The sequence below is a fragment of the Pituophis catenifer genome, unplaced genomic scaffold (assembly GCF_029215685.1).
Source record: "Pituophis catenifer annectens isolate HBS135680 unplaced genomic scaffold, rPitCat1.0.hap2 SCAF_2, whole genome shotgun sequence".
Lineage (NCBI taxonomy): Eukaryota > Metazoa > Chordata > Lepidosauria > Squamata > Colubridae > Pituophis > Pituophis catenifer.
The window spans coordinates 18,923,379-18,995,467 of NW_027256882.1; the positions used below are offsets into that span (position 1 = coordinate 18,923,379).

General features: G+C 39.3%; 2 protein-coding genes across 2 annotated transcripts; one reads left to right on the forward strand and one right to left on the reverse strand.

Moving 5' to 3' along the window:
• Nucleotides 1-8,065: 8,065 nt before the first annotated feature.
• On the reverse strand, nucleotides 8,066-16,802 carry LOC139309296 (vomeronasal type-2 receptor 26-like). Its single transcript, XM_070933350.1, has 5 exons — nucleotides 16,641-16,802; nucleotides 15,685-16,497; nucleotides 13,252-13,461; nucleotides 11,833-11,959; nucleotides 8,066-8,961 (listed from the first exon to the last, which is right to left on the reverse strand). The coding sequence occupies exons 1-5, from the start codon at nucleotides 16,800-16,802 to the stop codon at nucleotides 8,066-8,068; spliced, it is 2,208 nt and encodes a 735-aa protein (XP_070789451.1).
• Nucleotides 16,803-22,120: 5,318 nt separating this feature from the next.
• Nucleotides 22,121-52,229, forward strand: LOC139309950 (vomeronasal type-2 receptor 26-like). Its single transcript, XM_070934131.1, has 6 exons — nucleotides 22,121-22,347; nucleotides 23,654-23,945; nucleotides 32,840-33,634; nucleotides 37,581-37,793; nucleotides 49,648-49,774; nucleotides 51,319-52,229. Exons 1-6 carry the CDS (start codon nucleotides 22,121-22,123, stop codon nucleotides 52,227-52,229), a joined length of 2,565 nt encoding a protein of 854 aa, XP_070790232.1.
• The last annotated feature ends 19,860 nt before the right edge of the window (nucleotides 52,230-72,089 follow it).

Genomic DNA, 72,089 nt, shown 5'->3' on the forward strand with positions numbered 1-72,089 from the left:
AAGGGACAGTCCAATGGAAAAAGAGGAATCAAGTTTTACCACTTAGCACATGCAAAGCAAAAGTAAAACTGATCTGAAAAGGAAAGAGAGAGATTAAGTTTTCCTATTTGGTCAGATTAGGGCCAAAACATTAACTGAGTGTGAAAATGTTTTTCTTCTTGGGAAAAGGAAGCCCAATTTTTGAAAAAAAAGAAAGTTTTATATGGAAGCTGTTTCCCTTGTCAATTCATAAGCTCTAAAGCAGGAATCTCACTTTCAGAGGTCATTTCTCCACTAATGTTTGAGACTTCTGGAATCATCCGACAGGCACTGTGCCCAAGGTGGACTGGGCTTTTACCACCTTGACAATGGCCAGTTGAGGCTTTGAAGATGCTTTCATTAAGGGGGAAATGACCACAAGTAATTGTCATGGGTCACCAATCAGCATTGAAAAGTTAGACTGTTGACTTTTAACTCATCTATCTCAAATTTAGAATGCACACAAGCACCTGAGGGAGTTTGTAGGTAGCCAACATAATTGAAATCTGGATGGAGATGTCCGTGACAGCCCCTTCAAGAAGAGCCAGGACGCTTCTCTGCCTTCTACAGTGGTAGTTGGGAATGTTGGCCTCTCCAGTTGAAAGCAGGTCCAGCAGAGCATCCGAAGTCATTTTCACATCAAAATAGCTATCCTGGACTTCCGGTTTGCTGCTTGTCCCCGCTGGACGCTCCTTCGGGATCGTCGAACCCACTGCCTGTAAGAGCCGCCTTTTTCAGCGGAATGGCGGCTCGAAAAAAACTCCGTTTCCATTAGGAAACGGAGATAGAGCCGGCTGGGGTGGGTAGAGTCCTCTGCCTAATCCCAAAAGTTTTTTATTTACTTTTGGGAGGGAGCGGAAGAGACTCCCCGTATCCCCAGCCGATGCTCCGGGCTCTGGGAAATCTCTGCTACACGCAGAGCTAGGGGGCAAAAGCAAGCCTGTAAATCTGTCAAATAAATTAATTAAAGAAGATATGAGTTGGACCTCTGATCCTGAAGCGCAAGTATTCTTTTTATTCTATTTTGCCTAAGAAGTGAAGTGAAGGGAAAAAAAAAAGTTTTTTTTTTAAAATGGCGATTGCTGCTGCGGCTTGAAGAGAGGCTGAAAGGGAAACTCCCTCCATTTTCAATTACAAAGTAGCGGAATGAATACTTTTGGCTGTAACTGAGGCAAAATCTCACTCTCACTTCTGTTTTTTTTTTTTCTTTTTTTTCTTCTCTTTGAGGATCTGATATTGATCTTGGTTGGGAAAAAGTTTTTTTTTCTCTCTTTTCCAGTAAATTTTGTCTGCGTGGAAAAATGGCACTGAGACTTATAAAACTAGACAAACAGGCAGTGGGGGGGGATTCCCCCATTAATAAATTACATCAACAAGTTTTAACTCTCCAGTCTCAGAAACCTGACTTTAATATAATAGAATTTCTTCTTGAGGAGATTGTAAGAAGGGATGAGATTGTGAATCAGCAACTTGAAAAATTTAAGTTGGAAATCAAAGAAATTGGTGAATTGGTGAAATCTAAGTTTGGCTTTTTGGATCGAAAGATTTTAAAAGTAGCTAAAGGCTTAGCAGACTTTATGACTCAGTTGGAAGCAAATACTAACTCTAAAATGAAAGAAACTGAGGAGAATTTGGATGACAAGATCCAAAAAATTAAAAAGGATTTGGCAAACATTCAGGATAATAGTTCAGAAGACAAACTTAAAATGGAGGCTGATCAAAAGTCTGTTAATGAAGAAAATGTACAATGTACAAATGTACAACAGAGGATTGAAAGAGAAGTTTTAATGATCCAATACAATTTTACAGAATATGCAATTAGACTGAGAGGTTTGCAGGAAGATGACAGAGATGATTTAAGGAAGATATCTTCTGAAATTCTGGCTGGGATTTTAAAGGTTCAACCTGATGAAGTGTTTTGCAGGATTGACAGAATTTATAGAATAAACTCCTGGTTGGCAAAACAAAGGCAATTGCCTAGAGATGTGGTGATTTATTTTACAGACAAAGAAATTAGAAATAATATTGTCCAGAATTCTTATGATTCTGCTTTGCAATTTCGTGGAAGAAAGATTCGGATTTTTAAGGAACTCCCGCCCAAGATGTTAATGGAGAGGAAGAAATTTGGTTTTCTAGTGAATGAGTTAAAAAAAAGGAATATTCTATTTAGGTGGGACGTCCCAGTTGGTTTAATATTGAGATACCAAGGAGTAAGATACCAACTGAATACTGTCGAAAAAGCGGAAGAATTTTATCAAAAAATTTTAAAAATAAACTTAACATCTTTAGGCATAACACAGGACAAGCAAAAGGAGTTGGAAATAAAGGGAAAACATCAAATTACAGAGGCTGTGGTAGATAAACTGTCTTTGGACTCTTTGGATACCCCAGCTGGACTGTCTATAAATTTGAGAGCAGTGTCATCTGATTCTAATGTGATGAACTATCAACCTACAGACAAGTGCGCAAATCAATTAGTTGATATACAAGTGATGGATAAGACATATGAGATAATAAAACAAAACCAACAAGATCAATCTACAAAGCAGAATGACAACCGAACAGCTGATATACAACTTGTAGGAAGGAAATCTGGATGGAAATGCAACCCGCAAAAGAAAAAGAAAAGAAACAGATCTCGTAGAAATAGTAGTTTCTAAACCAAGCAACAGTGAAGCCAGGGATTTAAAAAAAAAAAATAAATGAATATGTGAAAAGATATTGGAGGCGAATTATTGTTTAATACTATCTTGAGGAAAGTGGCAGATCTCTGCAATGCCGTGATTTTGGGATGTGGAAAGAGCCTTACACTGTTGGATTTGAACTATCTATTTTGGATTTCTTTTACCGATAAATATATTATATCTATTTTGAGTTACAAGGCAAGAGAGTCATGCTGGGGCATGCAGAAGATCTGGCTGTTACCCACTAAGATGATGGGGATTTATAATCCTGATGAAAACCACAATTACAACTATATGGAATATAATTATAATGTCACTCGGGTGGTTGTTTTTACTTTTATATATACATGAGGATATTCATTATTGATGGGGGCAGAAGATGACTGAAGATTTTGAATAAACTGTTGCACCAGGATGCTATGTTACCCTATTATGGATGACGGATTTAACAATCTAGTGGAAAGACATCAAAGAAGATACTAAATGAATTATAAATTTAAAGTTTTGTCTTTTCTTTTTTTTATAAAATGGAATGTATATATAGACATATGTATATTTTAGCAGAGTGGGCAGTGGATTATATTTAGAATTGTAGTGCATGGTAATCTTGCAGGAAACTGGGTTGAAATAGGCTAGTTTAGTGATTGATTAGTTTAAGAAAAAGGATTTTTAAGTCATATATTTTGGGGAGTGGAAGAATCGGATAGAACTGAACAAATGTTAAATTTGGAGAAGGCTGCTTTGAAATGTTAAATTAATATATATAAAAGTAAAGGTTATGTTGTTGTAATAATAATAATATTTTATAAGTTTGGGGGAGGAGAAAAAGGGTAGATTGTGAAAAGCGGAGAAAAGCGGAGTTATAAGAATACTATGCTAAGGGTCAGTATTTTGAGGAGTGAGTAAGGGCATGGTAAAATATTATGTAATTAATTATGAATTAGTTTATTGTTGTGAAGAAGAAGTCACAGGGGGGGATGGGTGGTGAGGGGGGGTTAGGGAAGAAGGGAGGAAAAGGGGGAAAAACTTGTATTCGAAAAACTTTTTCAATAAAAATAGCTATCCTGGCTTGTGTAACCCAAAGTCATGTTGGGTAAGATCCTGGTTGATCTCTTGGACAGCCAATAGGAAGGACAGGAGTTTCCACTAAGTTGGAGAGCTTTTCCTATCAATATGTGTGCAACCCATGAACATCAATCACAGCAAATGTCATTGTTCTTTTCTTTAACACTATAAAACACTACCAAAAAAAAAAACACCTTTTTTGTCTCTCAATAACTACTAATTGAGCATCAATATCCAAACACCAATATCCAATATCCAAATTCCCAGCTAAATGGGAATCTGTCAACTGTCATTGAGAGGTGGGAGATTGATCATATTTTAGGGTGAGGATTTATTTTGAAACTGATTCTTATTTCTAAACTGCCAATTTTTGGGTTCTTTGTGTAAATTACAAAGCTGCTTAAGACTTTAAAACAGAATCACCACGAATAATGTGGGTAACATACCTTGACCAGCACAGGAAGTCTGATAATACAATTTGACCGGGATGGTATAATGTCTTCTGCCTTGAGCAGAGGGTTGGACTAGAAGACCTCTGAGGTCACTTCCAGCCCTATGATTCTATATTGTATTATTTAAAATACTTTTTCCAAGATTGCAAAAATGGAAGTCTATGTGAATGTATGAACTAGAGATGAGCATTGTCTGAAATCCAGCCTCCTTATTATTACTGATTTCTCAATTTTATCGATTTCCCCCCAAACAATGTGACCATCTACTTATTATTTTAAGAAACACAAGATAGGGTTTCCTGCTTAAGCAGAGAGTTTGATTAAAAGACCTCCCTTCCAGCTCTATTCTGATTGATTGATTGATTGATTGATTGATTGATTGAATAAGTAAAATTGTCATTGTAGGAGAATAGTAAGGAGAATTTGGGGCAAAGTTGCCACAAATGGTGCAAGTCCAATCCCTCTTGAATTCACCCTTATCTGGTACCAATTTAGTATTGAACTTTAGATGACTAGATTAATGTCAATCACAAAGGATCAGGACCATATATGAAGTTGCAATTCAGAAGGTTTATCGCTGAAACCTATACGCCTTATGAACTATAAAAAGACAAAGATTCCCCTTGCACATATGTGCTAGTTTTTTATTTTTTTTTATTTATTTTAATTTTATTTCTATACCGCCCTTCTCCCGAAGGACTCAGGGCGGTGTACAGCCTATTTAAAAACACAGACAAAACAACAATATAAAATTTAAAATAATTAAATAAAGTGGCTCAAATTCCTGACTCTAGGGGGCAGTGTTCATCTCTGTTTCAAAGCCGAAATGTCAGTGCTATCCGAAGACATCTCTGTGGTCATGTGGCCGGCATGACTAAACACCAAAGGCGCATGGAACGCTGTTACCTTCCCACCAAAGGCGATCTCTATTTTTCTACTTGCATTTTTTACGTGCTTTCGAACTGCTAGGTTGGCAGAAGCTGGGACAAGTAACGGGACTAGACACTGTTACAGGCACTAGGGATTAGAACTGCTGAACTGCCGACCTTTTGATCGACAAGCTCAGCGTCTTAGCCACTGAGCCACCACGTCCCTGAACTGTAACTGAACTGTAACTTACCGTTATTACGTAAAATCCCTATTAACTGAACTGATCAAAATTGGGAATTTCAGCAGTGATCCATTCAGATTGAGGAAGTTACTTTGTCAACCAGGCCATCCAATTAATAGATATTGTCCTGAGCATAGGACTAAAATATTTAATGTAAAGAATATTCTAAATGTTTTAGAATATTTAGAACAGCATAATGAAAAACAAGCTGCACTAATATTTCTTGATGTGAAGGTAGCATTCAATACTATTTATTGGTTTTTGGTTTTCTGTTTTGGTTGAAAATTTGGAAAATGTGGGTTTGGGAAATAATTCTATCAAATGCATAAAATCGAAATACAAGTCAAAAACAACATTAGGTATCATTAAAGGAGACTTGGCTAAAACATTTGAAATTCAGAAAGGGACAAGACAAGATTGCCCACTTCTGTTACTTATCATTCCAGCTTTAAAGAGTCTTAATAAAGATATAAGAGATATAAAATCAGATGAGAGAATAACTTTTTTGTTGAAGGAAGGAAGAATGAAATGAAGATTTATGGATGTGATGTTTGAAAAAAGTGTGGACTGAATAAGGGGTTGAAGGGATTTATATGACATCTAAGAGAGAAGAAGGGTAACATGCTTGAAAATATCTACTGCAAGAAAGGTTGGAAGTTATTTATTTCTTGACTTAAGTTTTTCTTTCTATCTTTTTACTGTAGAAAGTTAGCACCCACCCATCTCCTAGAAAAATGAAATATTCTAGGAAATATTAAAAAGGCAGAATATTACATTTCCCTGGATAAGAAAAGGAGAAACATGTTTTTAAAGAAAAGCAGCTCCCTGCAGGTCCCTGCCCCCCACTTCAGCTCTAGGATGATGGGATTAAGACCTTCACCCTCAGGACATGATAGAATTAACTTCATTACCTCATCACCCAGCAAGATTCAACCAAGCCTGGGACTCAAGACAACCTACAAAGTTACCCCTGAATGGCCCCATGGGAGTCTGACAACCAATCCGGATACCTGCCATTACACAGGAACAGGAAGTTCCAAGGCAGAGCCCAAGAGAGGATATAAATCAATCTCTCTCTCTCTCTCTCTCTCTCTCTCTCTCTCTCTCTCTCTCTCTCTCTCTCTCTCTCTCTCTCTCCTCCCTCCCTCCCTCCCTCCCTCACCCATGTACTCAATTGCCCTGGACCTCAAACCATGTGGTCCTGTCCACGATTAAACCATCTTTCCAAACAGCTTCCATGCTTCCAGTGTCTTTCTCCCCACTTGGAACTGAACCTAGATGAACATTTCTTCCAACATTACTTTGGTTTTTTGCAATTTTTTCTTTCTTTTTCTTTAGATTTAACCTTTACTTTGCAAAATATTTTTATTAAAATTTATAAATAAACAGCAGAGTATAGCACTTGGAAAAAGGAGTTTAATTGCAAGAAAACTGGTTCTGGCCAAATAATAGGAAAAACAGATCAGAAAGAAGAGCAGATTCATGATGAAAATCTTTTCCGGGAAAACAAAACTCTAGCTCAGTTATATGGTGGTAAATTAGGGAACTGCCATCTTACCAACTGCATTGTCCTGAGGAGACATCCAAAATCATCCAGAACATTATGATATTCATGAAATACTGAATCTCTCCCCCCCTCTCTCATCTCTCTTATATTTCTCCTAGGAAAATGCCCCCTCCCCAATGAATTGGCAGATAGGATTTGGGGGATGGAGGGGATCATTTATGAACTAATTGCTTCACAATCCTCATTAGAACTTAATGTCCTTTACCTAATTACACACTGTTTTTTTGTCCAGACCCAATCATCTCACTTCTGTTCTCAATCTTGTATGCAAAAATTTATATAAAATCAAAAGAAGGGAATCCTCCCTTCTTTAGGCCCGTCCTTTTCCCTGGTACTACCAATAATAATAATAATAAAAAAAAATAGCCTCCCACACTCAACCATAGCATCCACAAACACTCACGCACAGGAGTAGGATTGAAAAAATTTAGCAACTGATTATCTGCCTGGTTGCTGGGTGCGTGTGGCCATGGGGGCATGGCCTACTTGGCCTCATGCACCATGGTGTGTGGGGGGGGCATTTTTGCCCTCCCCAGGCTCCGGAGGCTTTCCTTGAGCTGCTTTTTTGAGGGCGAAAATGGCTCCGAAGGCCAGAAACAGGTCCATTTTTGGATTTCTGATACTTTCTGTAGGCCCATTTTTCACCTTCCCTAGGCTCTGGAGGCTTTTATCGAGCCTCCGGGATGGTGAAAACAGCTTCCCTTGGGCTCAAGAGGCCCTCCAGAGGCCAAAAACTGGCTTGTTTCTGGACTTCCAGAACTTCTGGGAGGCCTGTTTTTTGCCCTCCCAGAGTCTCTGTGTGGGCCCTGCACTTACCTCACATCCAAAATGGGCCGCGTGAAGACTCCTGAGAGGGGCGGGGCAGGCTGGGCGTGGCCAGCCAGTCCTTGCAACTAGTGGTTCGGTGAACCAGATGTAAAATTAGCATCTGGTTCACCAGAACTGGTCCAAACCAGCTGAATACCACTCCTGCTTACACACTCAACCTCAAAGAGAAAGGGGGGAGGGAACACTTTTATTATAAACTGGGGATCTATGTCCATTACTTAAAGAAATTATTTATTTTTAAAAATTTGATTTTTTAAAAAATTAAACTATCTAACTCCATTTGTTACAAGTTTTAATTGACATTTCTGGGAATCCCATACAGAAAACTCAATGTACTATTTTATTTTGACATCAAGTGTTCTTTTGTATTCAGGTCTGGTCTTAGGAAAATAATGTAACATTTGGGGAGAAAAATTAATAGCAACAGGCTAGCACTGGAAGCCAACATGGAGAAGATTTGCACGGCAACCATATACTTCCCCTTGGTGCTCAGGTAGGTGGGTACAAACGATATCCAGATGTTACAGAAGACCATCATGCTGAAGGTGATCAGCTTAGCTTCATTGAAGCCTCCGGGTAGATTTCTGGACAGAAAAGCCACTGTGAAGCAGATGACAGCTAGGAAGCCCATGTAGCCAAGAGCAAGGTAGAACATGGCAACAGAGCCTTCATTACATTGCAGGATGACCTCAGTGGATTCTGAGTACATGTCCGACTCAGGGAATGGAGAAAAGATGCCCAACCAGATGCTGCAGAGGACAACTTGGACACCAGAGCAAGAAAGGATGATAGAATTGGCCAAGCTCTTCCCCAGCCACCTCTGCACTTTATTCCCTGGTTTTGTGGCCAAGAAGGCTAACACAACCATGACAGTTTTGGCCAAGACAGTAGAAATGGCTACTGTGAAGATGTTGCTGAATGCTGTTTGTTGGACAAGGCAAGTGGTTCTCCTTGGCTGGCCAATGAATAGGAAGGAGGTCAAGAAGGAAAGCAGGAGGGAGATGAGGAGGATGTAGGAGAGATGCCGATTGTTGGCTTTGACTATGGGGGTTTCCTGGAATTTAATGAATATTCCGAAGACAAAAACTATTATTAAAGTCAGGAACAAGGCAAGGGAAACTAGGATGATCCCCAAATTTTCCTGATAGGATAGGAAAGTTTCAATCTTGGGTATACAGTCATGTCGGTTGATATTTGGATGCTGATCTGCTGCACATTTTGTGCATTTTTCGGCATCTGAAAAAGAGCAAGATTAGTATCTATCAAAAAGCATATTCTTTCATCAGCTGCATCATTGGAGAGAAACCGGTGATGGTGTGGATGAATGTGTATGGAGAAAGAAAGTATGCAGACTGGTTAGTAAATGTCATTAGTATAAACAGAAGGATGAGTGATACCTTTTGAAGGTGAAACCCAAAGCAATCCACAGCCCTACCAGCAATGATCCATGGAGGGGTGCCCATTGCACTTCCTGCATTGGACTAGTTCAAGCACAGGAAGGAGTAAATGATTGGACACAAGTGGCACTTTTAAGCTCTGAATCTTTGAAGAAGGAAGATATTTCACAATAGATTCAGCAGCTGGTCTGCATGTGTAAATTGGCTATTAAGAAAGCTGATTTATTAAAATCTCCTTTGCAAATATTAATTCCCCATTCCATTTTGATCATAGAGAGGGTCAGGTCTTCTCTTTGTGGGAAGCACCCCCTCCCTCAGAAGAATGAAATGTTTTGGAAAATATCAGGGGTGCTATTCAGCAAGTTCTGACAGGTTCTGGAGAACCGGTAGCAGAAATTTCGAGCAGTTCAGAGAACCGGTAGCGGAAAATTTAAGTAGCTCAGAGAACCAGCAATTACCACTTCTGGCTGGCCCCAGGGTGGGGTGGGAATGGAGATTTTGCAATATCCTTCCCCTGGAGTGGAGTGGGAATGGAGATTTTGCAGTATCCTTCACCTCCCATGCCCACCAAGCCATGCCAACAGAACCGATAGTAAAAAAAAAATTAATTCCACCACTGGAAAATATACTGCTCAAAAAAATAAAGAGAACACAAGCAGAAGACATCCAAGATCTGAATGAATGAAATAGTCTTATTAAATACTTTGTTCTTTACGTATAGTAGTTTATACACTGCTCAAACAACTAAAGGGAACACAAAACTACTGTATGTAACGAACAAAGTATTTAATAAGGCTATTTCATTCATTCAGATCTCGGATGTCTTCTGCTTGTGTTCCCTTTATTTTTTTGAGCAGTGTATTAAAAAGGCAGAATATTATATTTCCCTAAAGGAGAAATGGAGAAAGAAGCTCTTCAAGACAGAAAGCAACACCCACCTTTTCTTAATAGCCCACAGCAGTTGCCAGCACTTAAGAGATAAAAAGCTTATTGAAAGAAGAAGCCAACCCATTCAAGACAGGATATTTTGAAACTGCTTGTAGCAAAGTTTGACAGCTAGGAAAGGCAGAGTGATAGGATTAGAAGCAGCCCCTCACTCAAGATCCAAAATAGGACGAAATACACATTAGCCACAATAGGAATTGCCCAACACCCTTTCAGAACTCAAGCCCCTTAATTGCATGACCCCAGAGCAGTTCCAAATTCAGAGTCATAGGAACCTGGGAGCTCAGATAAACAATAATCCAGCGGTTTATCAGATTAGCTCAGACAAGCACTGGATTTGCATTACCCCTTTTGCCTATAGAGCCAGCTATGACCCCTGCATAACCCCTACATAACCCCCCCCAATAGGAATCTGACAACAGCCAATAGAATATTAAAGGACATGTCCTTGCACATGAACAGGAAGCTCAAATACAAAGCCCAAAGAAGGTATAAAAACCCACCCACTCTCAACTCCATTTTGTCAGCTGTCCAGAATCACATGTGGTTCTGCTTCAACAATAAACTTCTCTTTCCAATCAGCCTCCATGTTTCCAGTGTCTTTCTCCCAGCTTGGAACTGAACCAGATGGATTTTCCTTACAACATCTTCCTCTGACTGATGGATTCCCATCCCTTATCTCCTACCCATTCCCAGAAACCAAGCACCAGTGGTTTCGGTATCCTTGGCATCTCCATTGAAAATTGATGGAAAAAAATACTACTCAATGGGTACAGTTCTTTCTGTTTTGCCAGCTAAGAGGATAAATTTGTCCATTTCACCCACCTTAAAACAATATGAAGTTCAAATCAAGAAGATAGGAAGGAAGGAAGGAAGGAAGGAAGGAAGGAAGGAAGGAAGGAAGGAAGGAAGGAAGGAAGGAAGGAAGCCTTGGTGGAGCCTTGGTAGTACAGTGGTCTAAAGCACCCTGTTATTAAGACCAGCTGCCTGCAATTACTGCAGGTTCGAATCTCGCCAGGCTCAAGGTTGACTCAGCCTTCCATCCTTTCTAAGGTAGGTAAATTGAGGACCCAGTTGTGGAGGCAATAAGCTGACTTTGTATAAATATACAAAAAGGATGAAGGCTATTGCTTAGCACATTGTAAGTCACCCTGAGTCTCCAGAGAAGGGCGGCATATAAATCAAATTTTTTAAAAAAAAAAAAGAAGGAAGGAAGGAAGAGCTAACTGTTGGAATTGTTCCTAAACCTGTTAAAAAAAGAAGATCAGTATTTTATTCATGCATTAGTACAGGGGTGTCAAACTCGCAGCCCACAGGCCAGATGCATCACACGCTGGCCACGCCCACCCATTTTAGTGAAGTGGAAAAAGTCATGATATGTCACATGACGACAACATGATGATGCGAGTTTGACACCCTGCATTAGTCGGAGAGGAGAGGAAAACAGTGTCAGAAGTTATCCATTTCTCCAGAGACACCAAGAGAAAAATGCCAGCAGTTCATCAGTAAGGAAGTTGAAAAAAAAAAAAAAAAAGGAATGCTATTTCCCTTCCAATTCCAGGCCTTCGCTGATCTTCTTTTTTAAATATCCTGCTCCTGATTTATAATAACAGATTATTTCTCATGACACCCTATGGATTATTTGTATTAAAAGAAATTATTTTGAATGCCAAGTTTAAAAATGCCTTTCAAAACATACTTTCATGAGCAATGTCTGAGACAATGGTCTTCCCCAAAATCTTCCCCTTTTCTCTGTATCATTCACCTTCCATGGTCGAGATAGTTCCTTCTGGACAAGGAAGACACTTGTAGCAGCAGATGGGTTTTCCTTCCAGAACCACCTTCATGAATCCAGGATGACAGCTTTCCACACACCTGGAAGTTGGGAGGGACTGAGGAGCAAAAAGAAATACCATACTTTTCAGAGTATAAAACGCATTTCCCCCCCCCCAAAAAAAAGAGGGTGGAAATGTTGGTGCGTCTTATACACCAAATACAGCCATTTTTGGCCTCCCAAAACCCCACCCCATGTGTCTCGTTTTTGCCAAAAACAGGCCAGTTTTTCACAAAAACTGGGCTCACAGGGGGTTTGGGAGTCCTGTAGAGTGCTCCTGGGAGCTGGAGAGGGCAAAAACTTTTTTTTCTTGTTTACCTCTTTGAAATCTTGGTGCATCTTATACTCCAGCGTGTCTTATAGTCCAAAAAATACAGTGCATACAGACAAATAAATGTATTTTCAGAAAAAAATATAAAAATTAAAGACTTTATTATTCATGGCCAGCTCAATATCTCATAAAGGTGAAATTTGCACACTTGAGAACCTGATCAGCTGACACGAAAACTCAAATGCATTGAAAGAAAACACCCTCTCACTTCAAAGTACAATCCTGTTTTTACCACCTTCAGTGGAATAAAAGCCATATTACATGTAGACTAGACTAGACTAGATTAGACTAGACTAGAATAGAATAGAATAACAGAATTGGAAGGGACCTTGGCGGTCTTCTAGTCCAACCCCCTGCCCAGGCAGGAAACCCTACACCACTTCAGACAAATGATTATCCAACATCTTCTTAAGAATTTCCAGTGTTGGGGCATTCACAACTTCTGCAGGCAAGTTGTTCCACTTATTAATTGTTCTAAGTATCAGGAAACTTCTCCTTAGTTCTAAATTGCTTCTCTCCTTGTTTAGTTTCCACCTATTACTTCTTGTTCTACCCCCAGGTGCCCTGAAGAATAGTTTGACTCCCTTTTCTTTGTGGCAATCCCTGAGATATTGGAAACTGCTATCATGTCTCCCCTAGTCCTTCTCTTCATTAAACTAGACATACCCAGTTCCTGCAACCGTTCTTCATATGTTTTATCCCCCAGTCCCCTAATCATCTTTGTTGCTCTTCACGTTTTCTGAATAGTTTTTATCCCAGAGCTATAATTGCACTCAACAATGAACTAAAGGGCCACCATCAGTGACAGCATTACTCGGTCTGTTGTGTGGATGTTTGGGTGGTTCAGGGACAGGGAATTTGTGGTGGTGGTGGTGGGGTGTTTGGGGATTATTATGTGTGGTGGGCCTGGTCTTTGGGTGTTAAATGAACTTTGTTGTATGGGTATACTGTGTATATATGTACAATGACAATAAACTTAAACTTAAACATATTAGCCTCAGAGTGTTCAGCATTTCTACCTGCATAGTACTCTTCTGGTCAATGGTAATGTTAAAATTCTGAGATGTCCTTTTTTCTAGACTCCCAGATTTCACTCTCTTGACAGAATTGTTTGGAAAAACACTCCAATTCACAATGTCCAAGTCAGCTGTCAGATCTCCTGTCTTATCCACGTATACTCCCTCTATGGAATTATTATGAAACTGAGAGCTTTGAAGGAAGGGATGAAGCTGGAAAGGAAAATAAGAGTTTAGAAGGAACATCAGATTTTTTTTTTTTTTTTAAAACCCATTTCTTGATCTTCATTGAGAGGGATCTCAACATTTCTCTCTCTCTTTCCAAAAACAGATTCTGTTTTCAGTTTCAAATTTGGTTAGGAGAGTGTCAATAAAAGGTAAAGGTAAAGGTTCCCCTCGCACATATGTGCTGGTCATTCCCGACTCTAGGGGGCAGTGCTCATCTCCGTTTCAAAGCCAAAGAGCCAGCGCTGTCTGAAGACGTCTCCGTGGTCATGTGGCCGGCATGACTAAACACCAAAGGCACACGGAACGCTGTTACCTTCCCACCAAAGGTGGTTCCTATTTTTCTACTTGCATTTTTTATGTGCTTTCAAACTGCTAGGTTGGCAGAAGCTGGGACAAGTAACAGGAGCTCATCCCGTTACGCGGCACTAGGGATTCAAACCACTGAACTGCCACCTTTTCAATCGACAAGCTCAGTGTCTTAGCCACTGAGCCACCGTGTCCCTTAGAGTGTCGATAAACACCAATAAACATAAATAACAATTGAATAGACAGAACACCATAAAGCATCTCACTTAGGATCCAGAGGTTTATGCTTTAAATTCTAATAAACCTCTGGATCCTAAGGGAGATGCTTTATGATGTGCTGTCTGTTCAATAAACACCAATAAACATAGGAATAATAACAGCTGCTGATGTAATGTTTGAAGATCTAGACCAGTCATTGTTCTGGTCTAGATGATCAGGGGGAAAAAACTAATTATTGAGCATAGCTGCACTTAATAACAATCGAACAGACAGCACACCATAAAGCATCTCACTTAGGATCCAGAGGTTTATTAGAATTTAAAGCATAGCAAACAAAGCCTTTCCTGTAGGCACTTACATCACATTGCAATGAGGGTCAATCGGACATTTCATTATATACCTTAAAACCACAAAATCACATGACTTTCAGGATTCTGCCATTGAGCGTAACAAGAGGGCCTGTTGTCCATTCCTCCAACCTAAATGTTACAACACAGTTATTTTTCACATGTACTTTAAGTACACACTTCCTATTTGTCTACAGCATTTTGTACCACAAAATGTACCACAACATTAATCAACCCAAAGGAAAAATGGATGGAAAAACTGATGGAGTTTGCAGAGATAGACCAAATTAATTGCTATATACCCCAACAATGCTGGGATAGACCAGGTGTCTCGATAGAAAAACACTTAATCTTTCCCCTGGCTCAAGCTGATGAAGGGAGGAGAACTTGTGGCTCAGAGGTTAATTCAACTGCCTAACATGCAGGAAGCCCAACTTTGAATCCGAGTAAGGGTATGGCTAGCTGATGAGAGCTAAATAGCTTGAAATAGATCTATACTAGTCTCTATTTCTTTATCAGCAAAATATAAATTTGATATTTATATATATATATATATATATATATATATATATATATATATATATATATATATATATATATATATATATAATGTTTTTTCTGTTGAAGCACCTAGTCTACCCCAATATGGGAGGGAGCATACTGCTTCCCTTTCGCCTTTCAGCTCCAATCCAGGAGCCCTCAAGCAATCGCATTCACGACAAACCATTTAATACCAAATTTATATTTGCTGATAAAGAAACTATATATATATAGTTTTGTTTCTGCTTGGAAACCACCTCTAGATATTGTGGTCAAAAGAGAAAAAAAAGGGAAGTTTTACTTTATTTACTGATTAAAAAAAAGATTTACTGATTAAATAAGTCAGTTGTTATAGGAATTGCTAGTATATTAGTACGTAAATAGTAATAGTAAATAGTAATTAGTAAATAGTTGAGGCTCTAACTTACCCTTTTTATTCTACTGGATGGAAAAAAGTTGGAAGTTAATGCATTTCCCACCCCCCAAACCAACAATTCCATTCCCCATTTCTCTACTATTCTTATTTTCATTTGTATTTTATGTTATGAAATTAAAAAAAAGAAATAAAAATTGTCTTTGAAAAAATAAAAAAGAGGAAAGTGTTGTAAAAATAAGGATTGGGGGAATGGGAAGAAAAAAGAAGAGAGAAATATATTGCAATTAGGTTGGATCTGAATTTATTTAATTAAATTGAATATAAAATTTAATTTAATTTTTCTAAGTAAGTAACCTCGGCATCCGCTTACAAAACTGATTCCCATTTGTAGGTGTTACATGTGTCATGGAAAAGAGATACCTGCCAAGCCTTCAGGCTTTCAGCTTCTAGCTTCGTGCCCCTGTTCCTTCCTGATCTCTTGGATGTGGAGATATAAGCTGAATGTAAGGCTCTTCCCACAGCCCACATGCTGCTGTAAATGAGATAGCTGTCCATAGCCAAGATTTGATCCATCTGCTCTTCCTTCGGAGCCACCAGTTCTTCTCTCTGTCTGCACCGTCTCCAGACTTTCACTGAAAAGGCATCCTTAGTGGAGGAACATGTAAATGTATTCTTCACAAAATGATACATGTGTGTGTATAAGAGGTCAATTGCATCGTAGTTTGCCCATTTCCTTTTTTGCACCAGAAAGGAAAAAATGCCAGCAAGGTATTTAGAGGAAAATCTAATAAGCATCAACTCAAAAGTGAGGTCCCAGTGAGCTGTGGTGATCCAGACATTTCTTACGGTGGTTTTCTGAATGCGTTGAACTATTGATTTTACGAAAAAGATTCCTCTATGGAAGGAACTAATGTCTGAACCATAAACAAAGACATTAACTTCTGTCCACTGGAAAAAAGATTTAACTGTTGAAACTGTAGAATCCGTATTTAGCGGGAAAGTTTGATATATAACTACACAAATGCCATTCCTTAACAATAAAGAAGACATTGTCCTCATGAACCTGTCCCCCTGGTCAGTTTCTGGAGCAATGAGACCAACTAAAGTCCACTTGAAGTAGAGAAGAAGCTGGACTATCCCTGGGTATTGGAGTCCTTCGGCAGGGAGCATCGGGTAGAAGAAGGGAAACTGAGTTTTATCCCTCAGAATAAGGGAAGCCAAACTGTGACTGATCTGAAAGGAAGGGTATTTTAAATTTAACAAGCAAAATATCATTTCTGTCATGTTCACAATCAAATTCTGCTTTTCTTTTAAAATAGTTTGACCTCGGGTTGAAAGTTACGTAACTGAAAACTGCCTTCCCAAGAAAGACACACCTGAGGGACTTTGTAGGTGCCCAACATGTTTGAAATCTGGATGGAGATGCCAGTCTCGGCCTCTTCTAGAACAGCCACTGTGTTTCTCTGCCTTCCACACCTGTAGTTGGGAACATTGGCCTCCCCATCTGAAAGCAGATCCAGCAATGGATCTGAAGTCATTTCAACTTTGAAGAAATTTTCATAGATATTGTAACCTAGAGTGAGGTTAGGTAAGAGATGGCCATTCTGGTTGATGTCCTCAGTGGCAAAAAGGAAAGGCAGAAATTTCGAATAAAATTTGGATGTCCTTCTGCAGGTATTAACATATCAGCGAAAATTACATTTAACATTTATTCCATGATAATACTTTTATTCCATTCAATCATAAGTTTTATTTCAAATGTTACTATTATTTGCAACATTCCAAAGTATTGTCATACAAAAAGAATAAAAACAGCAAAAAAAAAAAAGAAAGAAAAAAGAAAAAAAAAAGAGAGAGAGAGAAGGATCATATAGTATTTATTTATTTATTATTTATTTATTAGTTCAATTTATAGGCCATACTTCTCCGAAGACTCAGGGCAGCTTACAATGCACTTATAGCAATAGCCTTCATTCTTTTGTATATACCTGCTTATTAGGGCTTTTGGCCCCCCATAAGCGGTGTTTCTACAAAGTCAGCTTATTGCCCCCACAATCCGGGTCCTCAATTTACCTACCTCGGAAGGATGGAAGGCTGAGTCAACCTTGAGCCTGGTGAGATTTGAACTCGTACTAATTGCAGGCAGCTGGCAGCTAAGTGCTACATAACAGCACTTAGTCCGCTACACCACCAAGGCTCTTGGTGCCTTCAAAACCACTCTCCTGTTTGGTTACACTAACACCACTTTTGCTCCTGGGGAGGAAAATCTAGACAGGCAAATCTAGACAGCATACTAAAAAGCAGAGAAATCACCCTGCCAACAAAAGTGCATATAGTCAAGGCTATGGTTTTCCCAGTTGAAATGTATGGCTGTGAAAGTTGGACCATAAGAAAGGCTGAATGCCAAAGAATTGAGGCTTTTGAACTACGGTGCTGGAGAAGACTCCTGCGAGTCCCTTCCTTGGATTGCAAGGTGATCAAACCGGTCAGTCCTAGAGGAGATCAACCCTGACTGCTCTTTAGAAAGCCAGATCCTGAAGATGAAACTCAAATACTTTGGCCACCTAATGAGAAGGAAGGACTCACTGGAGAAGAGCCTAATGCTGGGAAAGATTGAGGGCAAAAAAAGAACAGGATGGCAGAGAATGAGATGGCTGGATGGAGTCAATGAAGCAGTAGGCGTGAGCTTAAATGGACTCCGGGGGATGGTAGAGGACAGGAAGGCCTGGAGGAACGTTGGCCAAGGGATCGCGAGGGGTCAGACACGACTTCGCAACTAACAACGAAACAGCACTTTAAATTCATGCCTTGGTCTTCAAGCATTTTCTCCCATATTTGATGAACTGTTTCCTCTTTCTTAATGAGATACAGGGTGAGATACTGCTGTGCTTTGAGACAACAAAGGTTGAACCTCTGTTAGAAGGATTTTTGTTGAGGTTTTATTGTTGTTGCTGTTTCTGAGGTTATGATTCTTTTCCTCTTCTCAATTCTATTTCTTCTAATTATAAGACTCCCAGAGTCAAACAACCAATGAGTTCTGTGAATAAACAAATAAACCAACCAACCAACCAACCAATATAATGGATATATTTTCATTGAAAAAAGATTCTTAGGTCTTTCCATGAACTTCTGAATGAGAATCAGTTGCAATCTCTGTGAATAGCTATCTGGGACTTTTTCCAAATTTTGGGCTTAGACAACTTAGAACTATGCCGACTTCAGTCTGACCTAAGCATAGTACATAAAATTATCTGCCACAATGTCCTTCCTGTCAATGACTACTTCAGCTTCAACCACAACAATACACAAGCACACAATAGATACAAACTTAAACTCGATTGCAGAAAATACGAGTTCAGCAACAGAGTGGTCAATGCCTGGAATGCACTACCTGACTCTGTGGTTTTATCCCAAAACCCCCAAAATTTTAACCTAAGACTGTATTGTTGACCTCACCCTATTCCTAAGAGGTCTGTAAGGGGTGTGCATTAGTGCACCAGCGTGCCTACCGTCCCTGTCCTAATATTCCTTTTTACTTACTCTTTTCATGTATTCAAATTATGTTTATACTTTTACCTGTTATCATATATATGCTTGACAAAATAAAACAAACAAACAAACAAACAAACAACTAAATAGCAGTAAATTTTGGTGTGGAAAAAACAATGATGGTGTTATCTCATTTCTGATGCAGAGAGAAATTCTAGCATCTCTCTTGAGTGCTTGGACCAGGCATCCCACAGAATCAGCTCAGCTCAATCCTTCTCTTCCTCTGTGGCCACATTGCAGCTCTGCTCATGGTTACAAAGGAAAGTAGATAGGGACAACCGTTCTGATTGGGTTCTGATATTTGATAGTTTAAAATGAGCTTCATTGCCTGCGGTGTATAATAATGACCGCAAGATAAAATAAAACAAATTAAGAAAAGGAACAGAAAAAGGGGAGAGCAGCTTGGGTTTTAAGAATGTTGGAAATGTAGACATTCATTGGAGAAGGAGTGTCTGTAATGTAGTGCAGAAAGATTGAGAAGGGGAACTTTTTGAAGGACTTCTATCGAACTTTAATGATTGAAAAATAGCCTTCATTGTAGAGATGATGCCACTAATGAAATCATCTCAATTCATTTCAAATCTTTATTGTCACTGCACAACATATGTACAATGAGATTGGTTGAGCTCCCTCAGTGCACACACCCCAACACAACACAAATCACAGTGAAGACAGAAAATACCTAACCCAAATCAATCATATTAACAAAACACCCAGTCCTACTGCACCGGTGTGAACATGTTACACATTGCGCCGGCCCTGCAGTCCATCATACTATGTATTTATGATGTTATTTCTCATTCAGGAGTCTGACAGCTGACAGATAAAAAACGTTCTTCAGCCTGTTTGTGTGCCTGGCTATACTTCTATATCTCCTTCCCGATGGTAGGAGGGTAAAGAAGTGATGACCAGGGTGAGAGTTGTCCCTGAGAATTTTCCTCACTCTTCTAAGGCAACGAACCCTAGCGATCTCATCTAGTGGTATCAGGGGAAAGCCCATGATGTTTTGTGCTGTGCTCACCACCCTCTGTAATGTTTTTTCTATCCGCAGCTGTCAAACGAGCATACAAGTTATCTCCTGATTTGTAATGATTGTCTGAGTCCACTTTACCCTGCTCTAGAGTCAGAAAGCATTTGGCTTGTGTAGGTTCATGTTGGCCATAGAAGCAGCAGCATACAGCTGAGCTCAGAGGTGAGGCGGAAGGGAAAGGTCCTTAGGTGCCTCTGTGTGCACAATCTAACTCTGCTCGTAGGACAAAAATGAAATGGAACGGGACAAATACCTTGGTTGGAGTCTTAGACTTTACAGCTCAAAAGGAGCAGCTTCACCTGCAGTGTGAAAACTGAAGGCAGAATCAGAAACTAACTTAGCAAAAGGAGCCGATCAAGGTAGAGCACCTTACATTTTCAGAGGACTGGAACTGTAGACATGCATTGAAAATGGAGTGGCTCTAAAGCAACGCAGAACTTACTTAATGAACTTCATCGAAGGACTTTTATCAAACTCTAACGATTGAAAAATGGCGTTCATTGTAGAGACTATGCCACTAATGAAATAATCCCCTGTCTTGTAATGATTCTCTGGGTCCACTTCACCCTGTTCCAGAGTCAGGAGACATTTGGCTTTGCGTATCCCACAGGCTCCCCTTGGCCACAGAAGCAGAATATGTAGAAGCAGCAGCCACATGGTCTGTGTTTCTGACTGAGCCTTCTCTGTGGCACCTGGTTTCTAACAATGTATGAGATGAGGTGGTGGAAGAAACCAAAACCTCTTCCAGGAAAGTAGCTTCAGATCAGTCAGGGCCCATCCAAGGGACATGAACACAGAATCTGCCTGTCCTGAAACCAGACCCAGATTCTCTTTCAGTCTCCAGAGCCATTTATGTAGCCAGTATTTTTTTCATATAGACTCCACTCAACTTTGCCTTTGAGTCTGATACTGATGTCAAACCACCTTCTGACTTGTTTGTCTAAAATTTTCCTAAAAGTTTGCAGAAATATCTCTGCAGTCCTAACATAAAGACAACAAAATCACTATAATTTGAATAATTGCAAGGAAGAGAAGCATCTGAACCTTGAACAAGTCAAAAGGGAAAACTCAAAGTTATGGCTCCAAACTTTGAAGCGGGACCAGTGAGGGAAACTAGAGAATTTTCTCCCAAATGTATTTTTTTTCTTTTTTTTCTCCCAACCATCTTTAGGTCCCATAGATAAATAAAATTCTCACTCCTGTTTTATTCTATTATCTCTTCTTCATCTTCAAGATTTTATTATACTTCAAATCTAGTTGTATTTTCCATGAAATGACTCCAAAAACATCTGTTGTATTTCAATTTGTGAGGGTAATCCACAATGTCTTGTTCAATTTTTAAATTTATCTAATTGCATTTCTAACTTCAGTAAATTCATCTGAGTTGTCTCCCAAAGGATTTGTTTGCCTTCAATAGTAACCTCTGGCTCAAGCTTGAGGAGCAACCGGAGGCTCCAGCTGGTCCAGAACGCGGCTGCGCGGGTGGTTATGGGAGCGGCGTGGCGCTCCCATGTGACCCCCCTCCTGCACGAGCTGCACTGGCTCCCGGTGGTCTTCCGGGTGTGCTTCAAGATTTTGGTTACCACCTTTAGAGCGCTCCATGGCATTGGACCAGGGTATTTACTAGATATATATTCAAATCTAAAGTCACTTTTCAAAAAGTTCATGAATTTTTATATCCCAAAGCTAATCAACCTGTTCCTCTAGATAGTCCCAAATTGTTTTTCCAGAACCTTCATAAGTCCCTCTATAAATTCAGTCTTGTGTTGTAGCCTTCAGGGGTTCAGTTCCCTGAGTATTGAACTATCTTCCTCCAGCATTATTTTCTACACATGTTTTGATAGGAAAGGACATGTCTCTGATTTTTCACAAATATGCTATTCTTCAGCCTCCCCTCTGTACATGGAGCCAAGGAATAACTTCAGGATCCTCAGAGGAGAAGTTGCTTCTCACTATAATTATCACCATCCCGGTCATTGACTCATTTTCTGCTACTTCTCCAGTGATTTCCTTGGATGTCAACAAAGACTGAAGCAACATGGAAGGGTTATTGCATCAGAAAAGGATGAAATAAAAAATAAAAAGGATAAATGCCTCAGGTGACATTCTGTATAGCACAGATTTTGGGATAGGCAGGGTCTGTGCTCTTGAGTGTACCTTTCTCTCCTTTCAAATGAAACATTATTTTTTCTCTGTCTAAATCAGAAAAGTGAAAGTGGTTTGAATTTCTTACTATTGTTTAGAAACAGGAAGAAGATTGATTCAGCTCAATAAATTATGGATTTCCTCCTTCTGCTTCCGATGTTGCTGGTATCTCAGCCAATTTCTGGGAAGTTTAAAATGAAGTGCCCGCTAGGTTTCAAGAACCTAGATGGAAAAAATCCATGGAGCTTTTACAAGCCAGGAGACCATCTCATTAGTATAGTCATCACTGAAACAAAAATACCATCTATATCTACCTATCACCTACCTTTCAACGTGGCTCCTTACACTCATTCTTACTCGTAAGTCATTCAATGCGATGGAGTTGCATTCCCTCCTTTTGCAGTTCTAACACTCCTCTTCATTTTTCCTTATTTCACTTTCTTTTTTCTTTTTCATATGTAAATATATTTTTTATTGTTTTATATCACAAATTCCATTTCTATATTGAACAGTGTGTTTTCTAGTGTACAAAGTGTCAAAATATAAACATCATCATAATCATTATAATCATGTACATATAAACATATATGCGATAATATCAACTGTTATTGAAAAGGATACTATCTTCCATTATGGTATCAATTATATAACCATCAAAGTATTTACTCATCGGTTTTTCTTTCTCATGTAGTCCATATTTCACATAAATGTACCCATTTAACCTCTGTATCTTTCAACTAACTATTTGTAGAATAGTTCCCATGTTATAAAATATTCCGAATCTTCTTTTTCTTTGATTATTAGAGTTAACCTATTCATTTCGGCACATTCCAGAATTTTTTTGACTATATTATCTGTAGTGGCTTCTACATTTTTCCAGTATTGTGCATATACAATCCTAGCTGCTGTTAGAATATGTAAAATCAAATATGTGTTACCCTTATTGTAGTTTCTTGGAAGCATGCCCAACAGGAATGTCTCAGGTTTCAAATTTATGTGTTGTTTTGTCATAGTTTCCAGCCATATGTGTATTTTCTTCATTGCAATACCTATCTAATTTCTTGGATCATTCTGATTTTCATTGCTTCACTCATTTGTCTTATTTTTGAAAGAGGCAAAATTCCAAAGATGGGGCAGAAAAAAGACTGAAAGAAGTCCAAATTATTTTCTTCTCCCCATCCCATCCAGAGTTCAGCACTTGAATAATGTATTTTGTTTATAGTAGTTATTGAATAGGTTGTAGTTGTAGTTGCCTCTGCCCAGAGGCAGTTCCATATTTTTGTAAAGACTCATTGATATTCAGTGCTTGATTCTTATAAAAAATTGACTTGTTTTTAGAATGGCTTTTTTGGACCACTTATGAAAAATCTTCATTCTTTTACGGTGGTTTTACTTTAATGATTTAATAATTTTTAATCCTGATTACTGGGCAGATGAAAACTAGAACGGTTACAAATAAAGATCTCTGTGGAGAGATATCCATGTCATCTTCTTAATGCTCATAAAATAAAATGCTGATGGGTAGCTATCATTTGCTTTCGGCTTCGGATTTGAATTGCTTAAGACTCACTTGGCTTGTGGAGACAAGGAGGATTAAATTGAAACAAATATTTTGGTATTTCTATTGTTGATGATAATAACATGATTTTTTTTTTTTTACAGGAGAACACGTACAAATCATTTTAAATTGCTAATCCTGATTTTTGCCATTCAAATGGTCAACAACAACAGTCCCCAGTTCCTGCACAATCTCACATTAGGTTACAACATCCATGACAACTATATCAACACACTTGCAACTTCTGATGCTGTGCTTGACATGCTGTCTACTGGAGAAGCCAATGTTCCCAACTACAGCTGTGGAAAGAAGGACAACCTTTTGGCTGTTGTTGATGGAGCTGAAAGGGATATCTCCATCCAGATATCATCACTAGTAGGCACCTATAAAGTCCCTCAGGTATGTGTGTATGTTATTCTACCTATAATGAGTGATATGGTTGTGGATGAGCAATAGATCCGACTATATATATATTTTTCATTTCATTTATTTATTTTGTCTAACGTGTACATGATAACAGGTATAAGTATAAACATAAATATGGACATAGTAAATGGGCACTAATAAATGGAGATAGTAGGACAGGGACAGTAGGCATGCTGGTGCGCTTATGCACGCCCCTTATAGACCTCTTAGGAAATTGGTGAGGTCCACAGTAGACAGTCTAAGGTTAAAGTTATGGGGTTTTGAGGATATAACAACAGAGTCAGGTAGTGCATTCCAGGCACTGGCCATTCTGTTATTGAAGTCGTAATCGACTTTCTGCAATCGAGTTTGGAGTGGTTTACCTTAAGTTTGTATCTATTGTGTGCTCATGTGTTATTGCAGTTGAAGCTGAAATAGTCATTTACGGGTAGGATTGTAGTGGATAATTTTGTGTACTAAGTTTAGGTCGGACCATAGGTGGCATAGTTCTAGGTTGTCCAAGCCCAAAATTTCAAGCCTGGTGGTGTAAGGTGTTGCAGGCAGAGGAGTGGAGTACTCTTCTCGTGAAGTACCTCTGGACTCACTCAATTGTGTTAATGTCCGATATACAGTGCGGATTTCAGGCAGACGAGCTGTATTCGAGAATTGGTCTAGCAAAGGTTTTGTATGCCCTAGCTTGCAGTACAATATTACCGGAGAAGAAGCTTCGCAAGATTAGGTTAACAACTCTTAATGCCTTTTTGGCAATGCTGTTACGGTGAGCTCTGGTGCTTAGATTTGTCTATGGAATTCAAGAGCTGATTCTCACCATGCTCAATCATTGATTGAGCCATCATTGGTGAGCTCATCAGCCATACCGTGGCTAGCGATTGGCATTCACAATGGGGAGGGGGCATGGATCAAAGCACAAATATCCTCTCATGACACCATCCTCATTGCTTTGGGGCTGTCTGCTGCACACTTGCGACCAATCAAAGGGTCTTCTGTAAAAAGGATAGTGCAGTGTGATGGTAATTTTTCTGGATAATCTTAACCAATAATGATATTTACAATGGTGAACAAATATGTGATTTGTGAAAAGAATCCCAATGATTATCTTATCTATCTTGGATGAAACGTATGTTTTATTGACTTGTTGGGACTAATCATTTTATTTAAAAAAAAAAAAAAACAACTACCAGCGCATTAGTCAACATATCAACTATTTTTCAGCCTAACATTTTCATGATCAAATTCACCCTAAAAGACCTCAAGAGAAATTGCGCCCCAAAAGAAGACTTTTTTGACACAGTAAACAGAGAAATATTATGGAGGAAACTGATAGTATTTAAAATGGGGCCCAGATTTTTGGCCCTTTTAAAACTCACTTGCATGAGAGTGCTCTTTGGGCTCAATGGAGCCATGAGAAGTAGGATCTATACTCACCAAGGGAAAAACAAAGTTTGAACCATTGTAAGTCTGTCTACATATACTGTAAATGATTTATCAGAACGAATGAATGATTCTGAAGTGCACACATCTAAGGAGCTAAATACCTATTGTGTCACCATCTTTTATATATATGAATGTGACTGCTTGAGGGCTCCTGGATTGGAGCTGAAAGGCAAAGGAGCCTGAGTGGCGTAGGAGGCTAATGCCTCCTAAGGCAGCATTTAACATCCAGCTGCCTGCAATTACTGTGAGTTCAATTCTCCCCAGGCTCAAGGTCGACTCAGCCTTCCATCCTTTCTAAGGTGGGTAAATTGAGGACCCAGTTTGAGGACCCAGTTTGTGGGGGCAATAAGCTGACTTTGTATAAATATACAAAAGTATGAAGGCTATTGCTTAACGCCTTGTAAGCCGCCCTGAGTCTCCGGAGAAGGGCGGCATATAAATCATTAAAAAAAAAAAAAAAAAGGGAAGCAGTATGCTCCCTCCCATATTGGGGTAGACCAATATGGGACAAATATATATAACCAAGATTTTTATGCAGCCCTAGTTTCACTAGTTCCACTAGTTTCTAGGCTTTTTTCAGGCAGTCAGCAAGCATCCTGCTGCCCAGGGTGTCTGCTGCCCATTAGTCTCCTAGTGGGCAGCAGGGTGCTTGCTGGCTGCCTGGAAAAAGCCTAGAAACTAGTGGATTGTGATTTCACTGAACTAGGGCTACATAAAAATCTTGGTTTATGTAGGAAGAACCTGGCTAAAGAGAAATACACACACACACACACACACACACACACACACACACACATACACATACACACATACATGTATATATACATATACATACATACATATTTACACACATACTGTCGAGCCCTGGATCACCAGCCCCATACCTGGGGGTGGGGTGGGAAGGGTATGGAGCAGCACACAGCAGAGATGGTGACCAAAGCAATGGGCGAGGCTGCAGCGGTGGGACACTCCAAGGCAGCACTCATCAGCAGATTGCTGCCTTGGCCAGTCCTCCGAGAGCAGCACCGAGCAGCAGGCAGTGGGGCAAGCGACCGGCACGACAAACAAGGAGGCGGTGGCAGTGATGGGACTTCTGGTGGCAGTTCCAAACAGCCGCTCACCAGTTGATTGCCCCCCCTGCTTCCATGCACAGGTGTCCAGTCTGTCCAGAAGCATGCCGCCAGCTGGACCATGCTGCTGCAGCCGGATGTTTGCCACAGGCTACTGTATGTTGGGTGACCAGCGGACATGTCAGGCCAGCCAGAGGGTGTGGCCCTGGACTATAAAGTGTGCTGGGAGGTGAGAGCTCCCAGCACTGACTTTGCATGGAACTGTGTGTTATACTCATTGTGTACCAAGGCTCCGGCCTGCCGTTGAGAATTAAAGTCTGGGCTTCTGAGCAGCTTGGTTTCCTGTGTGTTTGCTTTGGTCCTCACCCAGTCCAGCCCTGGACCCTTGAGACTTACCTGTACACATATTCTTGTTAATGTTTTGCATTTTATATCCTTTTTCTTGATATTGCCTAGTAACTGATCAACTGTAAACTATTCTGTTTATGAGAACCAACTTGTATTGATTCAAAGTGTCAGATGTAAATGCCTTATTCTCTATTGTGTAAATAATGTATATATGGGACATCAGGGGTTAACTTATTCTTTGGATTTTAATGTATTCATAATTTACCACTCCCATTCCTGGCTCCACCCCTTGTATATATAAGGAGCCACCCTCACCATTTTCTTTGCTTCTATCTTGAATATTCAGCGAATATAGAATGCCTATTATTATTAAAGAGAAATATATTTAAATCTCTAATTCTTATTATCTTTATTGAGTCTGATCCTGAAAATATTGCAACAAGCTGGTAGCAGAGGATGGTTAATTGACTCAATAAATAATTAAAAATGTCTAAGAAAGATAGGCCCAACACCAGGGCCTACAGCAAGGAAATAGAAACTGAACAAGAGATGATCAACGAATCCACTAACGCGATTTCGAGAGAATCCGAAGAATACACCACTGAAGAAGAAGAACTGATAAATGAAAATAATGACCAGGAAGAAACCGAAATAGAAAATAACGAACTCAGGTCAGAGATATTGAAGATACTAAAAAGCCAGAAGAACGATGAAAGCCTCATCGCGAACCTCCAAGAAATGCTGAAGAACAACGGAGCAGCGAGAGAGAAAAACGTCGTTAAAGAAAAACCCAAAGATCAAAAAACTGTGAGTGAAATGAATACTGAGAAAGTCGTTGTAAAAAAGAAAAGATGTGATCCCGCGCGAAATTTTGAATGGCAGCCATCTTGGTTTCAACGAACTTCAAAAGAGAATGGAGCAGAGCCAATCAAAACGCTCAGTTCAAAATTTCTGGCGCGAAAAACGCTATCAGACGACGAAAGTGAAAAAGAAGACTCAAACTCTTCAGAAGAACCAGAATCAGAAAGTGAAGACGATTTAACAAAGTCTCAAGTAAAGTCAGCAATGAAAACGCTTTTTGCTGCTTTTGGGCCAAGATTGAAAATTTCCAAGGCACCAACGAAGAAGCAAGAGATCAAACCGACAACTCGAGACCTGCACGCTCCCATCCTGACTTCGAAGGCGACGACACCTGAGCCCAGAGAGCCATGCCGATTCCGTCCTACACCGCAGACCGGATCAAGTGCCAACGCACACGAAAGAAAGAGAAGAGCTGTCGCCACCACCAGAACCCCTAAAACCGAACCAGAGACCGACTCATCTGAAGAGGAGCGGAACGAGAGAGCTGAAATGGAGAGAACCTTCCACGACGACGCCAAGGAAGAAATGAGCAACGCGCATGTGCAAAGCTACGTAGACGGCCCCGAAAGACTTGAACTGGCCAGAGAACCGCGCAGACTCGTTGCGAGCATCCCCATGCCGTTCTGTAATTTCCTGCACTTGCGAGACCACGGACTGCCTCAGGTTGTAAGTAATGGACAAAATAATGTGGGGAACTTACCCAGTGACTTCCCAAAACTTAGAATTGATGGCATTAATTTACAAGAGTGGTATCAACAGCTTCAGGTTGTCTTTATGAAAGAAAATTTACTATTCTTTATAACTAGTCCTCCAAGAAGACCTTGGACTTTAAAAATAGATTGTTTACATCATAGAGCATTTTTCATAATAATATCTAGCGTATCTCCTGCAATGTATCATAGCATCAAATCAAACCTAACTGTGTCAGAAATAATTCAATGCATGTTTAATCTATTTCACAGCGATAGCGTAGCTACAACTACAAGAATGTCTAAGGATTTCTTTTCTTCTAGAGTGAAACCAGGGGTTTCTATAAGTGAGCATTTGATATCTCTAAACAAAATAAGAGCTGAGCTGCAATTGAGGGGGGAAGTGATTTCAGATCAAACAATGAAAAGTGTTATTATCAATTCACTTGATCCATCATGGGATAGCTTTATGTCACACTTAGATACTATTAATTTAGGATATTTAACCATAGAAAGTCTATCTAACAAATTGATAGCAGAAGACAATTCAAGAAAAAATCGTTCCAGTAATCAAACAGAACACAAATCTTTTAGGAAAGTAGCTTTCCAAGAAAAATATAATGAAGCCTTTAGATGCCACAATTGTGGGTCCAGGGAACACAGTAGAAGAGACTGTCCCAAAGTCTCAAGGGAGAGACATAGGCCAGAATATAGGAGCAAATACAATTATAGACAGTCTTCCACAGATAGACACAAATATAGAAGCCCACCAAATTACAGAGAAAGTAGAGGGGGTAGAGAAAATTCAAAAGAGAGAAAATCTGGGTCACTAAATGGACTAAACAAACAAGGAAACACCAAAACACAACAAAATGAGAACAATAATTGGCTTATTGATTCTGGTGCAACCAATCACACCACTAACAACAAAAGTATATTATCTTCATTTACAGAAGATAAGTTTGTGATAAAGGTAGCTAATCAAGAAAAGGTTCAAGTATTAGGCAGAGGAAATGTGACCTTGCCTGGTTTAGGTAAAATAGAGGGGGTATTATTAATCCCAGAAATACCTCATAACATATTAAGTGCTATAAAACTAAGCAGAGATTTTGACATCAATATAGTTTTCTCAAAGGGGAAAGCAACTTTAGAGAAGGACAAAACAAATATAGGCACTGTGATGATAAAAGGAGGTCTACCCTATCTGATAACGAAAGAAAGATGGTTACATAACATTGATTCAAATATGGAAGATTGTATTGAAGCAGATGATGAAAATGTTAGTAACAGTGACAATGATGAATGTAAAATACCTCATGATCACAAAAATACACACAATGAGAAGAAACCAAAAATAGGTAAACCAATTCATGATGAGTGTGCTCACATCTTACATAGGAAGTTAGGACATGCAAGCTTTCCTGTAGTTCAAAAAATGACTGAACACGCAGAAGGTGTCAAAATAAAAAATTGTGAAAATTATTTGGAATGCTCAGTATGTAAATCCACCAAACTAAAAACCAGTCCCAGACCAAAAAAATCTAACAGATCAACTAACAATATTTTTGACTTAGTACATATGGATTTAGTTGGTCCATTAACTCCATCAATTACCTATAGAAAACGTTACTTTCTAACAATAGTGGATGATTATAGTCGCTATGGTTTTGTTTACACATTAAAGCACAAGGATGAAACCTTTCAGAAATTTAAGGAATTCTACAAACGCATAGAAACACAACATAATATCAGAATAAAACAAATTATGACAGACAGGGGATGTGAATTCATGTCTAAAGAATTCTCCCAATGGTTAAAGGATAGGGGAATGCTACATTTCACGTCCAATCCATTTTCTGCGTTTCAAAACGGGATTGCAGAGAGAAAGAATTCCACACTACAAACCATGATTAGATGCACATTAGAGGATGCTGGTTTAGGCAAACAATTCTGGTCAGAAGCCCTACATTATTCAAATTACACTCAAAATAGAACCTGGTCCAGTATTGTGAATAAGACACCGTATGAGGTGATGTACAATAGGAAACCTAAATTAGCACACATGCACATATTTGGAGTCACTGCAGATGTGCACATACCTAAGCAGTTGAGGAGAAAGGGAGAAAACGTATCCAGAAGATTAAGATTTATGGGATATGAAACTGGAACCAAAGGGTACAGATTCATTGATAATAATAACAAATTTATAGTCTCCAGAACAGCTGTGTTTCATGAGCAAGCCAATTGGTCTAAACTGCACCTTAATGAAATATTTCCAAATAAATGCAAAGATGCGATATCTTGCGAGGAAGGGACAATAGAAAATCAAAACATTAACAAAAATAAGAACAAAACCAAAACTTGGACAAATAGTCAGCATAAAATAAAGACAGACACATTAACAAAAAAGGAAGCTAGATATTTGCACGACAACCATAGCAAACCTGAAAGAGCTATTAGAAACAATAGAAATCAAATACCAAGTAAATACAAAGATTACATAATGCATATGAATGGAGAACAAATAACACCTAATACATATGAGGAAGTATTAAAACTCCCTCGTGAAGAAAGAGAAAAATGGGAACTAGCTATGAAAAAAGAGATGGAAAGTTTGCAAGGATTAAATGTATTCACTCCTACGATCGCACCTAAGGATAAAACAATTATAGGTACCAGGTGGATTTATAAAATTAAGAACCTAGAAGGAGGCAATACTTTATACAAGGCTAGACTAGTTGCACAAGGTTATGCACAAAAATATCCAGAAGATTATACTGACACATACTCCCCCACGGTGAGGACAGAGAGTGTTAAAACAGCTCTAGTAGTAGCATCTGCACTCAATCTGGACGTATTTCAATATGACATACAGACTGCGTATTTACACGCAAAACTAGATAAGGAAATATATGTAAGAGCACCACATAGTCAATACACTAATAAGAATGAAATTTGGTTATTAAACAAGAGTCTATACGGATTAAAGCAATCTGGCAAGAGATGGTACGATTGCTTGGTAAAAGTACTAAAGACCATGGATTTCAACGCTACCACTGCTGATAACTGTTTCTTTGTAAAAAAGAGTGATGATCACGTTGAATTTGTATTAATTTATGTGGATGATATTTTATATATAGGAAAACACAACGAGAGCAGAGAAATCTTTGTAAATAAGTTAAACGAACATTTCTCGTTGAAATCTCTAGGTAAAGTGAATAAATACCTTGGTGTACAAATTAACAAAACTAGAAGGGGATTCAAACTTACTCAGAAAGATAAGATCATTGAACTTCTAAACAAATGTAATTTAAACAATGCCAAAACCTGTGACACTCCTATGCAAACTGATTTCCTTAGAAACACTGATGAGTCTTCCCCTGAATTTAAAGATAATACATTTTACAGATCAGTTATAGGCTCACTCCTTTATATATCTAATTGGACCAGACCAGATATTGCATTACCTCTCAATTTATTGTCAAGATATGTTAGCAAACCAACCATGTATCATTGGGAAGCTGTCAAAAGAATTCTAAGATATTTGAAAAGTACATTAGATTTTTGTTTAGTATTAGAACCTAATAATGACAAAGAACCAAAAATTACCTGTTATGCGGATGCAGATTGGGCTGGTGATACATCATGCAGAAAGAGTACTTCTGGTTATATTTTTCTATTGAATGATTGTCCAGTTTACTGGTACACTGGTAAACAAGAACTGGTAGCCACTTCAACCACAGAAGCGGAATATGTTTGTTTATCCAAAGCTGCAAATAACCTTGTATGGTTCAATGACTTGATCTCAGATGTTTGGAAAAAACCTGCATTACCTTTTGTTGTGCATGAAGATAATAAAGCAGCCATTGAAATATCCAGATCCGATGCCATTGGACAAAGGTCCAGGCATATTGATATAAAATTTAAGCACGTGAGACAATTATCTCAAGATGGATTCATCAAAGCAATACATTGTGATACTTCTGAACAATTAGCTGACATATTAACGAAGCCTTTACCTTCTAAACAGCACAAATATTTAACTTCTAAATTGTATGTATTATATTGTCCTGAATCTGAATGTAATTGGTGTTGTATAGCGAACCGGCATTTAGAGGGGGATTTGTCAGATGTAAATGCCTTATTCTCTATTGTGTAAATAATGTATATATGGGACATCAGGGGTTAACTTATTCTTTGGATTTTAATGTATTCATAATTTACCACTCCCATTCCTGGCTCCACCCCTTGTATATATAAGGAGCCACCCTCACCATTTTCTTTGCTTCTATCTTGAATATTCAGCGAATATAGAATGCCTATTATTATTAAAGAGAAATATATTTAAATCTCTAATTCTTATTATCTTTATTGAGTCTGATCCTGAAAATATTGCAACACAAAGCTAATATTTTGGACTTGATCTGACTCCAAATATAACATTGCATTCTTCACTGTTTTTCAGGTCAGTGATGCAATTGTTTCAGAGGCTCTGAGTGATAAAAGGCAATTCCCCTTTTTCCACCAGATACTCCCCAAAGAAGCAGTCATCTACCCACATATTGTCCAAGTTCTCCTCCATTTCAGATGGATCTTGATTGGTCTCTTTACTTCAGACACAGAGAATGGAGAGAATTTCATGAGGACTTTTACTCCAATGCTTGTCAGGAATGGAATTTGTGTTGTTATATCACAACAATTCTCAACAATTGGAAATTCAGCATCCCTCAGGGAAGCCCTCTCTAAGTGGAGACAAGTCAATGTCTTTGTGCACTACATAGAATATATTAATGTCTGGGACAGAATTCATACTTTCCAATTAACATTTGAAGGTATGCCAGGACCTATTGAAGGAAAAGTCTGGATTGTGGCAACCATCGAGTACTTGATATTAGAACACGAGCGTCTTTACAAATATGTCCATAGTATTTGGACTTTTGCTTTTCAGGGAAAAAGGGGGCCAGAAGATGATGCCCTTGAACACACTTTCTTTGTGAATCCTCAATATGAATATTGGTCTTTTCAGTGTGCTTTTTCAAAACAGGTCTTTTCTGTCAAAGGCCGGAAAAGATGCATCCAGAAAATGCCACTGAAGACTGGGGAGGAAAGGAGGAGAATATGGATCAGTTTTCACCGCCATTTGAATGGTGTCATTAAGGCTCTGGCCCACACCTTGAATGCCGCATATTCCTCCATATTCAGGAGGAGGAGAAAGGAGGGCAAAGCAGATCTAGAGGCTCCAAAGCTGCAGCCATGGCAGGTAGGAAATCCCGACAAGGATCCATCAAACTTAGCTCCTGTTGAGTAGGAATCCAAAGATGGAGGTGAATCATCTAAACCTCCTTGTACTACAAAAGGCCAACAGGTTTTGTCAATCTAATCTGTTGGAGAATAACATTCCAAAGAGCAGCCATCATGATAGATATATTTTGATATTAAACACAGGTAATTAGAAAGTGAAGTGATGTGGTGGCCCAGTGGCTAAGACACTGAGCTTGTCAATCGAAAGGCCGGCAGTTCAGCGGTTTGAATCCCTAGCGCCACGTAATGGGGTGAGCTCCCGTTACTTGTCCCAGCTTCTGCCAACCTAGCAGTTCAAAAGCACGTAAAAAATGGAAGTAGAAAAATAGGGACCACCTTTGGTGGGAAGGAAACAGCATTCCATGTGCCTTTGGCATTTAGTCATGCCAGCCACATGGCCACAGAGATGTCTTCGGACAGCACTGGCTCTTCAGTTTTGAAACGGAGATGAGCACCTCCCCCTAGAATCAGGAACGACTAGCACATATGTGCAAGGGGAACCTTTACCTTTAATTAGAAAGTGATGTATGAATTTTAAATTCCTGTATGTGTGGTTTTCTGAACAGCTTCATAGAATTTTACAGTATTAAATTTGAAGAATACTCTAAGGCCATCTAGTCTAACTCTGCAAGAAATAGAGTTAATGCTTCTCTGACTGATGGATTCATGATTTCCATTTGTTGTTGTTGAGCCCAGTTTGATAAATCATCAAGATGTGTTTTCATTTTATATCTGATTCTAAGTTATACATTAAAAAATAATATAAGAAACATTACAAACAAAGTCCCATATTTACACATTTTATTAGTTTATCAAAATATTAAACACAAAGGAAAATGCAAAGTAATGGAAAACTAGGGGAAAGGAAAAGGGAAATAGAGAAGATACAGGGTAGAAATATAAAGAACGGTTGCTGAAATTGGATATGTCTAGTTTGATGAAAAAAAGGACTAAGGTAGACATGATAGCAGTGTTCCAATATCTCAGGGGCTGCCACAAAAAAGAGGGAGTCAAGCTATTTCCCAAAGCACCTGAGGGCAGGACAAGAAGCAATGGGTGGAAACTAATCAAGGAGAGAAGCAACCTAGAAGTAAGGAGAAATTTCCTAAGAGTTAGAACAATTAATCAGTGGAACAACTTGCCTCTAAAAGTTGTAAATGCTCCAACACTGGAAGTTTTTAAGACAAGATTGGATAATAATTCATCTGAAATGATATAGGGTTTCCTGCCTAAGGTCCCTTCCAACTCTGTTATTCTATTCTATTCTATTCTATTCTATTCTATTCTATTCTATTCTATTCTATTCTATTCTATTCTATTCTATTCTATTCTATTCTATTCTCTTTCTGTTCTGTTCTGTTCTGTTCTGTTCTGTTCTGTTCTGTTCTGTTCTGTTCTACTCTACTCTACTCTACTCTACTCTACTCTACTCTACTCTACTCCACTCCACTCCACTCCACTCCACTCTACTCTACTCTACTCTGTAGGGTAGAAAGGGGAAAAAAGGCATTGACTTCCAACTCTCTTTAGCACAGTAGAAGATAATAAATTATAACCTCAACTCTTTACTTTTACACAATGGTATATACTAGCCATTTCTATAACAATAAACCTATCTAATCAGCAAATAATAATAATAATAATCAAAGTGTCATTTTTTCCTGTAGAAAGTTAGCACCCACCCCTCTTAGAGGAATGAAATATTTTAGGAAATATTAAAAAGGCAGAATATTATAATTTCCCTAAAGGAGGCTTACAATGTGCTCAGCAATAGCCTTCATCCTTTTGTATATTTATACAAAGTCAGCTTATTGCCCCCACAACTGGGTCCTCAATTTACCTACCTTAGAAAGGATAGAAGGCTGAGTCAACCTTGAGCCTTGGCGAGATTCGAACCCTGCAGTAATTGCAGGCAGCTGGTCTTAATAACCAGCTTAATAACAGGGTGCCTTAAACCCCTGTACTACCAAGGCTCTTTTGAGATATTTTGCTGCACGTTAAGACTGGGCCAGCTTATCTACAAGACAATTTGAACTTCAGCTCCAGGGTGATGGGATTAAGACATGACCCCTCAGGACATAATAGGATTATCCCTCTACCCATCTAGCAGCAGGACTCACTGCATTTCAAAATTTCGTAAGGACATTGCATCACCCAGCAAGGTTCAACCAAACTTATCTCAGACAGCCTACAAAGTTAGCAGTGACCCCCTACAACGACCAACAGAATACATTTCTTGCACAGGAACAGGAAGCTCAAGGGCAAGGCCCAAGTGAGGGTATAAATACCTCTCACTCTCCGCTCCATGTGGTCAGCTGCCAGGACTTCAAACCCAGATGGTCCTGTCCCTCAATAAACCATCTTTCCAATCAGCCTTCATGTTTCTAGTGTCTTTCTCCCCACATGGAACTGAAACAGATGGATATTTCTTCCAACATCCCCCACAAATGAAAAATTAATAAAAGACCTACATTGTATTTGCCATCCTTTCATGCTTATAGAAGCTATCATAGTTTGTCAAATCCTAGTTGCTAAAAAAAACAGATTTTTCTACTGGATTTTTCTCTTTGTTAGGCAATCATAAATATTCTTCTGGAAGCTGGGTACTTTTAAAATAGCATTGTCTAAGAACTGATATAAATATTGCAACACAAAATTATTTTTGTGTTGCAAAAATCAAGCCTCTGTCTGTATTAATGACAATATAAAAGAATAGATGACCAAGGACTAATTGCTATTCATAACTGGCAGATTTATGAGGAACACTGAAAATCATTTCAGTACAATTTTAAAGACCCATTTTATATAGTTAAGTATCATACCATTCAACCTTCACCTAACCAGGTTTCCAATCATCACATCAGGAAGTACTTTGTTAATTTTTGTGGTAAAAAGTTATATCACCAGATTTCACACAATTTATTCAGGAAGTATAATAATATTAGAAAATGTGGTATGGCACAAGGCAAGAAAGTGGGAAGTCATGAGTTCAGGTCCAACCTTTACAGCTTGGGGACTTTGGGCCAGAGATTCTCAGCAGTGGTGGGTTTAACATATTCCACTCGTTCGCCCCCTGTGCACATGCTCACTTCACTCACACGCACGCACCTTCCGCACGTGCCCCTGGCCTTCCATGCATGCGCTTTGCTCACATGTGCTCCTCCACACATCAGGGGTGGGTTCTACTTACCTTTACTACCGGTTTGCAACGGGGCTGTGCGCATGCCCTCGCTTTGCTCATGCACACACGTGCTCTTCTGCGCATTCGCAGAAGCATTTTTATGATGTCAGGGTCAGTGGGCGGGGCCTCCCGCCGGTTTTACTACCAGTTCTATGGAACCGGTGCGAACCGGGGGCAACCCACCACTGCGGAGATGCGTCCAGCCTCAAACACATGGCTAAATAGGACGGCATTACGTCCAAGCGGGTGGGACCTGCAGTTGCCGCTATCAGTTCACCTGAACTTGTCTGAACCGGCTGAATGCCACCTCTGATTCTCAGCCCATGTTTTTCATCTGGCCAACCTGGGAGAAGATTAGCCAGGCAACTTTCTTCTTGATAAATCCATGCTTGCTGGTAATCACTCCATTTTTTTCCAATGAGTTTATGAATAATGTCTTATTTTGTTTCTTCATTCAATTCATTTGTGATCTGTCATAAGTTCCCTTTAACAGACAATTTTTGTCAGTTATATTATGTCAATACATATATTTTTTTTCAATATATGATTAACAAATTTATTGGAATCTTTTTCACTTTTGAAGACAGTAGTAATAGATAGTAGTTCTCTCAGTCTGCAATATTTGCAAATTAGACAACAGTAGAAGAAAAATTCAAATTTGAAAAGACTGGAGTAAGAGACCAAGGTTTTTGCTTTTAAATTTTCTGGATGTTTTTTGTTCTAGTTCCATCCATTTCTGGATAAGAATGAGTTTTACAATATTTCCCATTGGAAACTGTATTTGGACCAGAATGGTGATGTAGCAGCAGATCTGAATGCTATAAGTTGGGTGCTTGTTTCCAGGATGGATCCCATCGACAAGCAAATGGGGAGTTTTGAAAGGCAGAGACTTATCATCAATCAAGATACCTTGTTGTGGCTAAGGTTATGCAACAAGGTGGGAGAAATGTTGATGTTCGTCCTCCATTACCAAAAGTCATAGTATCCATTTCAAGTTGGCTAAGCCTAATCATTATGGTGATTGACTTTCACTGAGAATTGAATGTAGGCTGTAGAAATCTCATTAAAGCATTAAACCCAGAGGTAATATTCAGCTGGTACGGATTGGTTCAGGTGAACTGGTAGCAGAAATTGTGGGTGGCCCCGCCCCCGCCCTTCCACCCCGGCCAGACACATGCACGGAAGGTGCGCGTGCAAGCAAAGCACATGCGCGGAAGGCAGGCATGCAAAGCGAGCGTGCACAGCGAACTGATTTTAAGAAAATGTGAAATCGGACTTCCGGTTTCCTTGTCTTCGGCGTCGGCGGCGCTCTTTGAAGCTCCGCCAGCCCCGCCGCCTGTAGAGCCGCTTCGAAACAAAGAAGCGGCTCGAAAACTTCTAGATCCTAAAGGATTGAAGAAGAGAGATCGCAGGGCACTGGTTGAGCCCCTGTGACCCCCCAGGGAAGTTTCTGGGGAGAGAACAGGCGTGGCTCCCTTCCAGCCTGCTGAAACTCCGGGCGACGTGGGACGATTCTGCTTTTGCAGAACAAGCCGGCTGCAGGAAACTTAAAGCGAAAGAACCGGCTTTAATAAACAGCGAAACTACCTGAATCCTGAAATTTGGAAACGCAAGTATCAGCACTTTATTGACTTTCAATTTGAGAAATGCGAGTGAGTGAAAGTGCTTTGAAAAGAAAAAAATATGGCGCCTAGCCTCAGAGTTAACGAGCCAGTGAATGTGGATTGGTGAAGTTATCTTGTTTTGTTACAAAGTTTCCAAGTTGTTACAAAGTTGCCCTGCTTGTTAAAAGAGAAACAATAATTTCTCCCTTTTTAATACTGGACTTTGCTTTATTCCAGTCTTTATTTGATTAAATCTGGGGGACTTTTTTAGAAGTTTTTGTGCAGGAGGGAAAGGAAAAGGAACCTCCCTTTTCAGAAAAACTAGATCACGAGCCAGGATGGCTTCAAAGAAGCAGGAAGGGAAGGCGTCAGGGGGGGGATCCCCCACACACAAACATGAAAAGCAACCTCCCCCTGCTCAACAGTTACAAACTCAGAAAAAAGAATTTGATGTGGGAGATTTAAAAGAATTTATTTCTAAAACTTTGGATGACAAATTTCAAAAATCCCAACAGGAGATAGATGATAAACTTCAAAAATCACATCAGGAATTTATGCAGGAAATTAATGAAGTTAAAGACATGGTGAATCAGAATCAAAAAAAGGTGACCAAAAAAATATCAGAAGTGGCGTCTGGCCTGGTAGAATTTATTGGGAAAGTTGATTTTAAAGTTGAAGAATTTAAATCAGAAGTTAATGTCAAGATGAAAGACAATGATTATAAAATTGATGAAGTTGACAATAAAATGCAGAGAATTGAAGATGAGATTGTTATGATACAATTCCGGGCGATGGAATTTGCTATACGGCTTCGGGGAATTCGAGAGGAGGAGAGACAGGACTTGAGACAAGTTTGCTCTGAAGCCTTGGCTAAGATTTTACAAGCTAGTCCTGATTTGGTATTTCACAAAATAGATAAAATTTACAGAGTCAACTCTTGGGTGGCCAGACAAAGACAACTGCCTAGAGATGTGGTGATATATTTCACTGATAGAGAAATTAGAAATCATATCCTGCAAAAATCTTTTCATACTTCTGTACAAGTGGGGGGTTCACGACTTGAAATTTTTAAAGAATTACCTCCTAAAATGCTGAAAGCTAGAAAAGAATTTGGTTTTCTTGTTAAGGAATTGAAAAATTTACAGATACCCTTCCGGTGGGATGCACCAGCTGGGATAATTTTTAGATACAAGGGAGAAGGATATCGGTTGAATACCGTGGAGAAGGCACAACATTTTTATAGTACTATACTTAAGGAAAGAACTCCATCTCCACGTACATCTACAGTTTTGGAGATTAAGGAGAGTGAAGAGAGGCAATTGGAAGAACAGTCTAAGCAGGAATTAGAAACAGTGCAAGGTGCAGAAGGAGGTTTTTTGAGTGAGCCCTTGCTGGATTCTTCTCCAATTTTGGATTTGATTCAGTTGGCTGAAGTGAAAGATCAACGTATAACTAGAGCTCAATCTAAGCTATTTAAACAACAGCAACAACAACAACAGGAAAGACAAGACAAGAAGGCAGTTAAGAGTACCGTACAAGAGAGTGGCGCTATGGGAGGAGCGAGATCGAAGCTTTCGGAGGAACTTCAAAGATATTGCTCCGCGCTCCAGAAAGAGGCCGATGACCTTTAAGTGTCTATCTTGGAATGTCAATGGGTTGAATTCAGCACAGAAAAGGAAGAAAATATTTACATATTTGAAACAATTTAATAATGATATAATATGTTTACAAGAAACGCATATAACTACTCAAGATCAAAAATATTTGATAAACTCAAAATTAGGAGTACATTTTATATCTTCGACTTCGCAGAAAAAGAATGGTGTGGTTATTTATGTAAATAAAAAATTAACAGCGAAAGTTATAGAAGCAGATCAAGATGGTAGGTTTGTAGCAATTGAATTGCTTACAGCAAATGGACCAATTCTTTTGATTGGAATTTATGCTCCCAACCAACAACAGGATTATTTTTATAAGATATTACATACTAAAATATTGCAATGGGACTATAGATCTATTTTAATTATGGGAGACTGGAATGGAGTAATTGATTCTAAATTAGATAAAAAGAGCTTGGCAAAGTCTAGAATTAGACTACCACAGACTTTTTTTGATATGAAAGAAGATATGGAATTAAAAGATGTTTGGAGAATACATAATTCAAATGTATTGGATTACACTTTTTTTTCTGATAGACATAGATCTTTTTCTAGGATTGACTTTATCCTGTTGTCAAATGATCTACTTGTTAAGACCAAAAGAACAAAGATTTTTCCAAGAACCTTGACTGACCATAGCCCTGTATGGATAGAAATTGAGATGGATAAGGTTGAGAGACGCTCTTGGAGATTAAATGAGAACTTGTTTAGATATGAAAAAAATATAATAGAACTTAAAAAGCATTTGAAAGAATTTTTTGAAATAAATTTGAATAAAGGTACTCCAATTGAAATTGTTTGGGATGCAAGTAAAGCTTATATGAGAGGGGTACTTATCTATATGAACTCTAAACACAGACAGTTCCGACAAAAGAAAAGAATCGAGTTGGAAATGGAAATAAAGAATAAAGAACAGCTACTTATTAAAAACCCAACAGATGAAAGAATTCGAGGTGCTATAAAACTTTTGAAAGACCAATTTCAAATGCTTATGGCGGAACAAGTTGCAACAAGCCTACAATATGCGAAGCATAATACATTTTGCAACGCTAACAAACCGGGCAGATGGTTGGCTTATACATTGAGGAAAAAACAAAGTATACGGACTATTGATAGTATTGATATTGGCGGGAAAGAAATCTTTCAACAAAAATTAATTAAAGAAGCTTTTGTGGATTATTATACTAAATTATATGCTAAAGAAGAGGTGCAGAATGGACTTATAGAAAAATATTTAAATGATAAGAGAATTACAAAAATTACTGATCAACAAAAGGAAAGAATGAATTATCCCATAACAGAGGAGGAGATAACAGCAGCAATTAAACAGTTAAAAACAGCCAAAGCTCCTGGCACGGATGGTCTGACTGCAGTGTATTATAAAACTTTGCAAGCTGAAATGGTGGGACAACTTAGAGACTTATTTTGTAACATTCAACAAGGGGGTAAAATACCCCCATCTTGGACAACTGCTTATATATCTTTGATACCAAAAGAACAAGTTGGTCCTAAAAAACCAGAGAATTATAGACCAATATCTCTTTTGAATACAGACTATAAAATTTATGCGAAGGTATTAGCCAACAGATTGATGCCAGTAATTCAAAAGGTGATTCATGAGGATCAAGCGGGATTTATTGAAGGCAGATATATGAAGGACAATGTAAGGCAAGTAATAGACTTATTGGAATATCTTGATAAGAATAAACAGATTCCTGCAGTGCTGGCTTTTTTGGACGCAGAGAAGGCCTTTGATAGAGTGGATTGGAATTTTCTATTAAAGACTTTAAAAAAGATGGACTTTGGGGACCAATTTATACAGGCAATCTCAGCAATTTATCAAGAGCAAAAGGCACAGATTATTATTAATGGAAGTTTGACGACAGAGTTTAAAATTGAAAAAGGAACAAGACAGGGATGTCCGTTGTCCCCACTTTTATTTATTTTAACATTGGAAGTCTTGTTAAACACAATACGGGATTCTAAAATTTTGAAAGGCATAATGATAAGGCAAGAGGATTACAGAATAAAGGCATTTGCAGATGATCTGGTGGTTACCCTATCACAACCAATGGAATCAATAATCTTGATGAATGACATTATACAAGACTATGGTAGAGTTTCAGGTTTTAGACTGAATTCAAAAAAGACCAAAATGATAGTTAAAAATATGACACAAGATCGTAAATATGAGCTTGAAAGGAGGGCAGGTTTTGAAATTGTACCTAAGGTAAAATATCTTGGAGTTCAGGTTGCAGAATCAAATTTGAAATTGTTTCAAAATAATTATGAGGTGTTGTGGCGAGAGGTCCAGAAAGATATGGAGACCTGGAAAAAGCTGCAACTGTCTTTACTTGGAAGAATAGCAGCAGTTAAGATGAATATTTTGCCAAGACTTCTGTTTTTGTTTCAAATGATTCCGGTGCTTAAAAGTGATAAACAATTGAAAGTTTGGCAGTCTGGTGTGAATAAGTTTGTCTGGAACGAGAAGAAGCCGAGAGTGAAACTGAAAATTATGCAAGATGTTCCAGAAAGAGGAGGCCTTAAACTCCCAAACCTACAGTTATATTATGATGCTGCAGCTTTAACTTTAACAAGTGATTGGTTTGGAAGTAAAAAGACTGGAATACTAAACGCAGAAAGTTTTGATCTCGAATTTGGATGGCATGCTTATTTATTTTATGACGACAAAGTAGATAAAGTATTTAAAAGCCATATACTTAGAGACTCCTTGATGAGAGTTTGGAAGAAGCACCGACTCAAATGGGATTACAAAATACCGCTATGGCTGGATCTTGGTCATACTTTGTGGAATACAAATATAATGTCACTCGGGGGGTTTTTATACAAAGAGGTTCTTTTTACAGATGCGGGCAGATGGCAGCTGAAGACATTACAGACACTGTTGGATGAAGGACTTAATCTAACTTGGTTACAATATAATCAATTACAATTGAGATGGAAAGAGGACCAAAAAACTGGTATTATGTTGCATGAGGAAGAATTGGTTAGACATATAAAAGAGAAAGGTCCAATGCATATTAAAAGGCTTTATAATGTTTTGCTAGAAAGGGATTCAGAAACCGAATTAGTTAAAGATTGTATGATTAAGTGGGCACAAAATTTTGAAGAACCAGTGATGTTGGAAACATGGGAAAAAATTTGGGTTCAGAATGTTAAATTTACACAGTCGCAGAATCTGAGGGAAAATTTCTATAAAATGTTTTATAGATGGCATTTAGATCCCAAAAAGTTGTCATGTATGTACCCTAATGTTCAGCCAAAATGTTGGAGATGCGAATGTTTGGATGCTACGTATTATCATGTTTGGTGGACCTGTAGGAAAGTTAAGGCTTTTTGGATAAAAATTTGGTGGGTCATGCAGAATGTTTTGAAGAAAAAAATTCAGTTTTCTCCACAACTGTTTTTATTGGGTATAGTTCTGTTCTGTTCTGTTCTGTTCTGTTCTGTTCTACTCTACTCTACTCTACTCTACTCTACTCTACTCTACTCTACTCCACTCCACTCCACTCCACTCTACTCTACTCTACTCTGTAGGGTAGAAAGGGGAAAAAAGGCATTGACTTCCAACTCTCTTTAGCACAGTAGAAGATAATAAATTATAACCTCAACTCTTTACTTTTACACAATGGTATATACTAGCCATTTCTATAACAATAAACCTATCTAATCAGCAAATAATAATAATAATAATCAAAGTGTCATTTTTTCCTGTAGAAAGTTAGCACCCACCCCTCTTAGAGGAATGAAATATTTTAGGAAATATTAAAAAGGCAGAATATTATAATTTCCCTAAAGGAGGCTTACAATGTGCTCAGCAATAGCCTTCATCCTTTTGTATATTTATACAAAGTCAGCTTATTGCCCCCACAACTGGGTCCTCAATTTACCTACCTTAGAAAGGATAGAAGGCTGAGTCAACCTTGAGCCTTGGCGAGATTCGAACCCTGCAGTAATTGCAGGCAGCTGGTCTTAATAACCAGCTTAATAACAGGGTGCCTTAAACCCCTGTACTACCAAGGCTCTTTTGAGATATTTTGCTGCACGTTAAGACTGGGCCAGCTTATCTACAAGACAATTTGAACTTCAGCTCCAGGGTGATGGGATTAAGACATGACCCCTCAGGACATAATAGGATTATCCCTCTACCCATCTAGCAGCAGGACTCACTGCATTTCAAAATTTCGTAAGGACATTGCATCACCCAGCAAGGTTCAACCAAACTTATCTCAGACAGCCTACAAAGTTAGCAGTGACCCCCTACAACGACCAACAGAATACATTTCTTGCACAGGAACAGGAAGCTCAAGGGCAAGGCCCAAGTGAGGGTATAAATACCTCTCACTCTCCGCTCCATGTGGTCAGCTGCCAGGACTTCAAACCCAGATGGTCCTGTCCCTCAATAAACCATCTTTCCAATCAGCCTTCATGTTTCTAGTGTCTTTCTCCCCACATGGAACTGAAACAGATGGATATTTCTTCCAACATCCCCCACAAATGAAAAATTAATAAAAGACCTACATTGTATTTGCCATCCTTTCATGCTTATAGAAGCTATCATAGTTTGTCAAATCCTAGTTGCTAAAAAAAACAGATTTTTCTACTGGATTTTTCTCTTTGTTAGGCAATCATAAATATTCTTCTGGAAGCTGGGTACTTTTAAAATAGCATTGTCTAAGAACTGATATAAATATTGCAACACAAAATTATTTTTGTGTTGCAAAAATCAAGCCTCTGTCTGTATTAATGACAATATAAAAGAATAGATGACCAAGGACTAATTGCTATTCATAACTGGCAGATTTATGAGGAACACTGAAAATCATTTCAGTACAATTTTAAAGACCCATTTTATATAGTTAAGTATCATACCATTCAACCTTCACCTAACCAGGTTTCCAATCATCACATCAGGAAGTACTTTGTTAATTTTTGTGGTAAAAAGTTATATCACCAGTTTTCACACAATTTATTCAGGAAGTATAATAATATTAGAAAATGTGGTATGGCACAAGGCAAGAAAGTGGGAAGTCATGAGTTCAGGTCCAACCTTTACAGCTTGGGGACTTTGGGCCAGAGATTCTCAGCAGTGGTGGGTTTAACATATTCCACTCGTTCGCCCCCTGTGCACATGCTCACTTCACTCACACGCACGCACCTTCCGCACGTGCCCCTGGCCTTCCATGCATGCGCTTTGCTCACATGTGCTCCTCCACACATCAGGGGTGGGTTCTACTTACCTTTACTACCGGTTTGCAACGGGGCTGTGCGCATGCCCTCGCTTTGCTCATGCACACACGTGCTCTTCTGCGCATTCGCAGAAGCATTTTTATGATGTCAGGGTCAGTGGGCGGGGCCTCCCGCCGGTTTTACTACCAGTTCTATGGAACCGGTGCGAACCGGGGGCAACCCACCACTGCGGAGATGCGTCCAGCCTCAAACACATGGCTAAATAGGACGGCATTACGTCCAAGCGGGTGGGACCTGCAGTTGCCGCTATCAGTTCACCTGAACTTGTCTGAACCGGCTGAATGCCACCTCTGATTCTCAGCCCATGTTTTTCATCTGGCCAACCTGGGAGAAGATTAGCCAGGCAACTTTCTTCTTGATAAATCCATGCTTGCTGGTAATCACTCCATTTTTTTCCAATGAGTTTATGAATAATGTCTTATTTTGTTTCTTCATTCAATTCATTTGTGATCTGTCATAAGTTCCCTTTAACAGACAATTTTTGTCAGTTATATTATGTCAATACATATATTTTTTTTCAATATATGATTAACAAATTTATTGGAATCTTTTTCACTTTTGAAGACAGTAGTAATAGATAGTAGTTCTCTCAGTCTGCAATATTTGCAAATTAGACAACAGTAGAAGAAAAATTCAAATTTGAAAAGACTGGAGTAAGAGACCAAGGTTTTTGCTTTTAAATTTTCTGGATGTTTTTTGTTCTAGTTCCATCCATTTCTGGATAAGAATGAGTTTTACAATATTTCCCATTGGAAACTGTATTTGGACCAGAATGGTGATGTAGCAGCAGATCTGAATGCTATAAGTTGGGTGCTTGTTTCCAGGATGGATCCCATCGACAAGCAAATGGGGAGTTTTGAAAGGCAGAGACTTATCATCAATCAAGATACCTTGTTGTGGCTAAGGTTATGCAACAAGGTGGGAGAAATGTTGATGTTCGTCCTCCATTACCAAAAGTCATAGTATCCATTTCAAGTTGGCTAAGCCTAATCATTATGGTGATTGACTTTCACTGAGAATTGAATGTAGGCTGTAGAAATCTCATTAAAGCATTAAACCCAGAGGTAATATTCAGCTGGTACGGATTGGTTCAGGTGAACTGGTAGCAGAAATTGTGGGTGGCCCCGCCCCCGCCCTTCCACCCCGGCTCTATGCTGTCCTATTTAGGCATGTTTTTGAGGCCAGACACATGCACGGAAGGTGCGCGTGCAAGCAAAGCACATGCGCGGAAGGCAGGCATGCAAAGCGAGCGTGCACAGCGAACTGATTTTAAGAAAATGTGAAATCCACCTCTGATTAAACCATGCTTGAAAGGCTTCAGTACTATTGACCAAAGTGTCCTAATGTGCTAGAAAACGGAACAATCTTTAAGGCTGATTCAATAATGTCAAACACGGGGTGCTTTTTTCAGAACACAGGTCATGGCCCTTTGGTATAACCACTGAAAACTGATATCTCCATAACACTGGTGAGAGAGGATCTTAAGTGCCAGGGATCGTGGTACTGATAGCCTCAGGTTCACTTGTTCCTTGTTCTCAAAAGCAAAGAAGAAGGCAGTTCTGTTAATAGGTTCCTAAATTCAGATTTGGACTAAAGGCAATGAAACTGAATCAAAACTGGATAGATGTCCTGTAGCAGGGGTCAGCAATCCACGGCTCTGGAGCTGCATGTGACTGCGGCTCCCTGTTGCTCAAAATATGCATCACAACTGCCAATGTGCGACACACACTAGCACGCAATTTATTGAGCTTTTCTACTCCCGGTAGACCAACCATAGATAAATCCAAGAAAAGAAAAGTTTCAGAAGGAAACAGAATGTTTAATTCAACTTCATATGCTAGTTTTATGGCCATTCAGGAAATAGTCAGGCATGGGAAGGGTTTTGTGGCTTCTGGTGTTTTCTTTTCTTTAGGAAACAGGTCCAAATGGCTCTTTGAGTGTTTAAGGTTGCCGACCCCTGCCCTGTAGCAAATAAGCCTCAGGCTTCTGACCATCCAGATTGGGGACAGTGTCTGTCTGAAAGAGAAGCCCCATAGTCGGTGATGCTTTTAAGAAGCCCAGACATGGCCAGAGTACTTCATTCTTCTCTTTGCAATATCTTTTTCTTTCGTGAGAAGTTGGAATTGATTGAGTGAACTTTCTTTTTAGTGCCACAAACTTTTGTTTCCCTGCACACAATGGTGAGAAACACAATGGAGAAACCCAATGGAGCTGGGCTGGGGTGACAGCGCGCATGCCCACAGAGAGAGATCTGAGTGCCACCTCTAGCACGTGTGCCATAGGTTCGCCACCACTGCCCTAGGTCATACATTTCTTTCTTCATCACAGTTTTATTCTATTTTCATAAATCTAACAATAAATATAATAAGTACCCACTCAACCCAATACAGCACAACCAACACAAACTCTAAAAAGAATTAGACTGCCATACATCAAGAATATCTCATAAACCACAAATAGACTATTACAACCACATGGAATCAGCTTAGCACCCAAGCCAACTAAAGCCCTTCAAAACATCCAAACTGAAAGATCCAGAAACCCCAAAAGAACAAACAGGCATCATCTACAATATACAATATAAGAACTGCAACAACCACTATGTAGGACAAACAGCCAGAAGACTGGTAGAATGCATCCATGAATACCAACTGGCAATCAGAAGGCATGATGAAACTTCTTTCATTTCACAACATATAGACAGATTTAACCATATTTTTAATTGGGAAAATGGGACAATCCTAGACCAGGCCAAATCCAAAAATGCCAAGGAATTTCTAGAAGACTGGTACTCTGACAAATCAGCCATCAATAGACACATAGACATTAACAACATCTATAGACTATGCAAGGGCCTGGTGGCTCAGCAGACTGATAGCATTGTGATTAACACCAGCTGTCTGCAATTACTGTAAGTTCAAATCTCACCAGGCTCAAGGTTGACTCAGCCTTCCATCCTTTCTAAGGTAGGTAAATTGAGGACCCAGTTTGTGGGGGCAATAAGATGACTTTGTATAAAATATACAAAAGTATGAAGGCTATTGCTTAGCGCATTGTGAGCCGCCCTGAGTCTCCGGAGAAGGGCGGCATATAAATCAATTTTTTTAAAAAAAAGGATGTGGTGACTCAGTGGCTAAGACACTGAGCTTGTCGATTGAAAGGTCGGCAGTTCAGCAGTTCGAATCCCTAGTGTCGCATAATGGGGTGAGCTCCCGTTACTGGTCCCAGCTTCTGTCAACCTAGCAGTTCGAAAGCACGTAAAAAATGCAAGTAGAAAAATAGGGACCACCTTCGGTGGGAAGGTCACAGCGTTCCGTGCACCTTTGGCGTTTAGTCATGCTGGCCACATGACCACGGAGATGTCTTTGGACAGCGCTGGCTCTTTGGCTTTGAAATGCAGTTGACCATCATCCCCTAGAGTCGGGAACGACTAGTACATATGTATGAGGGGAACCTTTACCTCTATAGACTATGCAAAAAAAACAATCAACCAGCCCAAAAAAGAAAAAAACTCCAGCTACTCTCCACCAGTAATCAGCACTCAGATCAGCATAGATGAACTCCAAGGTCAACCAACGATCAAGTAAGCAATACCCCAATCAAAAAAATTGCAAAAGAGCCATGAGTAAACAGCCCAACAAAAGAATCCCTAAGACTTCCCCCACCCACACAGACAAGCAAGACACCAGAATATAAATTTCTGCAAGCCCCACTCCTTACTAGCACCGATGATGTTACCTACTTAGGGTAATGGAACATCTGCAAGAAAACAAGCAAGCTCGGAGACCACCACGGACCCTTCATTTCAACCCTGAGCTATAAATAGTTTCCTTTATTAGAATAAATATTTCACAAATCTTTTAGAATAAAATTTATTCTAAAAGTTAACATAAATACAATATAATACATTAAAATCATGCATATATGAAGAACGGAGAAATAAATTTTAATACAGAAGTAATCCATTACTTGTCACAATATTAAATCTAATTCATCCCTTCAGATTTTATTAAGTAAAAAAAAAAACCTACTCCTTTATTGAAATATGATATGCCACAAGAAAAAGGGAGGAACTAAATAAACAATCTAGGAGCCGTTCTATCTCTTACAACTATTTGGAACTAGTTCGAGATTTCATGTTTATCTAAGTGAAGCCCAGAGACTATTCGACTAATGTTCCTGTCTATCTTCATTTCCCATAGATGATTTGGTCCTGACATATTGTATTTTCTTTGGCATTCCTTCTTTTTCTCCTTAGCCTCTTCCTCAGTCCAAATGTGTGGAAAGTTGTCATCCTGGATTTGTCAAGTGGGCTCGAGAAGGAGAGCCAGTTTGTTGCTATGACTGTGTTCCTTGTCCAGAAGGGACCATCTCCACTCAGGAAGGTAGGTGATCCAAAAGAAAAGTTCAGACTTTGTGGAAGTAGATTCATAAAGACTATTTTCATGAGAGTACAAATTGAAACTTAACTTTTTCTTGTTTATTTTCAAACGGCACGATTCTTATTTCAAAGGAAGTAGAGAAGTGGAATGATGGAAGAGCTAAGAAGACATAGGCGGATGTGGCAAATCAGGAAAGCTTTACTACTGCAAGTGATAATATCTGTTGTTTTTTCATTTGAATGTGTCCTTCTACACTTATCATTCTAGGAACCTCTGAATTCTTTGAAACTAGAGCAATTGTCTTGGGTCCACTTCTGGAAAGATTATTGCAATACTTCTTACTTAGGCCTCCCCTTGTGGACCACTGGGAAAGTATAGCTAGTTTATAGTCAGTGATCTGGACAGTTATGGATACACCTCATTATTTATTATTTATTTTTATTTATTTATTTATTTATTTTGTCAGGCATGTATAAGATAACAGATATAAGTATAAACATGATTATGAATACATGAAATGGATACGAATAAATGGGGACAATAGGACAGGGACGGTAGCCACGCTGGTGTGCTTATGCACGCCCCTTACAGACTTCTTAGGAATGGGGTGAGGTCAACAGTAGACAGTCTAAGGTTAAAGTTGTGGGGATTTGGGGAAGAAACCACAGAGTCAGGTAGTGCATTCCACTCTGCTGCTGAAGTCGTATTTTCTTCAATCGAGTTTGCAGCGATTTACCTTAAGTTTGTATCTATTGTGTGCTCGTGTATTGTTGTTATTGAAGCTGAAGTAGTCATTGACAGGTAGGACGTTGTAGCGGATAATTTTATGTACTATGCTTAGGTCAGACCAAAGGCAGTACAGTTCTAAATTGTCTAAGACCAAAATTTCAAGTCTGGTGGCATAAGGTATTCTATTGCGAGCAGAGGAGTGGAGGACTCTTCTCGTGAAATATCTTTGGAATCTCTCAATTGTATTTATGTCCAATATGCAGTGCGGGTTCCAGACAGATGACCTATATTCAAGAATTGGTCTGGCAAAAGTTTTGTATGCTTTAGTTAGTAGTGCAATATTACCAGAGAAGAAGCTACACAAGATTAGGTTAACAACTCTTAATGCCTTTTTGGCAATGTTACAGTTACACACATATTACCACTGTTCCCAGTAACCAGTCCAGGTTATCTGAAGGAGCAGCTTTCTCTGCCAGCCAATTAGATTTCAGAAGATAAACATTATGTGAGTTCAGTATATTAAGAAGTGCCATCTAATAGGACCCAGAAAATTAGCTTAGAAAGATTAACTGATTAATTATTTACTTCTAGTCTTACAGGTTGCTGTGGAGGATGGGCATATTTTGCTGTAAATCTTTTGGGGAATAGGACTTCCCCAATTTCATAGAAAAAAATGATATTCTTGCCTTCTTTTTCTGGAGATGTTAAGAAATGTATCTTAAGAATGCTGCTGGTATCAGCTATTATCCCAACACTGTATTATATATAAATATAAAAGGACACAAAATTTAATAAATGTTGTATTTTGGTTTTCTCAGATACAGAAAAATGCACCAAATGTCCAGATGATAAATATCCAAATGAGAACAGAGTCCAATGCATCCCCAAAGTTATCTCCTTTTTGTCTTATGAAGAACATCTGGGTATCATCCTGGTCTCTTTTGCCCTAATCTTGTTCCTAACCACGGGCCTTGTTTTAATCATATTCATGAAATACCGAGAAACTCCCATTGTCAAAGCCAACAACCGGGACCTCTCTTATATCCTCCTGGTCTCCCTCCAGCTTTGCTTCTTGTCTTCTTTTTTTTTCATTGGTCATCCAAGGAAAGCCACCTGCCTTCTACAACAAACAGTGTTCAGCATCATCTTCTCAGTTGCCATTTCTTCTCTCTTGGCTAAAACGATCACAGTGGTGCTGGCTTTCCTGGCCACAAAACCAGGAAACCAAGTGAAGAGGTGGTTGGGGAAAACCTTGGCCAACTCCATGATCATTTCTTGTTCTGCAGTCCAAATTTTCATCTGCTCCATCTGGCTGGGAGTTTCTCCACCATTCCCTGACTCTGACTTCCACTCCCAGCCTGAGGTGATCATCTTTCAATGCAATGAAGGTTCTGTTGTCATGTTCTACATCACCCTTAGCTATATGGGCTTCTTGGCTGCCATCTGCTTCACAGTGGCTTTCCTGGCCAGGAATCTCCCTGGAGCCTTCAATGAAGCCAAACTGATCACCTTCAGCATGCTGGTCTTCTGCAGTGTCTGGGTGAGTTTTGTACCCACCTACCTGAGCACCAAAGGGAAATACATGGTGGCTGTTCAGGTCTTCTCCATCTTGGCCTCCAGTGCTGGATTGCTGGGTTGCATCTTCATCCCCAAATGCTATATTATCATTCTGAGGCCAGATTTGAATACAAAGGAGCAGCTTACAATCAGAAGAAATGTAGAATTGTGAAACAGAAGGTCAAAAATTTCTAACAGACCAAACCTTGAATGTGGTGCAAGATGTTCTCCATACATGAGTGGGCCAATGATTTTGCTTGGAAAAATTAAAGTGTGGTCAGACAATAGTGTCCTCAATACTTGTCCAGCAAATTGCAAGATAGCTAGTTACAGTAGTTCATTTGAGTAGACAAGTTAGCTTACCTCTCCTGTGCTCTTAGGTTACCTGAGCCCTGAAGTGCCCCACCAAGATATTTTAAATATGACACTTGTGCAATAGAAATTTTATTGATGTATATACTCCCCATGTTCCTTTTGATCAAATCCCCCTTGGGCAAAACCACCAAGAACTCAATGTCCATATCTGCAGCTACTTCACCACTTTGGTCCAGGTAGAGTTTCCAATGGGAAAGACTGTAGAAATCATTCTTCTCCAGAAAGGGATGGAACTAGAATGGAAACATCCAGGGATTATAAAAGCAGAAATTGTTGTTATACCATCTGGTATTTTCATGTATGAATCTTAGTTACTACTAAGTTTATAAGTGAATAAAAAAGTCTCAGCAAAATTTGCCAATCATATATTGACAAAATATGTATTGAGAAAATATAATAGACACATTTGATCAATTATAGGGAACATTCTAAAGCAGGTATGAAATAAACTAAACAATAAAAAAGAGATTATTCATAAATTCCTTGAAAACAAGAGGATGGTTACAAGAAAGCATGCATTTTTCAAGATGAATGTTTCCTACCTAATCTGGTGTCAGGTAGACCAAACATGAAATATGACCACATGAGCTAATCCTAGTTTATTGCAGTTATACAGAAGCTTAAGATCTGTTCACTGTTATTTCAGAGTTTTGGGACATGGTAAAATGAACTCAGTAAAGATATTCTGGCTGAAAAATATCCTAGACAGAGCAGCAGTTTTACAGTTTAGCAAGTGAACTGGAGAAGCTCAGTCTCCCCTTCACTGATTGGCTTAATGCAAAGACTGAGCAACCACCAGTCAGACAATCTTTAACTAGGATTCCTATAGAGGTCCCCAAACTTGGCAGCTTTAAGACTTGTGGACGTCAACTGGCTCCAGCTATGCTGGCTGGAGAATTCTGGGAGTTGATGTCCACAAGTCTTAAAGCTGCCAAGTTTGAAGACCTCTGCTATAGAGAGAAAGGGCTGAACTAGATGTGATAACTTGATGATAGCTTAAGAATATAAAATGATGAAGAACATAAAATAAAGGAATTCTTCAAATAGGGAAAGTCCTCTTTAAATCCGTAGAGGAGCAGCAGCAAAAGCAATAACTTCTATAAGAACAGAATCCCATTCATAAGAAAAGGTCTCAAATAATGTTTCCATGCCAAGTCAGTCATGAATTGACCAAATTATGTAGAAACAAGCCACCAATGGTTAGCCCACTGGCCTATCTATGCTGCCCCTTTGCTAGCTTCCTTGTAAAATTGACAGAAACGCAGCATTTTTAAAAAAAGTTTATTACGAATTTTTGACAGAAAAAGCCAACACAACTTTAGATGAATTGAAGGGTTTGAAAGCTCCATCCTTGAAATTGGCCCCGGAGGGAATACAAAACACCTGTGGCAGAAGAAAAAGAAATCTGATATTTGTTGTCATGGTAATTAAAGAGGAAACCTTGGGAATTACTTAATGCCTGAACATGTTACAGAAGTGAAACAATTTTCTGCTGAGTTAGAGCCAAAGTTTATTTTGAAACCCAATGCTCAAGGGTATCACTGCATGCACATACACAGATGCAATAGTGTGGCAAGTCCCTAAGAACAAAATCAAGCTCAGTCAAAAACTAGTCATCAAAACTTTGCATAGTTAAAACAAACTAATGGCACACACAAAAAGGGAGAATGTTTTTCTGTCTTTGTGAGTTCTTGTTTACAGGCTCACTTTCGGGTTTGCAAAGGAGCCAGGGCAGGTGTTCCACTTCTTCCCTGTAATTATGGAAGTGCTGGGGATTTCTTCTTCCTTTTTTTCTCTCCAGGGAGTTTTCTAGCTGTCACCTTTGAAATTAGTCCAGTGAATGGCAAATACAAAGAATAATGCAAAGTTATGTCCTGTCCTGAGCCAGAAAGCCCTAATGTAGAGAATTCCTGGCTTGGCCTACAATTTAGGCATTGTGTGTCTCTGCAAAATTTTAGACTCTGACCTTCCTGCTCTCATGCCTCTTTTCTTCTAGAGATGTTTATTTCAAAATGTGATGAATCAGTCCTTCAAGACTCATTTCAGTGTATTTCCAGATGGGCATTGAAACACCCTTGTTTTAATCTGTCTTGACTCAGGCAGCCTCACATTCAAAATCCAATCCTTCAGTTTCCCTTTTGATCTTCTATGGTGTTAGAAGTCCATCCCAGGTTCTAAGATGCATTCCCTCTCTCCTTTCATTGAAGTTGTGAACTGAAATGTTGGTGTATCCAATAGTCAGGGTAGAACATTGTGATCAAATTCAATAGTTCATGGTTCTTATAAGAGGAATTGTTGATGAACCTTGTTTGGGTACATTTTCTCAGCCAGTTTGATAATCACTACAGATCTCAACACAGGAGGTCCCAGAGAGGCACAGGGTCAGGTTCCCGAGACTGAATGATAGGTCTTCCTGGGCACCATTCTGACACATAGCTGGTGGTCTTTCTCCAGAAACAGAGTAATGAGTATGCAAGTACTGGGAATCTGGCAAGGAGGCCCAGTGCTGATCCCTTCCAAGCCACAGTGATTCCAAGGAAGACTCCACATACTTCTTCCCAAAGAATGGCTCAGCTTAGAAACCAATTAACGGTGCTACAAGTCATGATTCAGAGTCTGACTCTGACATTGTCTCTGACAATGTTACTCCAGCTGAGCATATGCTTCAGAACAGGGGTGAAATCTACTTATCTTCTCTACTGGTTTGGAAGTGCACATGCCATCATCACATCCGATTTTGGACTCTCTGCTCATGCACAAAACCTTCTGAACATGTGCAGAGGGTCAAAAACAGTTTACTACCTGGTTAAAACCAGGAAGTAATGATGTCCGGGCAGGTGGGAGGAGCCTCACACTGCCGCTGCTACCAGTTCACCGAACCACGTGCCCCTCCCGCTACCGGTTTGCCTGAATCGGAGCAAACTGGTAGCATTTCATCCCTGCTTCAGAATGATCATCCTCAGGAATCAGTAAGCCAGGATTGCATTGAAGCTCATCAGCCATAGGCATCTCCTCTTCAGCTGGATCAGTCACATGGCCAAACACAGCTCCCAAAGTCCATGTCCAGATGCATACAGAAGCAAACAGAACAACATTCCTCAATGAGGCTCCTCACTAACCAAAGGGCAAGTCGTGAATAATTTGCTGCAGATAGATCCAGTTATCTTTTTTCCCCTCCAGTCTATCGGACAACCTTTTGGCTTTCCAGCTCTGACTAGAGTTCCTGTGTTTTTGTGCATGATCCTGTTGTGGCCCATCAGAGGCCTGATTCTGACAATGAGGAGGCTGGTTTGGTCTTGCGCCAGGAGCCTGTGCAGCTGGCGCTCAAGTCAGACAATGAGGAGGCTGGAGAAGTTTTGGTGCCAGAGGCGGGGATTCAGCCAGGGCCTTCAAAACCTCCAGAAGCTCCCATAAGTGAAGAGGATGAAGAGGAGGAGCCTCTTCTCAATGCATGAGCGTGCAGAGCAGTTAAAAGGCAGGAGTGGCTCTTCAGGAGGAGGTCTCCTTGAGAGTAAGGCTTGGGGCTAATTGGCCACTCCCCTAGCCTATTTAAGGAAGGACGAGGACTGATGCAATTTGTGGGAAACAACTTTGTTCATATTCCTTCGGGTCTTGATTCCAGAAACGTTTGATTCGGCTCTTGTTTATCTCTTGTCAGTTTTCCTGCAAATTGCTTCTGAGCATTCTGCCAACCACAGTAAGATTATGGTTATCTGAAATACTGTGCCTCAGAATTGAGTTATTATTCTTTGGATTCTTGTCAGCTGTTAATGAAGTTAAATTAACAGCCCTTGTTCAGAAAAGACTGATTTAAATTGTACTTGTGTTCGAACAACTACTAAAAAAGCTCATTAGTAGTCCTTAATTAGTAAACTAAGGTTTGTACAGACTTTGTGTGTGCTGCATTCTTTGGGGTCCATAGCTGGGGCAGAACAGATCATTTGACTCTTGGGTGGATTGAGTGTCTGTACTGGTTTTGGCTTTCTGTGAATGCCTTTGGACTTTGCCTACAGCTTCCTAGGAAATAGTGCCTTTATTTTCAAGCAAAAGTTTTCTTCTTGGCATTTGAATTGCATTCTTGACTTGCTATCTGTTTTAACATAATTGAGGAACATGCACAAAATATAAAGCTTTGCCCACTTAACCACAAATTGCCAATGACTTCCCAAACTGGAGTCATGAGTCCAGGAGTGCTTACAGATTTCTCTTTCACTCCCCTGCTGTAGTTCCCTGTCAACTGGCTGGCCCTGCCCCTCCCCCTCCCCCCCAGTCACTCCTCGCATGGCCTGAGAAGGTAAGGGTGATGGCAGGGATGGAGACTCACTCCATATTCCAGAGCGGGAGGGAAGTGCCCCTGCACTTGCCTTTCATGTCGCAGGAGCTTCTTGGTGCTGCCTGCACCTTGGTCTCTCAGGGAGATGCACAATTTGATCTCCACCCGAAGACACTGGCCTGGCCTGGCTGCAGCTGATGCGCCACATCATAATGGGCCCCAGGAGGCATAGGGGACACCATCTCTCTCATTGTAATGCATGCTAAATTTAAGTGTGCTGCGCTGTGAGAGCATCGAGCAGGCCATGGAGGTGGTGAGATGCAACCCCATCCAAGAGCAAAGATGGCATAGTCCTAGAAATGACAAGCTCCAAAACTCAAACTGCTCCATCTTGCCAGGGTTCCATTGAAGGCAGTTATTCTGCATCCAGACCCTCACAGAGTCTAAGCACCAGGATAAGACATTCATAGCATACGTTAATTCACCAGAGGCAAAAATATAAAATTGAATATCATCGGAGTCATGATGAGGTCGCACCCCATGGTGAAGGATAAGCTCACATAGTGGCTCGATGTACATGTTGAATAGAAGAAGAAAGACCACCAAGTTCTGTGGCTCCTGACATTTTAAGGGCTGAAGGTAGGACTAACAAGAGGAGATACTGGATGAAAATTGTCCAGTATGGTGGAATCCAGCAACGTCTCCTTGTTGAGGGGGTAAATAAAAGCTGCTTTAAGAGGTAAAGGAACAACACCTGACTCAAAGAACAATTAAGCACTGCTAAAATCCACTCAGAGGACTTTCCCCCATGCTACTATAACAAGCTAAGAAGTGCATGGATCTAAACAGCAGGTGGCCAAGTTCCCAGTCTAAGGATCCTGTCTACTTCCTGAGGCCCAACATATTCAAATTGTTCCCAGATAACAAGGTAAGATGCCTCCCAGGAACCCCGTCTGGGCCTGCCACAAGGTTGGCATCAAAGTGTGAACAAATTCAAGCAACTGTAAAACAGATGCTGAACAAATTCCTCCTTATACCCCTGTGAGAGGTTATCTGAGCCCCCTCTAACCAAGAGGTAAAGGTAAAGGTTCCCCTCACACATATGTGCTAGTTGTTCCCAACTCTAGGGGATGGTGTTCATCTCCATTTCTAAGCTGAAGAGCTAGCACTGTCCAAAGACTTCTCCATGGTCATGTGGCCAGCATGACTAAATGCCAAAGGCACACGGAACTTAGTTACCTTCCCACCAAAGGTGGTCCCTATTTTTCTACTTGCATTTTTATGTGCTTTCGAACTGCTAGGTTGGCAGAAGCTGGAACAAATAACGGGAGCTTACCCTGTTATGTGTCACTAAGGATTCGAACCACTGAACTACTGACCTTTTGATCAACAAGCTCAGTGTCTTAGCCACTGAGCCACCATGTCCCCTTTAACAAAGAGGACTTTAACCAAGAGGACTCATGCCAACTAAAACGGCTATGTCTGGAAGTTATCTGAGTTTGCAAAAAGGGTGAAGTACTGGCTATTTGCCTTCCTTACCACCAACAAGGTAGGCCTTAATAGACAATCCAGCCTATGTTGGCTGTGTTTATTCCTAATTGAGCACCAGAAATGCTTCAGATATCTTGTGTCTTGTTTCATTTTCCTTAATTCCTCCTTTATCCACTTAAAGCGATGGGATTCCTCAGAGTGGAGATTCACAGAGACCCAATCCGACCTAAATTCTCAGCTGCCCCCTTACTCCAAAGCAGTGACCAAGTATTTGGGTAAGACATCCAGCAGTATAGCTGGATATTATCGACATATTGTAGAATCAAACACCAAAGATGGGGGATGACCTTGCCCAGTGGACTCTGTTAAAGTTGAAAACCACAAAAAAAGAAGATATTATCTAGAAGGACATCAGAAGACTTTCACCTAAGAGTTCAATTTCCATCCTCAAAGATTAATTTCCTAACATGTCCTAGTAGGAAGGTCATGACGCACTTCAGAACAATAATCCCAGGGCTGTATCTGTGAGTTTTCACTAACATACCATAAAGTATTTCTTTGCACATGGAGCTCTGAAAGTAGTTCAGGATCCCCAGAGGAGAAGTTGGTTTTCATTGTAATTATCATCATCCTGGTCTTGGGGCTCTCTCTTCTGCTTCCTCAGTGACTGCCTTTGATGTAAACATCAGACTAAAGCAACAGGGAAGGGATCATGCATTAAGAAGGGATAAATGCTTCCATTGATGCTGAATGTTTTGCACATGATTTAGGATGGGCAGGGGTTATGTTGTTGAATTTAACTTTCTCTCCTTTCCAGGTGAAGCTCGGTTTGTCTCTGACCTCTGAATCAAGAAAACCACTGACCTTCAGTCTCATGAGAGTACTTTGAATTCTAACTCTTATTGCTGTTTGGAAACAAAGAATTTGCTGATTCAGGCCAGGGAGAAATGGACTTCATGGATCTGCTTTTGATGCTGCTACTTTTGCTCACCCAGAGAAACTCTGGGAGGCTCAGAACCAAATGCCCTACACTTCTGAAGGAGCGGGAGAGAAGAAAACCACGGAACTATTACAGGCCAGGAGACCATCTCATTAATGTGGTTCTCACTGCATCCATAACTTTGTTTCAGCCATTGCAGTTCAATGAAGCTCCTTATATTTCTTCTACTCGGTAAGTCATTCATTAGGATGGCATTGCAGCCCCTTCATTTGCATTTCTATCACTCTTCTTCCTTTCTTCTTATTCCACGGATTTCTAAGTTATAAGACTTGTGTAATGTCTTGGGTCATTTTGATTTGTAAGGCTGTTCTCTTTTGTTTTATCTTGTGCAAGAGTATTAATTCCAAGGATGGGACAGAAAAACCTTGCCTTTAGAAGCTGTGGTGCTCCATCACTACACGTTTTTAAGGAGAGATTGGACAAGCATTTGTCTGAAATATTATAGGGTCTTTTGCTTAAGCAGGGCATTGGACTAGAAGACCTCCAAGGTCTCTTCCACCTCTGTTATTTTGTTAAGACCTGAAAGATCCTCAGAAAGAAAAACACAGGAGTCTGAAAGATCTTGCCTTCCTCTTCCCGTCCAGAGCTCATCACTTGAATAATGACTTGCATTTAGTGTAGTTAATGAAAGAATTAGAGTTACCTCTTCCGGTCCATATTAAACACAGTTCTTTGTAGGAATAAGGATAACTTCTTTTTAGAATTGCTTTGCTGGCTCATCATTAAACCGTGTTCTTGCTTTTATGGTGGTTCTACTAGAAAGATTGAAATATTGAACACTGTTTACTGGACACCAGCACTACTACACTGTTGGAAGAAACATTCTTCTGGGTTTTCCAAGTGGGAAAAAAGACACTGGAAACATGGAGGCTGCTTGGAAAGATGGTTTAATGGTGGTCAGGAATCACATGGCTTGAGTTCCTGAACAGAAAAGGCAATCACATGCTTCAAGGTGTTGGGTGAAGAACCAAAGAGAGGAAAGAAAAGAGACCAAGATGCTGAGAGTGCCTGAGTTTATAACCTCTGTTGGGCCCCACCTTAGTGTTTCTTGTTCCTGTATAAGAAATGTATCCTGATTGGTTGTCAAACTCCCAGGCAGTCTAGGGGTCTTAGCTAACTTTGTAGGTTGTCTCTCAAGCTTGCTTGAGTCTTGCCATGTGGTGAGTTTCTGTTGCTAGATGAGTCCTATTGTGTTGCAGATGATGGCCCATTGACAAAGTGGGGGGGAATGAGTTTCTGCCTTTGGCTCATTGACAAAGATGGAGGAGGCAGGAAGCTGCAGGTGGTTGTTTTGTCTTTAACACACGTTTCTCCATTTCTCATCCAGGGAAATATAATATTCTGCCTTTTTAATATTTCCTAAAATATTTCATTCTTCTGGGAGAGGGGTGGGTGTAACTTCCTACAACACCACTAAACTCTTCTCAATAGTCCCAGCAATTAAATGGTAATGTGTGACTCATTTGCCTCTGGTTTGGGATTAGTTTTGGTTTAAGACTAAACAGAGTTGTGGAGTCAAAGGAATTATTGAAAAAAAATGTTGATTTTTATTATTTTGATGATGTTGATGAAGAAGATGTTGACAACAATGATGGTGGTGGCAATGATATAAACATTTTTTTTAACAGTTGGTTATTTTTTGATGCTACAAGAACCCTACAATTCATTTTTGCCATTCAAGTGGTCAACAAAAATCCTCAGATCCTGGCCAATATAACACTGGGATACAACATCTATGACAACACTTTGAGCACACTTTACACTTCAGATGCCTTGATGGACATGCTCTCTACTGGAAAAGCCAATGTTCCCAACTACAGCTGTGGAAGGAAGGAAAACCTTTTGGTTCTTCTTGATGCAGCTGACAGTGAAATCTCCATCCAGATGTCAACATTAGGAGGCATCTACAAAGTCCCACAGGTTTGTATGTGTTCCTCTATCTGGAGAAATAAGATGGGTGTTGATGGGTAAGTGATAAAGGCAAACCCTATCTTCCCTATTTGGTTCAAGAGCTGATTTTCACCATGGCCATTGTACATACTGTACCATGACTATGGTTTGGGATCCACAGATGGGAGGAAGGAAAAATGAAAAGAGTCACATGCTTTCATGACACCATTTCTATTGTTTTGGGGCTTCTACTGCACATTTCTGAAGGTGAAGAGAGGCTCTATATCCAATCAAAGGGTCTTTCTACAAAAATGAGGTGCAGCAGTGATGGAAAGGTCAAATTTTGTACATAATCATTAAAATAATGATAATTTCAATGTAGGGGAATGCTGGAGGGGATTCTTTTCAGATTTGTGAAAAGAATCCCCTACAGTTGTTAAAACATCAATATCTTATAGGGACCATTAGCATTTATTAACTGCTTTATTAATAATATTAGAAGTATATTATCCAACACATCAAATATTTTTATCCTAATATTTTCATGATCAGATTCATCATGGAATATTTAAAGAACACTAATGCCCCTGGAGAAGACTTTCTATCAGCTGAACTATTAAAAAGATATCTTGAGTGGTGGGCCTTCTATTGGCAGGTTCATTTACACACAGGAATAATATCCCTCATATCCCGTTGGGTGGAAGACATGCAATAGTAGTTGCTATAAATAAATGAAATTTAAAAAATGCATTATTAATTATAGGTCCATTTCTCTAGTAGATATTGCAGCTAAAATATATGCTAGTTTACTCTTTTTTTTTTTATTGAAAAAGTTTTTCGAATACAAGTTTTTCCCCCTTTTCCTCCCTTCTTCCCTAACCCCCCTCACCACCCATCCCCCCCTGTGACTTCTTCTTCACAACAATAAACTAATTCATAATTAATTACATAATATTTTACCATGCCCTTACTCACTCCTCAAAATACTGACCCTTAGCATAGTGTTCTTATAACTCCGCTTTTCTCCGCTTTTCACAATCTACCCTTTTTCTCCTCCCCCAAACTTATAAAATATTATTATTATTACAACAACATGACCTTTACTTTTATATATATTAATTTAACATTTCAAAGCAGCCTTCTCCAAATTTAACATTTATTCAGTTCTATCCAATTCTTCCACTCCCCGAAATATATAACTTAAAAATCCTTTTTCTTAAACTAATCAATCACTAAACTAACCTATTTCAACCCAGTTTCCTGCAAGATTACCATGCACTACAATTCTAAATATAATCCACTGCCCACTCTGCTAAAATATACATATGTCTATATATACGTTCCATTTTATAAAAAAAAGAAAAGACAATAACTTTAAATTTATAATTCATTTAGTATCTTCTTTGATGTCTTTCCACTAGATTGTTAAATCCGTCATCCATAATAGGGTAACATAGCATCCTGGTGCAACAGTTTATTCAAAATCTTCAGTCATCTTCTGCCCCCATCAATAATGAATATCCTCATGTATATATAAAAGTAAAAACAACCACCCGAGTGACATTATAATTATATTCCATATAGTTGTAATTGTGGTTTTCATCAGGATTATAAATCCCCATCATCTTAGTGGGTAACAGCCAGATCTTCTGCATGCCCCAGCATGACTCTCTTGCCTTGTAACTCAAAATAGATATAATATATTTATCGGTAAAAGAAATCCAAAATAGATAGTTCAAATCCAACAGTGTAAGGCTCTTTCCACATCCCAAAATCACGGCATTGCAGAGATCTGCCACTTTCCTCAAGATAGTATTAAACAATAATTCGCCACCAATATCTTTTCACATATTAATTTATTTATTTTTTTTTTAAATCCCTGGCTTCACTGTTGCTTGGTTTAGAAACTACTATTTCTATGAGATCTGTTTATTTTCTTTTTCTTTTGCGGGTTGCATTTCCATCCAGATTTCCTTCCTACAAGTTGTGTATCAGCTGTTCGGTTGTCATTCTGCTTTGTAGATTGATCTTGTTGGTTTTGTTTTATTATCTCATATGTCTTATCCATCACTTGTATATCAACTAATTGATTTACGCACTTGTCTGTAGGTTGATAGTTCATCACATTAGAATCAGATGACACTGCTCTCAAATTTATAGACAGTCCAGCTGGGGTATCCAAAGAGTCCAAAGACAGTTTATCTACCACAGCCTCTGTAATTTGATGTTTTCCCTTTATTTCCAACTCCTTTTGCTTGTCCTGTGTTATGCCTAAAGATGTTAAGTTTATTTTTAAAATTTTTTGATAAAATTCTTCCGCTTTTTCGACAGTATTCAGTTGGTATCTTACTCCTTGGTATCTCAATATTAAACCAACTGGGACGTCCCACCTAAATAGAATATTCCTTTTTTTTAACTCATTCACTAGAAAACCAAATTTCTTCCTCTCCATTAACATCTTGGGCGGGAGTTCCTTAAAAATCCAAATCTTTCTTCCACGAAATTGCAAAGCAGAATCATAAGAATTCTGGACAATATTATTTCTAATTTCTTTGTCTGTAAAATAAATCACCACATCTCTAGGCAATTGCCTTTGTTTTGCCAACCAGGAGTTTATTCTATAAATTCTGTCAATCCTGCAAAACACTTCATCAGGTGATCCTTAAAATCCCAGCCAGAATTTCAGAAGATATCTTCCTTAAATCATCTCTGTCATCTTCCTGCAAACCTCTCAGTCTAATTGCATATTCTGTAAAATTGTATTGGATCATTAAAACTTCTCTTTCAATCCTCTGTTGTACATTTGTACATTGTACATTTTCTTCATTAACAGACTTTTGATCAGCCTCCATTTTAAGTTTGTCTTCTGAACTATTATCCTGAATGTTTGCCAAATCCTTTTTAATTTTTTGGATCTTGTCATCCAAATTCTCCTCAGTTTCTTTCATTTTAGAGTTAGTATTTGCTTCCAACTGAGTCATAAAGTCTGCTAAGCCTTTAGCTACTTTTAAAATCTTTCGATCCAAAAAGCCAAACTTAGATTTCACCAATTCACCAATTTCTTTGATTTCCAACTTAAATTTTTCAAGTTGCTGATTCACAATCTCATCCCTTCTTACAATCTCCTCAAGAAGAAATTCTATTATATTAAAGTCAGGTTTCTGAGACTGGAGAGTTAAAACTTGTTGATGTAATTTATTAATGGGGGAATCCCCCCCCACTGCCTGTTTGTCTAGTTTTATAAGTCTCAGTGCCATTTTTTTACTCCTTAGTTTACTCTTAAGGAAAATTCAGAGCGGGTAGATGAAAAGTGCATTCTTTACAGAAGGATAAACAACCTTTAGACACAATGGGCCCACATTGACAATTCCTTGTCTTGAAACATCCAAATATGTTAGTCAGGGGAAACAGCAATTTTCTACCTTTTTAAATTCTAGTCTAGTGCTACAGAAAAAAATCCAGGATATTGAAGCAGAGAAAGATATATCCACCCTCATTAGGTTCAAGGTTCAAAGTTGGCATGTTGAAATGGAAGAGCTGCTAGAAACATACCTTTCAAATTACAAAGCATTTAAACACAGAAAAGCCTAAACATTTTAGGGTGGTATTTACTCAAACAAGATTGGAGCTGGAGACAATGTTTAAATAGGGAAGATTTAACCAAGTCCATTTTAATGAAGGCTTATTTGTGGATCTCCAAAGTTGGAAGGCATAACTCACCTATTATTTCAATATCAGTTTTAAAAGAATGAGAGGGATCAGCATCTTGGACTGTCCATTAGACAAACAATTAAAACAACATATTTCCTGTGTGGTAATAGTTCAAAATTGCACATTATACAGACCTTCATTGGAAGAAAACACTTTGGGCAGGAGACGCACATGTGAGTCTGATTGTAGTAGATTGTAGGGGTGATACATATTTTTTTTTATTCTTATCCTTTTTTTCTTACTTAATTTGTTTCTTTTATTCTGTTTTATATAAGAACTTCTTAACATTTTGTGCTTTACATTCTGTATCATGGTATTGCCTAATGGCAATTCAATAATAAACCAATGTGTTGATGAGAAATAAGTTGGATATATTAAAAACTAATATTTTGGACTTGACCTGACCTCAAATATAACAGAGCATTCTTCATTGCTTTTTCAGATTGGTTATACAACTACTTCAGAGGTTCTGAGTGATAAAAGTCAATTCCCCTTTTTCTATCGGATGGCTCCCAAAGAAGAGGTCCACTACCCAGCAATTCTCCAACTGCTTCTCCATTTCAGATGGACCTTGATTGGCCTCTTTGCTACAGAGACAGAGGAGGGAGAGAATTCCATGAGGGCTTTGACTCCTGTGCTGGTCAGGAATGGAATTTGTGTTGTTATATCACAACAATTGGAAAGAGATACACTTACAGAACCATTCAGGGATGCCATCTCTAAGTGGAGACAAGTCAATGTCTTTGTTTTTTTCACAAAATTTGTTAGCATCATCAATGGTTTTCTTCCTGTTCATTTAACCCTTGAAGCTTTGCCAGGACACATAGAAGGGAAAGTCTGGATCCTCTCAACCTTTTTGGAACTGAGAATAAAAAGGGGAAAAGAGTACAAATATGTCCGTAGTATTTTGAGCTTTGTTTATCAGAGGAAAAGAAGGACAAATTATGATGCTTTTGAATCCAAGCTCCTTGTGGAGCCTCTAATGGCAAATCATCACTGTTCTTATTCAAAGCACGTGTTTTCGGTGAAAGGTCGGTTAAAATGCATCCAGAATGCACTACAGCATCCAGGGAAAAGAATCCAAAATGATTACCATTTTTACAGTATTGTTAAGACTCTAGCGCATACCTTGAATGCTGCATATTCCTCCAGGTCCTGGAGGAAAAGGGAGGAGGGCAAAGAGAATTTGTGGGCTCCAAATCTGCAGCCGTGGCAGGTATGGGGTCCTGACATGGATCCATTAATCTTAGTTCCTTTTGGGAAGGAATTCAAAGGAGAAGCAGGGGAACCATCTCAACTCCCTTGTGCTAAAAAAAAACCCAACAGATTTGGCCAAAAACCCAACAGATTTGGCCAATCTAATCACTCAGAGGAGAATGTTCCAAAGAGTGGGTAGCATGACAGATATATTTTGGTAACAAATACCGTTAATTTTAAAACAGATATATGCATGGATCTAGGTGTCCTAGTGGATAGCTGCTGACATATGAGCCAGCAGTGTGGTGCAGATGCCAAAAAAGACAACGAAGTCCCTGATTGTATCAACAGAGGGATAGTATCAAGACAACATGATTTGGTACTACTGCTTTATACTGAACAACTAAGACCACACTTGGAATGCTGCAATCCAGTTCCTGTCACCAAGATACAAAAAATGCTGAGACCTAGATAGAGTGCAGAGGAGAGCAACAGAGATGGTTATGGGTCTAGAGCAGGGGTGTCAAACCCATGGCCCATAGGCCAGATGCGTCACGTGCTAGCCCCGTCCCCGCCCGGTTTAGTGAAGGGGGAAAAGTCCCAATACATCACGTGATGCAACCGTGACAATGCAAGTTTGATACCCTGGTCTAGAGTATAAACCATATGATGAATTGTTGCAGAAACTAGACATTTCTAGTCTAGAGATAAGAAGAACTAAGGGTGACATAATAGCAGTCTTCCAATACTTGAAGGACTGTTGATGGATTGGATAGGATAGGATAGGATAGGATAGGATAGGATAGGATAGGATAGGATAGGATAGGATAGGATAGGATAGGATAGGATAGGACAGGACAGGACAGGACAGGACAGGACAGGACAGGACAGGACAGGACAGGACAGGACAGAATATTAGAATAGAATAGAATAGAATAGAATAGAATAGAATAGAATAGAATAGAATAGAATAGAATAGAATAGAACAGAACAGAACAGAACAGAACAGAATAGAATTCTTTATTGGCCAAGTGTGCTTGGACACACAAGGAATTTGTCTTTGGTGCATATACATTCAGTGTACATAAAAAGACAAGATACATTCGTCAAGAATCATAAGATACAACACTTAATGATAGTCATAGGGTACAAATAAACAATCAAATCATACTAGGAAACAATATCAATATAAATTGTAAGGATACAATATAAATTGTAAGGAACAAAGTTATAGTCATGCAGTCATAAGTGGGAGGAGATGGGTGATAGGCTAATAGTAATAGTAATGCAGCCTTAGTGAATAGTTTGACAGTGTTGAGGGAATTATTTGTTTAGCAGAGTGATGGCATTCAGGAAAAAAACTGTTCTTGTGTCTAGTTGTTCTGGTGTGCAGTGCTCTATAGCGTCCTTTTATTTATTTATTTTATTTTATTTTATTTTATTTTATTTTATTTTATTTTATTTTATTTTATTTTATTTTATTTTATTTTATTTTATTTTATTTTATTTTATTTTATTTTATTTTATTTTATTTTATTTTATTTTATTTTATTTTATTTTATTTTATTTTATTTTATTTTATTTTATTTTATTTTATTTTTATACCGCCCTTCTCCAACAGGACTCAGGGTGGTGAATAGCCGAGATAAAACATAGCATATAAAATTTAAAAACAATTTAAAAGATATTAAATAATTTCAGCCCACAATTTAAAACAACCCAGTTAAAACCAATTTCAAATTAAAACCAAAAGGATGGGATCAAGCCAGCCTGGCTAAATGAAATAAATGAGTTTTCAGGGCCCGACGAAAAGTCCGGAGGTCTGGTATCATGCGTATCTCTAGGGGTAGGTCGTTCCAGAGGGCAGGTGCTGCCACAGAGAAGGCTCTCCCCCTGGGGGTCACCAGCCGACATTGTTTGGCTGATGGCACCCCGAGGAGGCCCTTTCTGTGGGAGCGTACTGGCCAGTGGGAGGCTATTGGCGACAGAATGCGGTCTCGTAGATACCCCGGCCCTAAGCCATGGAGCGCTTTAAAGGTGGTCACCAACACCTTGAAGCGCACCTGGAAGACCACCGGGAGCCAGTGCAGCTCATGCAGGAGAGGTGTCACATGGGAGCGCCCCATCGCTCCCATAATCCCCCACGTGGCCGCATTCTGGACCAGCTGGAGCCTCCGGGTGCACCCCAAGGGGAGCCCCATGTAGAGAGTATTGCAGTAGTCCAGGCGGGAAGTGACGAATGCCTGAGTGACCGTGCATAAGGAGTCCTGATCCAGAAAGGGACGCAACTGTCGTATCAGGCGAACCTGATAAAAAGGCCCCCTGGCCACAGCCATCATATGCTCTTCTAAAGACAGCCGTGCATCCAGGAGGACGCCCAAGTTGTGAGCCCTCTCTGTGGGGGCCAATGATTCGCCCCCAATAACCAGCGATGGCACCAGCTGGCTATATTGGGTCGCCGGAAGCCACAGCCACTCGGTCTTGGAAGTCCGACTCAACTTGGAAGTTGAGTCGGAGCCTGTTTCTCCCCATCCAGGAGGGTAGGAGTTGAAGCAGTTTATGTCCAGGATGCGAGGGGTCTGTAAATATTTTCACAGCCCTCTTTTTGACTCGTGTAGTATACAGATCCTCAATGGAAGGCAGGTTGGTAGCAATTGTTTTTTCTGCAGTTCTAATTATCCTCTGAATAAAACTCAGACATTAAAGACCATCTGTGTGCATTCAATTTAGTAATTGTTTTTAAAGTGGTTGGGTGCTCACCAAAGCACTTGAGGGCAGGAGAAGAAGTGAAAGGTAGAAGAGTATTAAAGGGAGATCCAACCTAGAATTAAGGAGAAATTGTGTGACAGTGAGAACAATCGATCAATGTAACAACTTGCTTCCAGAAGTTGTGTGGGCTACATCACTGGAGGTGTTCAGGAAAAGATTGGACAACTATTTGTCTTGCTTGAGCAAGGGTTTGAATTAGAAGACCTCCAATATCCCTTCCAACTCTATTATTCTATGACTTTCCAATTTTAAATTCATTCTTGTATCTATGAGTTTGTGATTAGCATCATAGAAATTTATATTTATAAATTTGAAGGACGTTCTGAGAGTCTCCGCCTCTTTTCTAGTTCACTGGCTCAACTCTACATTTACATCTACAAAACTGGATGCAGAATTCCAGATGTGGCCTTACTAAGACTTTATAAAGCGGTACTAATCCTTCATGTGATATTTTTTTATTGGTTTTACCACAACACAACACAACACAATACAACATACAAAACACAAACACATGATATGTGTTTCTTTTTACATTACATATACATTTCATTCCTCTTACTTTCTACTGTATACATTCCCCCCCCTTTTTTTTAATTTGATTTATATGCCACCCTTCTCCAGAGACTCAGGGCGGCTTACAATGCGTTAAGCAATAGCCTTCATACTTTTGTATATTTATACAAAGTCAGTTTATTGCCCCCACAATCTGGGTCCTCAATTTACCCACCTTAGAAAGGATGGAAGGCTGAGTCGACCTTGAGCCTGGTGAGAATTAACTCACAGTAATTGCAGGCAGCTGGATGTTAAATGCTGCCTTAGCAGGAGGCATTAGCCTCCTACGCCACTCAGGCTCCCATTTTTCCCATCCTTTATTATCATTATCTTTATCGTCTCTTTATTTTTAATTTTCTTCATTTACAATATTTTGCACATTTGTCACCTTCTTCTCTCCATCATTTATTCACATTTATTTTCCCTAATATCGAGCCAATCATACCATTTATTCCATACTTGATAATATTCTGTATCTTCCTTTTCTTTTATTTCTTTTGTTAATTTATCCATCTTCGCACAGTCCAGGATTTTCTTAATTATTTCTTCCTCTGTTGGGATCTTTTCACTTTTCCAGGACTGTGCGTAGACTATCCTTCACATGATTTTGATTCTGTTTCCTCTAATTGACACATTTTGTCAATGATACTTTTTTAATATATATTCTCTTAATATAGGATTGCAGAAATTTTTGCTGCACTTTTGGATTTCACCTTTGGAGACAGTGGTGACAATTGTTCTGCCAACTAAGAATTCTTGCAAATGAGACAACTCTGGAAGACAGATGCAAATGTGAAAAGACCACATGGGTTAGGAAACTATGGTTTCTAATTTTAAAATTCCTGGATGTTTCCATTCTAGTTTCATCCCTTTCTGAAAACGAATGAATTGTGCAATCTTTCCCTGTTGAAACTTTACTTGGATGAAAATGGAGTCATAACTGCAGATCTGGACATCGTGAGCTGGATGTTTCTCTCCAAGGGGAATCCTCAGAAACAGCAACTGGGGAGTTTTGAAAGACAGAGTCTTATTATCAATCAAGATATTCTATCATGGCTCAACTTGCTCAACAAGGTGGGGAAAATATTGATATCTCTTTTCTTTTTTTACAAATCCCGAGGACCAGGGGTGGGTTCTACTTAACTTTACTACCAATTCTCAATGGGATCGCTCACATGTGCGTGCTTTGCTTGTGCATGTGCCTTGCTTCTGTGCATGCACCTTGCTTCTGCGCATGTGCAGATTGCTTCTGATGACATCAGGGTCAGTGGGCGGAACCTCCCACTGGTTTTACTACCGGTTCTATAGAACCAGTCTGAACCGGGGGCAACCCACCACTGTTGAGGACCCATTTCAAGTAGTCTAAGCCTAGACTAAATGGTGGTTAATCTTTACTGAGAATTGAATATGTGAAGTAAAACTTTTATCACTTTCTTACATAGGGAGGTTTTCGTTCCGGCAACCATGGTATCCCCCTGATGCTACAATATGGAATACTGTTTAACTGTAACTGTTCAGTTATTATTGTTTAGGACATGGCTGTTTTCTGTGCCTTCCATAAAACATCAAGTGCTGGGGATTGTGGTATTCTACTTTGCTTGTTTCTTGCCTTCAAAGAGGAAAGAAAAAAAGTAATTCTGTTCACCAGTTCTCAAGTTCAGAATTGGATTGAACCAGGAGTGGGCTTCAAAAATTTTAGCAAGGGGTTCTCTGCCTGGTTTCTGGGTGGGCATGGCCATGGTGCGCATGGCCTAGTTGGCCTCCTGCACCATGGCGGGAGGGGTGTTTTTGCCCTCCCCGGACTCCAGAGGCTTTTCTTGAGCTTCTGGGAGGGCAAAAACAGTCTCCCTAGGCTCCGGAGGCCCTCTGGAGGCCGGAAACAGCTGCATTTCCAGCCTTACCAAACTTCCGGTAGGCCCATTTTTCACCCTCTCTGAGCCTCCGCACGCGCTCTGCACCCAAAATGGGCCGCATGGGGACTCCTGGGAGGGGAGTGGTGGGCAGGGTCAGCCAGGAGTGGGATTTGGGGGTTCTCCGAACTGCACAAAATTGTTGCAATATTTTTAGGATCAGACTCAATAATATTAGTGAGAGTTAAAGGTTTAAATATACTTCCTTTTATTTACAATAGGCATTCTATATTCACTGAATATTCACAGATAGAAGCAAGGAAAAGGGTGTAGGTGGCTCCTTATATATACAATGGGTGGAGCTATAAGTGGGAGTGGTGAATTATGAATACATTAAGAAGTGAAGAATAAGTTAACCCCTGATACCCCATTCATATACTATTTACACATTAGAGAATAAGGCATTTACATCTGACAAATCCCCCTCTAAATGCCGATTCGTTATACAACACCAATTACATTCAGATTCAGGACAATACAAGACATACAATTTAGATGTTAAATATTTGTGTTGCTTAGAAGGTAAAGGCTTTGTCAATATGTCAGCTAATTGTTCTGAAGTATCACAATGCACTGCTTTAATAAATCCATCCTGAGATAATTGTCTCACATGTTTAAATTTTATATCTATATGCCTGGACCTTTGTCCAATGGCATCAGATCTAGATATTTCAATGGCTGCTTTATTGTCTTCATGCATAACAAAAGGCAAAGCAGGTTTTTTCCAAACATCTGAAATTAAATCATTAAACCATACAAGGTTATTTGCAGCTTTGGATAAACAAACATATTCCGCTTCTGTCGTTGAAGTGGCTACTAGTTCTTGTTTACCAGTATACCAGTAAACTGGACAGTCATTTAAGA

Bases quoted from the DNA above. Each gene is read 5' to 3' on its own strand.
- LOC139309296 (XM_070933350.1), bottom strand. From the start codon at position 16,802: ATGACTTCAGATCCATTGCTGGATCTGCTTTCAGATGGGGAGGCCAAT. The intron at 13,462-15,684 runs GTATCTCTTTTC...TTTCCTTTCCAG, and splicing joins AAAGCCTGAAGGCTTGGCAG to CTTCATCCCTTCCTTCAAAG. The intron at 8,962-11,832 runs GTGAATGATACA...GCTCTTTTTCAG, and splicing joins AACTATCTCGACCATGGAAG to ATGCCGAAAAATGCACAAAA.
- LOC139309950 (XM_070934131.1), top strand. From the start codon at position 22,121: ATGGATTTCCTCCTTCTGCTTCCGATGTTGCTGGTATCTCAGCCAATT. The intron at 37,794-49,647 runs GTGGGAGAAATG...TTTTCTCCTTAG, and splicing joins GGCTAAGGTTATGCAACAAG to CCTCTTCCTCAGTCCAAATG. The intron at 49,775-51,318 runs GTAGGTGATCCA...TGGTTTTCTCAG, and splicing joins GACCATCTCCACTCAGGAAG to ATACAGAAAAATGCACCAAA.